The sequence below is a fragment of the Macaca mulatta genome, chromosome 17, assembly GCF_049350105.2.
Source record: "Macaca mulatta isolate MMU2019108-1 chromosome 17, T2T-MMU8v2.0, whole genome shotgun sequence".
NCBI lineage: Eukaryota > Metazoa > Chordata > Mammalia > Primates > Cercopithecidae > Macaca > Macaca mulatta.
Window position 1 is genome coordinate 31,441,575 of NC_133422.1, and position 72,089 is coordinate 31,513,663.

Below are 72,089 nucleotides of genomic sequence, written 5' to 3' on the forward strand. Positions count from 1 at the left end.
GAACCACAGGGAAGGGGTTGGTCCAACTGCCCAAAAGAAGTCTTTGAAGCCCATGCTGACCAATATCTAGAGTCCAGTACAACAGTTCTATTTACTGCCATATAACACAATAATGCTCACCGAAATTTTATAATCACTCCCCTGATTCCAAAACACTCTATGAATAAATGATCATTTGAAAGTCAATAACTGGCCGGGCGCAGTGGCTCACGCCTGTAATCCCAGCACTTTGGGAGGCCAAGGGGGGCAGATCACAAGGTCAGGAGATCGAGACCATCCTGGGTAACACACTGAAACCCCGTCTCTACTAAAAATACAAAAAAAAAAAAAAAAAATTAGCCAGGTGTGGGTGGCGGGCGCCTGTAGTCCCAGCTACTCAGGAGGCTGAGGCAGGAGAGTGGCTTGAACCTGGGAGGCGGAGCTTGCAGTGAGCCGAGATCGCACCACTGCACTCCAGCCTGGACGACAGAGCGAGACTCCATCTCAAAAAAAAAAAAAAAAAAAAAAAAAGATAGCTAATGATTAGAGGTGGGAGTCAATGACTAGTGAAAAGCTGAAAAACTATGTTATGCATAGTATTCATAATAGCGTAGAAATACTAAAAACAGGTTAACTCTTACAAAGTTACAAAATCACAGTAAAGATATTAAAATAGCACATTACCTTAATGGTACAAGCAATTTCACTTCACTGTAATGAACTTTTTTCTCATGATATTTAATGTACCCCAGATTCATTTCTCACATTATTTAATTACTATACTAATTCTAAGGAACACTTTAGATTTAGTAAATAATACATCTTGGAAAGATCTAAGTGAATAAATAATACATCTACAAAGATTCAGAAAAATTTAGAATATTCTGTCAATCTGTATGAAGTAATCACTAGTTCATGCTAGTGGATCACACACAAAAAGGTAAACAATGAAGCCACTTCTCCCAAGTGGCAGGATGGCAGAACACAAATGTCATAGCACAGGGGAAGCTTATAGGCTCTGTAGCTACGTTGCTTGTGCAGCAAAATGTATCCTATTCTGCTGTTTGTTTTATGCCATTTTCCATCATACTTACTTTGTCTATGTACTTCATAGGCAATCAAAGGTAATATATTTTATTAAATGCTTTTTGGTCACTAGAATTGCCCATATATGTGACTTCATTTCCCAAAAAATATGTCTATAAATCTGTGTCTTTTATGTTCAAAGTAATCCTTTTCCCTAAAATCAACTCTGAATTAACTTTCAATGCCTCTGTGTAAAAAAAGTACATAAGACTGTTTCCAACAAAATCGGAGGGGCAGCATAAACACCTGCGATATAGTAATGAGATAATAACACCACTGACTGCCCACTGCACACTAAACAATTTACATCCTCATCTCATTTAATTTCCTCAATGACATCAGGATTATCCAACAAGGGCAGTCATGTGTCTCAGCAGGTGTATGAAAACCTGTAACAAGGAGTCCAGGAATGGTCAATATTTGGAAATCCAACTAGCCATGCCACCAATGGCCTCAGTTTTCTGAGGTCTGCTTTTTGTGAAATAAGCCTGCAGAATAAACCCAGTTGTCCAGCAGTTTCAGCAACCTACTTCGATTTACTTGTGGCTCTACTAGCAAAAGTATTAAAGGCTTACGGACATCTTTGCAAAGGCAATGTACTACCTAAAGGCAGAGAAAGAAGGAGAGAATGAGGCTGGATGGGTTCACTGGGGGCATAACTCATCGTGAGATTTTCTGATCTGTGTGAGGGATGATGTGTGTGGTATATACTGGATGTGGTATTTCCTTTTTTTCTTAGGTGAATTAAGAGCTGTTTTGTCGGGCCAGGTGCTGTGGCTCATGCCTGTAATCCCAGCACTTTGGGAGGCCAAGGTGGGCAGATCACAAGGTCAGAAGATCGAGACCATCCTGGCTAACATGGTGAAACCCCGTTTCTACTAAAAATCCAAAAAATTAGCCGGGTGTGGTGGCAGGCGCCTGTAGTCCCAGTTACTCAAGAGGCTGAGGCAGGAGAATGGTGTGAACCCAGGAGGCAGAGCTTGCAGTAAGCCGAGATCACGCCACTGCACTCCAGCCTGGGCGACAGAGCAAGACTCTGTCTCAAAAAAAAAAAAAAAAAGCTGTTTTGTCTCTGCATCTTCCAAGTTGGGAAATTTTTATCTTTCTTTCTGGATCTATCTATCTATCTATCTGTCTGTCTGTCTATCTTTCTATCTGGATAGATTAATCTCCAGCTGGTCTATCTTATAAACCAGATCAAACTACAGTATCAAACACAGCCTAAAATGGCACTTTAGGAGGCCAAGGTGGGTCATTACTGGAGCCCAATAGCTCGAGACCAGCCAGGGCAACATGGTGAAACCTCACCTCCACAAAAAATACAAATAAATAAATTAGGTGGGTGTGGTGGTGTGTACTTGCAGTCCCACCTACTCTGGAGGCTGAGGTGGGAGGATTGCTTGAGCCCAGGAGGCAGAGGCTGCAGTGCCACTGCACTTCAGCCTAGGTGACAGAGCAAGAGCCTGTCTCAAAAAAAAAAAAAAAAACAAAAAACAGCAAAAGATGAACATACGTGCATGTTTATATAATATATAGGTAGATGATATTAGTGTAACTGTATAACACTATGTGAAAAATGAAGCTTTAGTCAAAACCCTTGGAATACACAGGTGAGTATGACTTGTTCCCTGCTTCAAGGGGCTGGTGATCTAGCAGAGATCACAGATGTGGAGCAGGTAATCTAACAAGATAGACAATGCAACAGGTGCCAGGCCTGTGGAGGTCCAGAGAGGTTGCACCCAGATGGATGAGCCTCCTAGATTTCATTAGCTTCTTCACAAGGGCTTTAGTGCCCAAAGCCAAAGGAGAAAGTAAGGGGAAGGGTCACGGAGAGCCCCACAGCAGTAGAACTTATAGGAGATTGGACAGAAGAGGAAGTGGTTTCGTGCCCTTCAAATTAGATTGTCTAGGTACTTGTCTTTCCCCTTCACGTAAGATGACTCACTCTTAGTATATTCATGTGTAAAACTGCTTTGGATTTTCAGTGTATGGAAGACCAGGATCATGTCACACTAGTGTGTATTGCACAGCATATGACATAAAACTATGTTGAAACAGTGCTTAGAACATGACTTTTGGAGATGACAGAGATAGGACCAGGCAGAACTGTCCTCAGGTCAATTTCTAAAGTACATGAGAATACTCTGGTTCCCCCAGCCCATCCTCTTGCCTTCTTGTATTCATTCTCCCCTGTCCCTTGGCCCCTCTCTATGTTGCCTTTTAGCTTCTCAGAGCCTCCTTGCTTTGGGTCTCACCCAGGCCTGACCTTGCTGAGACCTCTCTAAATTAGCCTTTCATCCCCTCTCCTACCAGTCAAACTCCTCTCTCATCTATCCACCAAGGGGAGGGCTATGTTGTTAAACTAACACTAATGTATGAAAGCCCACATTGCCAGCTTACACTTGTACTATCTCATAAAAGTTAATTTTTAAATGAGGTGCTTTCAAATTTCAATAAGCAAAGGCTTCAGTTGAGATTACTTTCTTTTTGCTTTCCTGGCCCTCTGAAGTTATGCTTTCAGGAAACTGCTTCTCTGAGTGTTAACCCAAGCTGGCCCTTAGATGCATTTGTTATGTTCAAGTGCCCTCTGGAGGCAAAAATAGTCTCCTGTTAGATAAAAGACATGCCTGCCAACGACCCACAAATGATTGGCCCCTGTGCTGTGGGGTCCATTCATTCCTTTCTTGGTGCATTCCCAGCACAGCCCTGCCTCGGGGCCTTCAGCTTAGGCATGGAAAGTTCTTTGGCCTGGAATAGCTGTCCCAAAGACTGTCCCATGACTGATTCCTTCACGCCATCCACTTTAGCTCAGCAGTGCTTTCTCAGCCGTGCACCACATCTAGTCAAGTCGACCTTCCCACTCTGTCATGTCGCGCTGTTTCCTTGTCTTCCGGCACTCAGCACTATCTGAAATAATCTTCCATTCACTCAACACGTTCATCGAGTGCCTGATCTAGGCCCTGTCTCATGCACTTGGGATAGATCAAGGTACAAATGCAACACGTTCCCTGCCCTGGTGGAAAGTACAGGTGTTGGGAATCACATTGTTTCCTTTTTCATCATCAGCCTCCCCCCTGGAATGTAAGCTCCATGAGAGCAGGGACCCCTGTCAGCCTCATTTACTACCTTATCCCAAGAGTGTAGAACTGTGCCTGGTACATCCTGGTCAATCAATATTTGTGGAGTAAATAAACAAATGTTTATATTAGGGAGGCACAATGGCTGAGGCGAGAGGTTAGCTTGAGGCCAGGAGTTCGAGACCAGCCTGAGCAACATAGTGAGACCCTGGTCTCACAAAGGAATCTTTTTCGGTTTATATTTTCTATCAGGATACGCAACTAACATTTTAAACTTATTTTGCTGTGACAAAGTTCGTTCATTCCATTATCATAAATCTATAAAATGAGACAAACTATATACTTCATTATTATTCAAATGATCAATAACCATAATAGCATTTATTGACCAGTAAGTATTAGACACTGTAATAGTGCTTTATATGTATTGTCTCATCTTCACTCAATTTCCATTTTTCACTTTTAAGATGAGAAATTTGAGGCTTACAGGAACTTCTCACCATCACAAAGTCATGGTGGGAGAGCCAGCTTTTGAGGACTGGATAGTCGACCCAGAGTCCATGCTGTCAGCCTCCTCCACACAGCCACGTGCACATCAGGAAGTCTGTATTACTCAACAGCTCCCTCTACCATGCTCTAAAGAAACCCTGCACTCCCTTAGCAGGGCCTGTGAGACCCCTCAAGATCAGCCCTGCCTCCTTCGCTAGTCTCCTTCCCGTTACCTCTCCTCCTACCCTGACCGGAGCCCCTGCAGCTCCCAGACATGGCCATGCCTTCCCCTGCCTCCTTGCAATCCCTATGGTGTGTTCCCTTCTTCTTCCCTGCCTAACTCCTGCTTCTACTTCCAGGCTCAGCTCTTGCCCCAAGCTCCAGACCCTTTCCTGGTCCTCTGGGCTGGGTTCTGTGCCCATGCCCTACTGCTCCCAGCCCCCTGTGCCTGGCTCTGTGATTCTCCGTGAATGAAATGAGGTGTGGCTTTTCATCTCCAAATTTCCGATGCTTAATTGGAACAGAGATTGACTGAATACTATGAATGATGGAGCATTTGGGAATTGGCCTTGTTATACAAATTAAGGCCCAGTGAGGAAAACAATCCCATTGTAAATAAGAGGGTTAGGGCTGGGCACAGTGGCTCACACCTGTAATCCCAGCACTTTGGGAGGCTGAGATGGGAGGATTCTTTGAGGCCAGGAGTTCGAGAACAGCCTGGTCAATATAGTGAGACCCCCTTCTCTACAAACGAACACTCAAACAAAACAATTAAAAATTAGCCAGGCATGGTGGCACAGGCCTGTAGTCTCAGCTACTTAGGAGGCTGAGGTGGGAGGATCATTTGAGTCTGGGAGCTCGAGGCTGCAGTGAACTATGGTCATGCCACAGCACTCCAGCCTGGGTGACAGAGCAAGACTTTGTGTCTTAAAACAAAAATTTAAAAAGTTAGAATGTATAACTATTCTAGAGCCCACGGAAGTCCTCTAAGGTACAATTGCATGAAGCTGAGAAGCAGCGACATGGAGCAGGGGTACTTAGAGCATCAACTGGAGGAACGAGATCTTTCCTCTCATTCCCACCCCAAGAGACTTTTCCGAATCATCCTGCGGAAGCAGAGAGGCCAGGATTTCCCCCTCAGGTGTCTGACCCAGAGCCTGCATGCTAATCTCTAAGGCAATGGCATCTCAACTCTGCTGGGCCTTTATTTGTGTGTCCTTTCAATGGTTATATCTGCCTGTGTTTGCCCAGAATAACTAATTTAATGAAAGCATTTTTAAAAGAAGTTTATAAATGGCTAAGTATCTAGTGATAGGTGCCATACAAATTTTTAGATACAAAGGGTCTACATTCAGATTATTTTTACTGGGGGAACCATTATTAATGTAATTATAAAATTGTACATTGTGGAAATGTACACACAAGAGAGAAGGAGAGAGAGAGAGAGAAGCTGCATACACTTGCTATTTCACAAAAATGATGCCATCCAACAGTTTACAAAGATGATTCCTTTAGATGGATACTGACCAAAACTCACCAGGGGTAGCACCTTGGGCCAGGCAAGGAGTTAGTCACAGCTCCTGGGCCTCAGCAGAGAACACTGAGTAAGATGTAAGTACTTGCCCTTGCTGGGCTTGATAGCTCACAACTGTAATCCCAGTGCTTTTGGAGGCCAAAGCAAGAGGATTGCTTGAGACTAGGAGTTCAAGGGCATCCTGGGCAACATGGCAAAAACCCGTCTCTACAGAAAAACACAAAAATTAGCTGGGGGTGCTGGCACATGCCTGTAGTCCCAGCCATTCAGGACACGGAGGTGAGAGGATTGTCTGGCCCCAGGAGATTGAGGCTGCAGTGAGCTGTGATCATGCCACTGCACTCAGGCCTGGGTGACACAGCAAGACTCTGTCTGAAAAAAAAAAAAAGTATTTTCCCTTGAGGTTGGAGCCACAAGGACCATGAGTTTAGCAGGGGCTCCTGCCAGCTACTCGAAGCCACTCTCCCAGCACTCACTGCTGTCTTCTGCAGAATAAAATGCTTCCAGTTCCCCGAAAGTGCTCTGCCGGTTCACACCTCTGTGCCTTTGCATGTTTCCTCTGACTGGGATGCTGGGTCCGTGCAGAGTGGACACATGTCATGCTTTTTGGCTGCCTCGCATTGTTTGGAAACCCCGGCTACGTTCTGGGAACTTCCTAACACATGAGTGAGTCCTGCCTCTCCAAGGCAGATGCCAGAGATCCCACTCGGCAGGACTTCTATGCAGAGCAGGGTACGGGCACATGACCCAGCCTCCCTCCATCAGCTGCATCTACATGAGATACCAACTTAGAGATGAGCAAGCCAAGGCAGTGGCGCGGTGTGGAAGTGATGTATCAGGCAAAGCTGGTAAGGCAGGCGCCAGGCTTTGGAGGAGCAATAGTTACTGGGCTGTGGCCCTGGTACAAGGAGGGGCAGCATCACAAACCATCACATCCAGAGCTCCAGAGGAGCAGCAGCAGTGGTTTCCACTGCAGGCCAGGTCTGCGGTGGGTATAGGGACTTGTTGCAGGAAGCTATTCACGGCATTCCACCTCCCCATCCAGCAAGCAGAAGAGTCACTCTATAACCTTTTAATCCTTTTAATCAATCTCTTGTGTGCTTCTGTTGATTACAACTAAGAGCCTGGCTGAGTTGCAACTCTCCTGGCCCCTGGAGTAGGTGATACACCAACCTACCTTCGTCCTCTTAACAAAGGGCCAGATGCCATTTCCGTTGGCATGGAGGTCTCCTGTGCGCCTCCCCTGAAACCTTCTATTCCATCCCTCATTCATTCCCTCCGGGGATGCCCCCCTACCCATACGCCTCTTGCCGCATACCCCCCTGAATTATAGTTGCTTGTTTCTTCCTCCTCTGCTTGGACAATGATTTCTTTGAGGCTAGCCATTGGCTCTTTCACTTCTGCATTTCCAGCAGTTTGGGCTGACAACATCCAGCACAGGAGAGGTGCTAAAGGGAAGTTTGTCATGGATAGGAAGGAATGCTCCAATTTGGCTTCTGAGAACCAGGAATCAGAAACAGGTGCTATGGGGCGGCTGCGTCTAACATAGATCTCGGTGGATGGCAGGGACTTCAACAAGCAGAATTGGTTGGGATCATCCTGCCCATATTGAGGTGTATTCTGCTTTTTAAAAATTATCATAACCCTCCGCATTTTTCCATCTCCTTAATGTGCTGTAGGGGACATTCTCAGTTGCCTAACAACAATTCCCTCACCCTTCTTTTTTTTCAGGTGTGGTTGGTGATGTCTCAGGGAAGGTGGTCCCTTCCCACAGCCACAAGGAGATGAGTCCTCATTGCTCCAAACCGGGGGTTGACAAACTACAGCCTGCTAGCCAAATCTGGCCTGTGCCTGTGTTTGTATGGCCTCATACCATACAAAATGCTTTTTACACCTTTAATTCACTGGAAAAGGAACCAAAAAAATTCTTTGTAAGAGGTAAAAAATAAATGAAATTCAAATTTCAGTGTCCACAGTGACACTGGAACACAGGCACATGTATTTGTTTCCGGTGTCTCTAGCTGCTTTGGCTCTACAACACCAGAGCTGACTAGATGTGACAGGGACCCCATGCCCTGCAAAGCCTGAAATATTTACTGGCTGGTCCTCTTCAGAAGAATGTTGTTGAACCTATTCTCAAGCGATCATGCTAACACCAGTCTCCTCTGAGTGTTGATTTTTGGGAGGAGTATGAAATATTTACTGGCTGGTCCTCTTCAGAAGAATGTTGTTGAACCTATTCTCAAGCGATCATGCTAACACCAGTCTCCTCTGAGTGTTGATTTTTGGGAGGAGTATGAAACCCATTTCTAGGCCAATGAAACACAAGGGGAAGCCTGACAGAGGGCTGCGGGAAAGATTGTTTTCTCTGATGACAGGAAGGTATGTGAGTGTGCTTCCTTCCTGCCTTTGGATGTTGCATGTGCAGATGTGATAGGCAGAGCTGTGGCAGCCATCTTGTAGTCATGAGGGAAAGGCTAAAAGACTTACAGAGAAGCTGCCCCAGATACTCTTGAGCTGTTAAATTAACCGGCTCTGGAACCTCCTACTTCTAAAATTTTTAAATTCTAGAATTTAAATTTCTAATCAGCAGCCAAGAACATTTAATGGGAACTAAAATTGCATAATCAAAAGGAAGTTTTCTTCTTTCTTATGTGGCTTTTTTTTTTTCCCCCCAGATTAGATTGAGTTTCGCTCTTGTTGCCCAGGCTGGTGTGCAATGGCGCGATCTCGGCTCACTGCAACCTTGGCCTCCCAGGTTCAAGCGATTCTCCTGCCTCAGCCTCCCATGGAGCTGGGATTACAGGCATCTGCCACCATGCCTGGCTAATTTTTTTGTATTTTTAGTAGAGACAGGGTTTCACCATGTTGGCCAGGCTGGTCTTGAACTCCTAAACTCAGGTGATCCACCAGCCTGGGCCTCCCAAAGTGCTGGGATTACAGGTGTGAGCCACCATGCTGGGCCCCTCTTCTTTCCTATTAACTAAAAATACATTTGAGTCTGAGATGTTTTATGCTCTTGATCTATTTGCAACCCAAATTAACTCACTTTGTTAAAACACGCCTCACGTGGTGTCAGGACCAGGGATACATTTTGTGCAATTATTTCTCCTTTTAGTGTCATTAACCAGTGCATTATGAAATTCTGTAGAATAGCAAATGCTCGCTTTTCCATGCAGCCATTCTGTCTGTCCTCTCACCTCTGACCCACATCACACCTGCCACCCATCACAAGGCCAGCTGCATTGAAGTCTGCCTTGTGCAATCCCCAGTGTAGCAACCAGTCACCTGGAGCAGAGAGGTCAGTGTGTTGACGTGTTTGCTGATTGCAGCCTACATGTAAAATACTATTGAGTTGAACTACCTCTATAGAGAGCAGTGATCCATGTCCCTAAAATGCTATCCTCAAGAGGCCATAGGATCCCTAGGAAATTACACTCAGAACAAAGTTTGCAAGGACACTTTCTTGATTCAGTGCCAACCAGGTGATTTTGCAATCAGTTCTCTGATCATCTGAGAGATAGGAAGCATTTTAACATCAATATCTTCCTTTCTCTCTTCCTAAAATAAAGACAGCAGAAAGAGCACTGTTGTGGGGGATTTTAAGCTGCTGAGGTGATTTTATAAAATACTGTGGAAGGAGATCTATCCCGGAAGAAAGAACTTCCAGTTCCTGCAGCTCTCTTGCTTTTAATAAGAATCTCTGTGAGGGAGCATTGCACAGCGTAGCGGCTGAGCGCCTGACCTTCCGAGTTGGAGAGAACTTTACTGAGTCCCTGTTCTTCTATTCGCACCTGTGTAACTTTGGGGAGTGACTTGGCCTCTCTAAATCTTGGTTTCTCCCTCATCCTCATTCTTCCCGGCCACTGGGCTAGGCACGGGGACACAGCAAGTAAGTTGGACAGTGGACAAATGGATGAGAGTTTGTGCAAAAAAAAAGAGGTAACTTTGTAGATTAGGAATTAAAAATCTGAGCAAAATTCAGATTGTTTCTTATAGAACAAATTGAGGCTGACGGTTGCACAGGGGAGGCGTGGAGAGGAGAAACGTGGAAGGCTTGGAAGTGATAAGAGTTTGGAACAGCCCTTGTGAGGATAGGAGAGGAAGGGGCTCAAGGAAGACAAGACAAAGCACTAGGCTGCGGCCCAGTGGCTGCGGGAAAGTACCAAGCGCCCTGCACAGTGGATTTTTCCAACAGGCTGAGCACAGGGGGTTCAGAGGAGCCGGTAATGCAGTCATGCTGTAGCTGGGGTTTACGAAAGGTTAAGTGACTCACTAAAGGTCACACAGGGACATTTACACAAACATCCTGACTTTCTAATCTGTAACAGGGTCTATCCTTTTTTTTTTTTGAGACAGGGTCTTGGTCAGTCATTCAGGCTGGAGTGCAATGGTGTGAACACCACACACTGCATCCTCAACCTCTCAGACTCAAGTGATGCTCCTACCTCGGCCTCCCAGTGTTGGGATTACAGGCATGAGCCACCACACCCAGCCAAGTCTGTCCTTAATCAGGGTTCTTTTGGGGCTCATTTTCTTAAACTGCAAAAGCCACTGGACCAGGTGATATTGCCAACCCCTCTAGTCTGCTGTAACTGTAGTTTTGGCTCCTGGATCTGCTTCCAATTAGTTACGTTCCCTGTCACTTTGGATAAGTCATCCCAGCTCCATGGCTTGTTTCTGGGACTCAATTATGGTCCAGAAGCCTGAGCTCTAAAGTGCTGGATCTGATGAGTGCCCATTTACCAGGCACTCTGATCCCATCATGGCATCTGCTACAGCCTGGGAGGTCTATTCAGGTGTGCATTCATGTTAAGCACTATTACCAATCAAATCACTTAAATTACATAGGTAATAATCCAACAGCACATCCAAACAAGGCTGAAAGTTGTAAAAGAAAATTACATCTCATGTGTGTGTGTGTGTGCGTGTGTGTGTGTTTAAGAGACAAGATCTCTCTCTGTCACCCAGGCTGGAGTGCAACCGTGCCAACATAGCTCACTGTGGCCTCAAATTCCTGGCCTCAAGTGATCCTCCTACCTTGGCCTCCCAAGTAGCTAGGACTATAGATATGTGTCACCACACCCTGTTTTAAGGAAGAAAATTGTGTTGAAAATGAAAATCAATACATAAAGGCTGAACCAAAGCAATGGGAAGGTGGTGGCTGTGTGTTATGTTGAGGGACTGTCTCAAGTAGAACAAGACTCTTTTGACCCTTTGTCTTAGGGCATTAAAAAAAACTACTCTGGGCAGGCCGGGCGCAGTGGCTCACGCCTGTAATCCCAGCACTTTGGGAGGCCAAGGCAGGCGGATCACAAGGTCAGGAGATCGAGGCCATCCTGGCTGACATGGTGAAACCCTGTCTCTACTAAAAATACAAAAAAATTAGCCAGGCGTGGTGGTGGGCGCCTGTGGTCCCAGCTACTTGGGAGGCTGAGGCAGGAGAATGGCGTGAACTCGGGAGGCGGAGCTTGCAGTGAGCCAAAATGGCGCCACCGCACTCCAGCGTGGGCGACAGAGCCAGATTGTGTCAAAAAAGAAAGGAAAGAAAGAAACAGAAAAGAAAAGAGGCCGGGCGCGGTGGCTCAAGCCTGTAATCCCAGCACTTTGGGAGGCCGAGACGGGCGGATCACGAGGTCAGGAGATCGAGACCATCCTGGCTAACATGGTGAAACCCCGTCTCTACTAAAAAATACAAAAAACTAGCCGGGCGAAGTGGCGGGCGCCTGTAGTCCCAGCTACTTGGGAGGCTGAGGCAGGAGAATGGCGTGAACCCGGGAGGCGGAGCTTGCAGTGAGCTGAGATCTGGCCACTGCACTCCAGCCTGGGCGACAGAGCATGAATCCGTCTCAAAAAAAAAAAAGAAAAGAAAAGAAAATTACTCTGGGCAAACAACAGCTTCCTTGAATACTTTCACTTGTTTAATAAAATGCCAGAGAACCACAGATAGAACCTATAATTCCTTAGGGACTACAAGATCAGAGCTGACAGAGTTACGGTTTTCATCAGGGCACTTACAGAAATGGCATCAGATGGATTTCCTTTGGAGAAGGGGATTGGCAAGTCGCTTTTTTTTTTTAACTGGTAATAAAATAATCTACTTTCCATCTTTACAATTCCAGTATTTTCATACTTAATTATAATTTTAACTTACGGCCTTGAATCCCGAGTATAATTTTTTACTCAAATATAAGTTATAATTAACGTATTGGCCGCCCAACAAGATCAAATTAACTAAAAACTTAAGTTCTCCCAATCACTGACCTTCTCAACCCCTAGTCCTCATCCCCAGCCCAGCGGACTATCGGGGGTCCAGCCTCAGAGAGGGTCTCGGGGAGCCCAGAGGCAAGAAAGCACCCGGAGACGCAGGCTCCTCCTTCTCCAGGGTCGGCAGGTAGGCTGGGCGCGCTGCGGCCTTGCGCCTACTTCCGCTTCTCTGCAGCTGGGGAGCGCCCCGGGCGGAGAGGGCGGAGAGAGCACGGCGCGGGGCGGGCCTCGGCGCCTGGGCGGTGTGACCTTCCCGGGCGTCCAGGGAAGCTGCGAGAACCGCCACTCACGTGCCACGGGACCCGCGCACAGCGCGGGGATGGCCCGCCGAGGTCGCCAGAGAATCTCGGGGTCGTCGGCCTCCTTCCCGCAGTGCCTACCTGGTGGGAACTGTTGTCCTCCTTTGCCCCCAGGTCGTGTCATTTGGCCGCGGGGTTCCGAGCCGCCAGGGCACCAGCGCTGGGCAGCACGGAGCCGCTTCTGAACGGAGACTTGCAGGCTGCCAGACAGTGGGCGGCTGGGCAGGGGCGGTGAGCGTTCAGGGCCGGCCAGAGAAAGTTGGAAGTCTCTCCCTAACCTGTTCCTTGCGAGGCCGGGGAGGAGGCGCGCCTGGCCCGGCTCCTTGGCGGTAAAACTGGTCGCATCCCGGCGCCCTAAAGCCCAGGCTCTGGGGACTGGATGGCGAGCTGGCCGGCAGCTCCTACCGCCCCAGCTTTAACCAGAAGCTGGGATCTTCCCGCAGCAGTTCGTGTTCCCTGGTAGAAAATGCAGCCTCGTCTGACTCCCCCATCCAAAAAGTTTATTTCCCCAAGGATGGAGAAGGATGGTGGTCAGCGCTGTTGTTCCTCAATTGAACCCTGGTGTAGTCTGAGAGGGATCAAAGGAACTGAAAAGAGTTTTTCTATTCCGAGTGCTACAGCAAGCTCATACATCAGTTCTAATTCATGCTGAACAGTCTTGCTTCCTCCAAGCCCTGTGTCTTCTCCCAGCTAGAGCTACACATAATCTGAATTAACCTGTTAACTACCCAATCCTGAGTGAATCTGTTAGTGCCCATCATTGTTTTCTATCTTAATAATTCTACAAATGGTTATTTGTAGAATTTAATGTGTTTAAGTTTGGCTCACCTAACGGGGTTCAATTCACTTGGGCAGATAGAATGCAATGTGATGTGACTTTCTTTCCTTCCAAGTTACAAAGGAAGTGGCTGCGCCAAAAGAAAGCAACGCATTGAGGTTTATCTGGGAGGCCACACTGGACATGCTCTGTCTTCTCAGTTGCCTTCATTTTTTTCTTCCTCCTTTTTGCCTCCTTTTTTTTTTTTTTTTTTTTTTCTTTTCTTTTTCTAAAATGCAGGGCTTGGGTGTTTCGTGATGTTTCTGCCCAGGTTGGAATACTCAGATAAAGTACTGGTTTGTAGGCACAGACCTGAAGGACAGGACTGAACTGGCTCCTCTGTCACTGACTAGTTGTGTGGCCTAGGAGACCTTGTCTTGCTCTGGCCTTAGTTTGCTTTCTGGAAAAGGATTAGGACCCTGATATACTTTTTTTTTTTTTTTTTTTTTTTTTTGAGACCGCGTCTTGCTCTGTAGCCCGGGCTGGAGTGCAGTGGCCGGATCTCAGCTCACTGCAAGCTCCGCCTCCCGGGTTTAGGCCACTCTCCTGCCTCAGCCTCCCGAGTAGCTGGGACTACAGGCGCCCACCACCTCGCCCGGCTAGTTTTTTGTATTTTTAGTAGAGACGGGGTTTCACCGGGTTAGCCAGGATGGTCTCGATCTCCTGACCTCGTGATCCGCCCGTCTCGGCCTCCCAAAGTGCTGGGATTACAGGCTTGAGCCACCGCGCCCGGCCCCTGATACACTTTTTAAAGAAGAGATCAGATGGCCATCACCTTTTCAACCTAGTAAATGGTCCTGTCTCTCCAGGTCTATCAACAGCATATAAATCAGTGTCTTGCACTTGTAACTTAGTTGCTTTGTTAAGTACTGTGCCTTTGTTGCCAGTGGTTTTAATTTTTTTTGTAAATTAAGGAAGATTCTTTCAGTCCCGTCATCAGCAAAATGCTTCAAGTGGTTAAAAAATCTTCTTGGTGGCCAATGTTTTCTGTTGATGTTCAGGATGACATTGGTGTTAGGAAGTCACTTGGTGTTCATCTCTGATCCAGCATGACTGGGGTCACACGGCTCCTCAGTGCGATGAGGAATAAATTGTTCCTTATTATTCACAAAGAAGTTACTTAACACAGTTTGAAAAGTATACAGGACTGGTTGTTGAATTGGATCTTTTAGTCAACATTTATGAAGCCCATGCCTCAGCAGTAGTTGACTTTTGTCTGAAGGGAGAGGAATAAATTCCAGTTTTCCCAAATGCCCAAGGCTCCAACCCAAACATACTGAATCAAGATTTCCAGAAGACCCGATAATTAGAATATTTAATACATGTCCAGGCCAGGCAAGGTGGCTCACACTTGTAATCTCAGCACTTTGGGAGGCTGAGATGGGCAGATCACTGAAGGTCAGGAGTTCAAGACCAGCCTGGCCAACATGGTGAAACTCCGTCTCTACTATAAATAGAAAAATTAGCCTGGTGCAGTGGCATGCACCTGTAATCTCAGCTACTTGGGACGCTGAGGCAGGAGAATCATTTGAACCCAGGAGGAGCCAAGATCGTGGCTGCTGCACTCCAGCCTGGGCGACAGTGCCAGACTCCATCTCAAAAAAAAAAAAGGTGGGGGGGGAGGGCACTTCAGGTTATGAAGCAAATTTGGACACAAAGACCCAGGTGTTGTATTTCAGAGTGTGAGTCTGTGGACTGGCATTGTCCACCTCACTCGGGAGCTCATCAAGACAGGCCAAATCTCTGGTCCCAGCCGAGGCTATTGAATCAGAAGCTGCATTTTATTTAGCAAGGCCCCCAGGCGACTCCTGTGCACGTTGACAGTTGAAGGGCTAGTGGATTGTGGTGATAGGAAGATGTTTGGTGCTCTGTGCCGGGCCTTGTTCTATCGCTTGTGCACAGTGGAGCATCCCATCAGTTTCATGTGGCTGTTTGTGAATGCCTTTGTTTTGTAATATTGTTATTATTTGCCTTGTACAGATGAGGACTCGCAGGTGTAGAGGCCAAAGGGGCCACAGGTAGAGCAGGCATTCACACCAAGGCGTGTGTGATTCCAGGGTACAGCTCTCACCCTTGGCTGCCTGAGTGTTCCTCTCCAGACCTACTGTCTTGTGACATCCCCTTAGGCACCCAGCACTGGCCGCTGTCTGCATTTAGAACTGAGCCTATTCAATTGATAGCTCAACTTAGGCCTCTAAAAAAAGAGTCTGCTGTGGTTGGTACAACTGTGGTTGGCTTGCTTGTTTGGTGTTCATTTTTACAGTTTTCAGAAAGTTGGTTGAAGTGCTGCTGGTGGCCATAGCATTGATATGCAGGGAAGCTTTTTGATCTGTGAGCTTTCTAGGGGGCCGTCAATTGCTAAGCTGCACTGATACCTGGAGCCCCTTTCCTTTGGAGCAATGTGGAGCCCAGTTCATGGATCCCAGAAGTTTGGGTTCAGTAATTTGGCTGCAGGCCTAGAGAACGGGAGGCTGCAGAGACCTGGACTAATAATGGTGAACTCTTGCCTCCCCCAGGGATATGTGGTGCCTGTCATAAGGTCCAGAGAGCTGCCTTCCACAAGACCAGCAGAAGAGCGGGCAAACATGAAGTCCAGTGCTGCCATCCAGGCTGCCATTGATCTCACGGCGGGGGCTGCAGGTACAGTCATGCGCTACCTCACCGTGTTTCTGTCGGTGATGGACGATGTATGTGGTCATGGTCCCATGAGATTATACCACCGTATTTTTACTACACCTTTTCTGTGTTTAGATATGTTTAGATACATAAATACTTACCACTGTGTTACAGTTGCCTCCAGTATTCAGCACAGTACCATGCTGCACAGGAGTGTGGCCTCGGAGCAATGGGCCATACCGTACAGCCCAGGTGGGGAGTAGGCTGTGCCATCTAGGGTCGTGTGTGTATGCTCTGTGCCACACTCCTGTGCAGCATGGTACTGTGCTGAATACTGGAGGCAACTGTAACACAGTGGTAAGTATTTATGTATCTAAACATATCTAAACACAGAAAAGGTGTAGTAAAAATACGGTGGTATAATCTCATGGGACCATGACCACATACATCGTCCATCACCGACAGAAACACGGTGAGGTAGCGCATGACTGTACCTGCAGCCCCCGCCGTGAGATCAATGGCAGCCTGGATGGCAGCACTGGACTTCATGTTTGCCCGCTCTTCTGCTGGTCTTGTGGAAGGCAGCTCTCTGGACCTTATGACAGGCACCACATATCCCTGGGGGAGGCAAGAGTTCACCATTATTAGTCCAGGTCTCTGCAGCCTCCCGTTCTCTAGGCCTGCAGCCAAATTACTGAACCCAAACTTCTGGGATCCATGAACTGGGCTCCACATTGCTCCAAAGGAAAGGGGCTCCAGGTATCAGTGCAGCTTAGCAATTGACGGCCCCCTAGAAAGCTCACAGATCAAAAAGCTTCCCTGCATATCAATGCTATGGCCACCAGCAGCACTTCAACCAACTTTCTGAAAACTGTAAAAATGAACACCAAACAAGCAAGCCAACCACAGTTGTACCAACCACAGCAGACTCTTTTTTTAGAGGCCTAAGTTGAGCTATCAATTGAATAGGCTCAGTTCTAAATGCAGACAGCGGCCAGTGCTGGGTGCCTAAGGGGATGTCACAAGACAGTAGGTCTGGAGAGGAACACTCAGGCAGCCAAGGGTGAGAGCTGTACCCTGGAATCACACACGCCTTGGTGTGAATGCCTGCTCTACCTGTGGCCCCTTTGGCCTCTACACCTGCGAGTCCTCATCTGTACAAGGCAAATAATAACAATATTACAAAACAAAGGCATTCACAAACAGCCACATGAAACTGATGGGATGCTCCACTGTGCACAAGCGATAGAACAAGGCCCGGCACAGCACTGGAAAGGGCACTTCTCCCAGGACAGAGCTCACAAAGAGAGTCCTGGCCCCAGAAGCAGGAGAACGGAAGGCTGGCGGGGGTCTGCCTAGTAGTCTCTTGCCCACTGTGTGCCTTTAGGCTGCAACCTCCCAGGCGCCGTGCACCATCTTCTCCCCCACGCCGCACTGGGGAGGAGGCTGACGCTGAGAATGGTGCAACCATCTGCCTGCCCCGGGCGCCTCTGACCAGCAGGTGAATGCTGTTGGGCTCAGTTCTGTCTCTGCAATAGGAGGGTGTTTAGCTACATGAGAGCGTCTCACCTTTTGACATTTTACATCCTTCAGTCAGTCTATCAAAGATCTAGAATTTATTGTGATAGAATTAAAAAAGTTTACCTTTTCCTACTTATGGGCATACAGGTATTTGGGTGCCATCTTTATAATTTACAGTTAGTTTGAGGCCGGGCGCGGTGGCTCAAGCCTGTAATCCCAGCACTTTGGGAGGCCGAGATGGGCGGATCACGAGGTCAGGAGATCGAGACCATCCTGGCTAATATGGTGAAACCCCGTCTCTACTAAAAATACAAAAAACTAGCCGGGCGAGGTGGTGGGCGCCTGTAGTCCCAGCTACTCGGGAGGCTGAGGCAGGAGAATGGCGTAAACCCGGGAGGCGGAGCTTGCAGTGAGCTGAGATCCGGCCACTGCACTCCAGCCTGGGCGACAAAGCGAGACTCCGTCTCAAAAAAAAAAAAAAAAGAAAAGAAAAGAAATAAAGCGTATTCCAATAAGAAGAGAGGAAGTCAAATTGTCTCTGCAGATGACATTATTGTATATTTAGAAAACCCCATCATCTCAGCCCAAAATCTCCTTAAGCTGATAAGCAACTTCAGCAAAGTCTCAGGATACAAAATCAATATGCAAAAATCACAAGCATTCCTATACGCCAATAATAGACAAACAGAGAGTCAAATCATGAGTGAACTCCCATTCACAATTACTAAGAGACTAAAATACCTAGGAATACAACTCACAAGGGATGTGAAGGACCTCTTCAAGCAGAACTACAAACAACTGCTCAAGGAAATAAGAGAGGACACAAATGGAAAAACATTGCATGCTCATGGATAGGAAGAATCAATATCGTGAAAATGGCCATACTGCCCAAAGTAATTTATAGACTCAATGCTATCCCCATCAAGCTACCACTGACTTTCTTCACAGAATTGGAAAAAACAACTTTAAACTTCATATGGAACCTAAAAAGAGCCCACAGAGACAAGACAATCCTGGGAAAGAAGTACAAAGCTGGAGGCATCACATTACCAGACTTCAAACTATACTACAAAGCTACAGCAAACAAAACAGCATGATATTGGTACCAAAACAGATACATAGACCAATGGAGCAGAACAGGGTCCTCAGAAATAATACCACACATCTACAACCATCTGATCTTTTACAAACCTGACACAAAAAAGCAATAGGGAAAAGATCCCCTATTTAATATATGGTGTTGGGAAAACTGGATAGCCATATGCATTTCTTAAAAATTTTTTGTAAGCCTTCTTTTGCATTTTGATGAAGCTTTAAGAACTCCTCTCGGGTCCAGGGGGAGATGGTAAACACTAACCACTGGCAGTTATCATGACAGTAACCCTAGTATAGGTTCTGGGGATGTTGTAGGGGGGTTTCAGTTCAATCCTTTTCTTCTGTTTAGAATTTGTATTGAAATTATTTCACCATGCTGGGCACAGTGGTTCACACCTGTAATTCCAGCACTTTAGGAGGCCACGGCGAGTGGATCACCGGAGGTCAGGAGTTCGAGATTAGCATGGCCAACACAGTGAAACCCCGTCTCTACTAAAAATACAAAAATTAGCTTGGCATGGTGGCAGGCACCTGTAATCCCAGCTACTCGGGAAGCTGAGGCAGGAGAATCACCTATATCTGGGAGAGGGAGGTTGCAGTGAGCCGAGATTGCAACACTTCAGTCTAGCCTAGGCAACAGAGAGAGACTCTGCTTAAAAAAAAAAAAGGTATTTCTGACCCTTCAACTCCTCAGATCTGGTTCAGACAACCTCCTCCACTACTCTGCATTTTGCTAACGGTATAAAAGTGGCCAGACACGGTGGCACATGCCTGTAATTCCAGCACTTTGGGAGGCTGAGACGGGTGGATCACCGGAAGTCAGGAGTTCAAGACCAGCCTGGCCAACATGGTGAAACCCTGCCTCTATTAAAAATACAAAAATTAGCCGAGCATGGTGGCATGCACCTATAGTCTCAGTTACTGGGGAGGCTGAGGTGAGAGAATCACCTGAGCCCAGGAGGTTGAGACTGCAGTGGGCCAAGATCCTACGACTGCACTCCAGTCTCAGCAACCAGAGTGAGACCCCGTCTCAAAAAAATAAAAATACAAATAAAAAATTTCGTTTAATTAGCTGGACAGGGTGGCATGCACCTGTAATCCTAGCTACTCAGGAGACTGAGATAGGAGAATCGCTTGAACCCAGGAGGTGGAGGTTTCAGTGAGCCGAGATTGTGCCCCTGGCCTCCAGCCTGTGTGACAGAGTTAGACTGTCTCAAAAAAAAAAAAAAGTTTTTAATAAAAAAGTACCATTCATCACCAATGAGGAAATAATAATGATTCCCTGTGGACACAGGGCTAACCACTGTTTATAATGAAAAGATTACGTCCCTTCAGAGTTCTCCCAGGGCTTAGGTGACATTGGTTGTGAGCAGGAGTAGTGGATTTCAAAACAATACACCTAAATTACTCTAAGAACAAATATTTCTTTTAACTTCACTTACAATTTTATACAAAAGCAGAAGTTACTGAAGGTTACTTATCCTTCATATTTACTACCATCTTCTTACCCCAACCCCCATGTCTGTTTGTAATTAAAGGAAGCTTGTTAAGTAAGCTCCCCACTTAGTGCTTGGAACAAGAGAATAGTGTGTGTTGGGAGTTGGGGAACTGCTTGTGTGAAATATTTCTCTCTTCTGGGTTTAAAACTTAGTCTTTGCTGCCAATCTGTTAACAGATAGTTTGTAAATCAAGTAGAAGAAAAAATATAAATTAGCTTTCTAATAAATCTGAAATTACAAATGTGAAACAAAGCAGGGAATAAATACTTGACCAAAAATGTATAAGTAAGTGGGTGTTGGGGGATCATAATTTTTAAATATCTCTTGATTATTTTGGTATGAAAGTTCTGTTTCAAAGTTCTTCAAAATAATGCCTAATGTTCCTAAGTACTGTGTTCCAAATATATGTAAATACAAGATGGAAACTGTGAAATATATGCCTTCAAAAAAGAAAAAAAAACCCTGACATTTTATCTGTATATATTTAATAGATTTATAAAGAACATGTGTAACAAATACCAATATAGATGTACCAGCAAGGAAGATTTAGAACATATAACTATGTGGCAGGGTTGGAAAGAACATAATTCTTTCCCAGAAGGGGTGCGGGGAACTATACCTAATCAGCTACCAGTTACAAAATAACTAAGTCATTTCTCATCAAAATACGTCTCTACTGCATATTGTGGTTGATACATTTTCCATGTTTTTTGTTTATGAAGATTATCCAATTCATTTCTTTGTAGATAAAGCCTAAGAATAGAAAACAAATTATTACATTTTATTTTGGGGCTAACTGAAAAGCCATACAGTAGGCACCCTTGTTAGAGCTTGAAGAAACAAACAAAAAAAAGACTTCCTCACCATGAATAGAACCTTAGCCCGTTTTCTGTGTCTCAGTTGGCTCCTTCCACCTTTTCAGTGAGACTTAAAAATACCTTAATCTTCAGCAACACATCAGTAACACGTGCTACTGATTCTTTTAACGTTGCTTTTTATGGAATTAATGACATCTAGGTTTAATAAAATATCTAAATTTCTATATGTGACAGAAATCAGTCTGATTAGACATATATCAAAACCCAATAATAAAGTACTATATCTATTTTAATTTATGCCTGAGGTTGCAATTTTTTGAATTTTTGCAATCAGCCCTTGGCAACGACCTTGAGCAGTAGGATATAAATAAATCCTACATGCTTAGCATTCCAATAATAGAACACTAGGCATAAATTAGTTAACCTATTTATGCCTAGTGTTCTAAAGGACAGAAATTGGCATTTTTGGCTAAACAACAATCTCATAATGAACAAAAAGCTTTACCAATAGTATATAAATATAAATATTACAGAAATTTTTAGAAATGTATATAAAAGTGAGAATAAAGGTGATCTAAGTTATTACTTCTCCAAAATGAACATGGTGTTTCAAAGGAAAAGAACTGTATCCTCTAGCAAGAATCACTTTTGAGGAGCAGCAACAAATGAAGCTCCACCTAGCTCTCACATTTGAGGGACTCTGCTCATGTTAGGAGTCAAAGCTTATTGTTTGTATGCATCCAGGAAACAAATTTGTAAAAAATTTCCAGTCCAAAGTTCACTCTATCAAAAACTATTAAATGTGTATGCAATACAAGTGTGTAGAAAAGAGGTTTAATTTCCCGTTGCCTTACTGGACTTAAGGAGTTATTAGATCCAGCTCAGAGCTGAAGAAAAGACTAGGACTGGTTATAACAATAACTACCAATTCATGCCACGTGCAATCATAGCCACTTCCTCAACTCTGACCTGAAGCATTTTAAAAATATTTTCTCTTTTTGTATTGAAAAGTATGGTCGATACAAAAAAAATCTCAATTTTTCACCACCACAGAAAAAATGCTACTTAAAGTGGAGAACTTCTAGACTGAGAAATAAGTTTCCAAATATGGCAGAAGGTTTTCTGGGAACAATAATCTCCAAATCCAATTAATAGTTTTTTCTTTTTTTTTTTTCTTTCTTTAGACAGAGTCTCACTCTGTCACCCAAGCTGGAGTGCAGTGGTGTGACCTCGGCTCACTGCAATCTCTGCTTCCTGGATTCAAGCGATTCTACAGCCTCAGCCTCCCGAGTAGCTGGGATTACAGGCATGCGCCACCACACCTGGCTAATTTTTGTTATTTTTAGTAGCCAACACGGTTTTACCATGTTGACCAGGCTGGTCTCAAACTCCCAATCTCAGGTGATCTGCCCACCTCAGCTTCCCAAAGTGCTTGGATTACAGGCATGAGCCACCATGCCCAGCCTCCAATTAATAGTTTTTAAGAAAGTTTTCCCAATTCAGTTATTAGAAAGCCATGTTTAAATGGGAGACTATCAATTGATGATTTTTTAGCTGTATTTCTTAATACTTATTGTGTCTTGTAACTTCTCCTAGATGTAAGTGTGTCAGTCAGCTTTTCAGCTAGCTGAAGCCTCCCTAGGTCCTCCCTTACTTTAGCACAAAATTTGGTGGTGGTTCGTCATTGGTAAATCGGCACCTACTGAGGACCTGAATGTTGAAGGTACTGAGCAGATTCATATTGAACTTCTGTGGAAGGAATTTACTACCACACTTAAGATCTGATTATAATACTCTTGAACTCATAACACAGTCCTATGCCATGGACCTTGAGGACACTGCAACAGGTAGTCTCAAGAACAACTGTATTTTTAAAATAACAATCATAAAATGAGTAAGGCAATGAACTAAGGTGGCTCAAGGATTTTTTGTTTTCTATAAATTAAGCTTATGACAACCAGCAAAAGAATTGCCATTACACCTTATACACAGACACTGAAGATTAGGTTGTTTCTATGGGTTGATATTATATCCATACCTGTTATTTTGTATTAAAGATGTGTTAAACCAGAAGAAAAAAGGGTAGTTGTGATAGTATTTAGGAAAATCCTAAAAAGAAAAAAAATTTTTTTAAAAGTAAAATTGATGCCAAGAACTAATCATTCCAAAGAAATTAAAGTTTCTTCCTTTATTCCTTTATATATATATCAAATAATTATAACCATTCAATATGTAGCATTCTTCATCCTATAACAATACACTCAAGACACAAAGGAGGAGGCTTAAGAAAATGCTATTGCTTTCTCTTGCTGTTTCTATCAAAATTTTCAAGGAATACTATATTTTCCATGACAGATATTTAAATGCTGATATTTGAATCTGGTTTAGATAGTGCTAAACAGAATCTACTAAGGACCGATGCTTATATATACTCAAGTATTTTGTAGTGAATTCTTACAATTTTTTTTGTTGCCTCAGCATCCCTTTTAAATATAAATTGCACTTTCTGATATCAGAAGCAGGGCTCAGTCACCCTTGACAGTTTCCAGTTCACCTCCTCCCAGTTTCTCAATGTGACTGATCCCAATATCTACCTTATACAACCTTCTGCTGGTGACTGCTTCATTGCGGGACAGCTAGATATAACCACCCCACAGACCCCCATACTCTGCATGGACCGTGTGGATATATCAGTGACCACCTCTCAGTCACAGCATGACTCCATGGAACTCATGACTGCTTGCATTAAACCCACCGATTAGACCTCCCCACAGGAAACCTGCTCAGGTAACACCTTACTTCCCAATAAAGGCTTCCACTCTCAGGTCCCTCCCTCTTTCTCGCTCTTGCTCCCCACCCATCAGTTGAGCACAGGTCTCCTGCATGGCTGCCCCTTGGAGTTAGCCCTGTGAGGTGTGCTGCCCTCTTCGCTTTAGAATTAACAAAAAACTGCTTTGGTTATTTCATGTGTTGTATTGTGCTGCCTTCTCTGTGTTTCACCCAACTGAGTCACCCAAACCTAACTCTCTTTCCAGTCAGTGCTCCCAGCTACTCAGGAGGGTGAGGTGGGAGGATTGCTTGAGCCCAGGAGGTGAAGCCACAGTTAGCTATGGTCACGCCACTGCACTCCAGCCTGGGTGACAGAGTGAGACTCTGTCTCAATTTTTAATATTAAAAATGATACAAAACAAAATGTAACCACTGCTATGCAGTAAAACATACCTTTGATTTTTTAGCATCTTGGCTTGTATTTTTTTTTTTGTATTTATTTTGTATTTTTTGGATTTGTGAATTAATACATGTAAATTTAGAAACATTTAGAAAATGTACAATTTAGAAAAAACAAATGAACAAAAATTATTCAAATTACATATGTTCTTTTAAAAAATTTGTTATAGATCTGATGTATTGTTTTTCTCCCCCTTCCTCTATGGGATGACATTTATCATCTCCCTTGTTGGGAACCGTAGTAAAGGAAACCTTAAATAAAACCATTCAAAAGTTCAGACAAGAACAATGGCAGAGGCCATTTCTTGATTACTCACCGAAGAGGAAACTTGCACTTTCACATCATCATACAGAGGTGGACAGTTGAACACATCAATTATTACCCTGTCTGTTTCAGTGTCATGAAATACCTGTGAATGAACACATGGAATTCGGAACTATAAACCTAGCTAATGATAACAATGAAGTTCCTTTTCACTTATCCAGACTTCCTATATTTATCAAGTACTTTTGGTCTCACAGACCAATCACTACATGTATAAATAATTATTAATGATCTTTTCTAGTTGCAACACTGTTGTTTATATGTATGTGTGTAGTGTATGTATGTGTGTGTGTGTGTGTATATATATATATATATATATATTTTTTTTTTTTTTGAGACGGTCTTACTGTCACCCAGGCTGGAGTGCAGTGGTGTGATCTCAGCTCACTGCAACCTCTGTCTCCCAGGTTCAAGTGATTCTCATGCCTCATCCTCCTGAGTAGCTGGGACTATAGGCGCATGCCACCACACCCAGCTAGTTTTTGCACTTTTAGTAGAGATGGGGTTTTGCTATATTGGCCAGGCTGGTCCCAAACTCCAGGCCTCAAGTGATCTGCCCACCTGGGCCTCCCAAAGTGCTGGGATTACAGAGGTGAGCCACCACACCTGGCCTGTTGTTTATGATTTTTAAAGGCCAACATGTTTGAGGGTTATCATGAAGCACTTTTCAAAAGTGTCTCACTTTTCAGAAGTATTGAATTTTCTATTAGACATTAATCAGTTAAATATTATTATTTAATGTGTGTCATTTGATTTTCATACATTAGGACCTCTTTTGAGAATATGTTAAGAAGCTCAATTTTAAAGCTACCCTCGACATTCAAAAAATAATGCTTAACTCTGGCTTTTTATTTACTAAATTAAAAAAAATAACAACGGGGGTCTGTAACACTTGGGGGGGTGGGGTCCCCCTGATCATCATGTTTTATTAGAACTCTTGTGTCTGTCAGTGGGATCTTTGGACTTGACCATTACAGGCTGCAGATGGAGGAGTGACCAAAGATAGTTCACGTTTTGGAATGAATGACTTTGAAGACACACTATTTCTTTGACTCACTCTCATATAAATAATGGCACCCACAGTGAGAAGGGTCTATGCTAGGCCCTGTGAAAAACACAAAAGAAGGTGCAGACTCTTTTGGTCCCTTCAGGGAGCTGTACACATAAGAAACAATCGTAGAATACTATGTAACTCTCAATCTGTATGATGAAGACTGGGTGTGCTCTCATGCACCATTGAGGGCTAGTTAACAGGAAGTGCAGAAAATTTCATTGAGGAGGCAGAAATTGAATTGGGCATGAAACGGTTTAGATAAATGAAGAAGAGCTCTGAAAATAGAATCTAGTTCATACAGATGGAAAAAGACCAGCAATAACGCAAAGTAGAAGTTAGAAAAACAACAAAAAAGGTCAGGCAGTGTGGCTCATGCCTATAATCCCAGCACTCTGTGAGGCTGAGATGGAAGGGTTGCTTGAGCTCAAGAGTTTGAGACCACCCTGGGTAACATAGCAAGATCCAGCTTCTACAAAAAATTTTTAAAAATTGGGGGATTGCTTGAGCTCGGGAAGTTGAGGCTCCAGGGAGCCTTGATCGCGCCACTGCACTACAGCCTCGGACAGAATGGGACCCTGACTCAAGGAAAGACAAAGAAAGGAAGGAAGGAAGAAAGGAAAGAAATAACCAACTAACTAACTAAATAACTTAGAGTTGTGTTCCAAGAGCCAAAGGGGATGACCCAGTTTATTTGGAATGGAGTCTGCTGGTCAAGCTACTGATAAAAATAAGCTCAGGTATGTTAGGTCTATTATATCTTAAGAGCTCAAGAGCCAAGGAAATAAGAGTGAAGCTGCTGAAGAATATCATGGTGTATTTCCTATGTGACAAAGAGGCCTGATAATTATCACATATAACATTTATTTAGTGATTTATAGTTCACAAAGCAACTTCATACATATTATCTAATTTAATTCCCGTAATACTTGAGGTGTGATATTTATTTTACAGGTAAGGATGTTGAGCCAAAGGTGTTAACTGGCTCTGACCATGGGCATGCAGTGTGTCTTCTGCTCTACATACTTTTCACAATGAGAGCAACATTTCAGTACGCGTATTTCAGGATTCCATACATCGCATTCTATAAGGAGCAAGAAAGGCAAGGAGACCATTGTAGAAATCTAGGCATGAGCAAATGAGGTTCCGGACAGTTAGTGGCAGTGAGAACAGAAAGGAAGGCGAGCATAGAAAAATTTCAAAGGCATCATCAACAGGGATTGATGCCTAACTGGATTTAGGGAGCCAAGGCAAAGAGAATCAAAGCCCAAGGCCTGAGTGGGAGAATGCTGGTGCCATTTGCAGAAGCAGATAAAGCTCCTTGATAATTCAGACTGGCTACTGCATTTCAGTTGGAGTGCAAACTGTTCATGTTGCAGCTCTTGCATCTACAACTCAGTGGGCGACTATAAATATCTCTTCAGTAAATGAACAAATAATAGTTTAAGTAAGGGAAATGGGTGATTCTTTAACCAAGAATAAAGCATTTGCTAAGAACAGGAAGCCAAGGATAAGGCCTGGGTGAATGCCCTCAGTTGGGAGAGGCCAAAAAAAGTGGGTGCAGTGCAGAGAGTGAGGGAATAGGATTAGTAATAAAAGAATTTGAGACAAAGGCCTGGGTAGGAATTCTAAAAGTTTATGGTTATTAGACCCATGAAGGAAGCTTTATTGTTTCAGAAAAGGTATGTAGTTTTAGGCATTTCTTCACTGTAGGAAAACATTGACTACCAGGTCCCTTTTGCTTTGGATAAAGAGATTCCTCCCCAATTCATTCCTCCTTGCATTGTTTCTCATAGGGTCAACCCCACAGAACCTCTGACTTAGAACAATCACTTGGGACACTGCTAAGTCTATAGATTCCTGGCCCCCATTCCAGATTTCCTGAATCTTACTTTAGGGTACAACCCAGGAATGTAAATCTTTACAAGCTTCTCAGTGGTTTTCATGCACACTAACATTTTAGAATCAGTGCTATATAATAAAAGATAAAATGACCGAGAAGAAGAGAATATGGCTAAAAATGACCAGATATGTAAATTAAAATCCTTAATACATTCCTGGGAACATGCTCAGCATTTGTGGAAAAGTGAAAGGCAAAGCAACACTGAACAGAAATACATTCTGGAAAGTACCCTAAAAAAACTGTTTTGAACAAACAGGTTAATTTACCTCTGGTTTGCATTCAAATCCAGTGACACCACAACGGTAACCAGAAAGCATCATGGAATCTCTTTATGGTAAGTGATAGTTTAGGGAGGTCAACATTGCTGGTTTGACATTCAGCCTTAAAACAAACATCAGATTTTTTCAGTTCACATGTTTTCTCTTACCCGACAATTGTTTAAGGAAGTACAGGAAAAGACAATCTTTTTCTTCATTACTATTTGGACTTTTAGATCATATCCATCGCCTGTTCCAACACCTAAATGAAATTAAAAAGTTAGGCTGGTTAGCGCGAAGATCAAAATGTCTTGCCAATTAACATCATGGATTAAAAAGAGAAAAAATTAGCTGGGCACGGTGGCTCATGCCTGTAATCCTAACACTTTGGGAGGCTAGGCAGGTGGATCACTTGAGGTCAGGAGTTCGAGACCAGCCTGATCAACATGGTGAAACTCTGTCTCTACTAAAAATACACAAAAATTAGCCCAGTGTGGTGGTGCATGCCTGTAGTCCCAGCTACTTGGGAGGCTGAGGCAGGAGAATCGCTTGAACCTGGGAGGTGGAGGTTGAAGTGAGTCGAGATCGCACCACTGCACTCCAGCCTGGACCACAGAGTGAGACTTAGAGCAAGACTCTGTCTCATATATATATATGGGAAGGTGACTTGACACCTTTCTTGCTAATGTCTTGCTTTCTTCAAACTTCTAATCATAATGATTCTTAATAAGAAATACTGTGGTCTAAATTACTTTGGCCCTACTTTAAGTCTAGTTCCTGATGCAATCTCTATAAAAACACAGGTTATATCAAATTCCCATGGTATTCTGTATATATTTACAGACAAAGGCTCTTTTGCCCTTTTTTTTTTTTTCAATTCAAATGACCTACTCACTTCCTTAGCATTTCCTCAAAGACTGTTTCTCAGGCTCCAATTAATTTTTTATTGCTTTCCTCTCAACTCTACATTATTTTTAATTTAAATATGCACAAAACTAAAAGTAGAGAATTAAATATTCTAATAAACGAGTGTATTAATTATTCTTGATTGATCATCTCCTATGCTGTTTGTCTTCTTTTCATTTAATTTTGTTTTCACTAACACCATGATATTCATTTGTCATTAGAAATCACAGTTTCTTGCCTCAGTTCCCTCTTTCCCATTCCAGGTGCAGAACTTCTTTCTATTGATGTCCACCAGAAATCAGTGAAATGTAGAACAAAACTCAGGAGGCTAAAAATACTAGGCTGTCTGTGTGGACACCAGCAGCCCGGCACCATGGCACCTGTAACGCCCAGCACTGGCACCACCTCAGGTCCACATGCTGGCTGTTATAAGAGGTTTGCTTTAGGGGTTCAGATGCATCGCCACCCTGCTACCTCTCTGGCAGTGGGAGTGGTGAGACCCCATCCCCTCCACACAGACACATCCTGCTTTCCCACCTCTACTGAGTGTAAGCTGTGCAGGGGAAGCAAGGTTGGTGATGGAGAAATGGACATGGAAATGGGGGCCAGTTTCTCTCTGCACTTTCTTTCTCAAGTCCCAGAGGTGTACATCTGACCAATTTCCCTGCCTCCCTGGGCAACAGTGCATCCCAGCTTTATCTCTCTGCTTACATTCTGGAAGCAGGCAAATAGCTCTCATGATGTTTATATGGATTTTTACAACTGGTAATACTCGGTAACAGCTAGGGGGGTGAAAGATACCTCCATAGAGCCCCACTTTCTCCCAACCCTTTCCATTTCCATGTAGATTCAGGCAGGGAGGACCTAAGTGCTCCTCTTAGGAGGCTTATCTTGACCCCCAGCACTGTGGCTGGGAGTGAGAGCCACAAGGTATGGGAGTGGCTGGGAGTGAGAGGGTTACAGATGGAGGACAGAAGGGAAAAGAGAGAGCCCAGGGGGATGAGAAAAAAATATGCCTCTGAAAGAAGGTGAGAAAATGATATGATATGGAGACACCTCCGCCAAGACAAACTCTGAACTAGAGGTGGTTATGAGAAATAACCAGTCTTGAAGGCACAGGGGTCCTCCTCCTCCCTCATCAGAAGCTCACTCTGCCCTGAAAAGTCCACTCTGGGTTGCGAACAGAGGAGCAAAGAGAACAGGAGAGATGGGAGGGTGATGAAGTCCCCCAAATTGGTGCTGGAAAAGAAAAAGTGAAGAACATCTAAGGGCTGGCAATCAATGGGCAATTAAGAAGGAATTTATGCATGAGGATATGTAAAAAGACAGGTATGAGTTAGGATCATCTGTATATATAACAATGAGCAAAACCCTCCCAGAGTGGGAACCTTGGCCCTCCTGCCCAATTCTTCAATTTTACATAAACACTTACCATGAATCGAATAAATAACGAATCTTTTTATAAACAGTGTCTTTCTTGGAGGGAGATTCCAGTTGTAGCTATGTTTCACTTGTGCAAAATATCCAACATATCTATTCTGAAAAGCAACAGAAGCCTTACTTTAAGTGGAGATGAAAAGTTTAAAGTCAGCATTCTTATTTTTTCTTTTCTTTCTTTTTTTTTTTTTAATTGCATAAAGGTTAGGGGCAGTAAATAATTAAGGAAACATTTACTGGATGCCATTATATTACTAGACATTTTGAGGGATGCTGCCTCACCACTATCTACCTTGGGGGGAAAATACTGAATTAAGTGCGATGGGGAAGTAACAAGGATGGAGCCGGGTCTTGTTGACAGGCTGCTTATGGTTGAGAGGGCAACTAATCAGAACCAACAACAAAACAGTTACAGCATTGGCAGTGTGCAGATAGAAGCTTAGTTGTGACTGAGTTAGAGGAAGGTTTGTGGTGTAGTGAAGAGCAGGTTCCTGGGCATGAGAGAATGGTATATGTGAAAACTCAAGGGGAATACCTCCATACCTCAGAAGCAGGTTTCCTGTCATTCTTCTTTTGTTCCTGACAGCTAGAATTTTTTCGCTTTCCATTTCCCCAATTCTGTTTTCACAAGGAAGCCCTGGAATTCCCTTAGCCTTGTCCTTTGCCTAGGGCAAGCTGTTCACAATGGCTGTCCTTGAATCTATCTTCAAGGGGTTGAAGACCTTTGGTACTGAATCAACTGGTTCAGAACTCAAAAGGTGGCCAGGCTGGTGGCTCACACCTGTGATCCCAGCACTTTGGGAGGCCAAGGTGGGCAGATTACTTGAGGTCAGGGGTTCGAGACCAGCCTGGCCAACAGGGTGAAACCCTGTCTCTACTAAAACTACAAAAAGTAGCCATGCGTGGTGGTGGGCACCTGTAATCCCAGCTACTCGGGAGTATGAGGCAGGAGAATTGCTTGAACCCAGGAGTTCGAGGTTGCAGTGAGCTGAGACTGCACCACTGCACTTCAGTTGGGGTGACAGACTGAGATTCTGTCTCCAAAAAAAAAAAAAAAAAAAAAGTTCATGGACTCTTCCATACCCATTGAGAACTGTTCATAGAAGTCACAAACTGCCATACTTTCCTTTAGAAAGGGCCAGTCATGAGGAAGGCTCATGAAAGTTCTTAACTTAGGAGTAGATGTAGTCAGTAGAAGGGCCCACAATGCAGGATCAGAATGTGATGGTGTCTGAGAATCACCACCAGACACAGAGGGCACTCTGTCCTGAGGTCTTGCCAACACAGCTCTCAAACATGCAGCTGAGACCATGTGTTGCCCTGTCAGTGAATCAGAAGAGATTCAGTTGCAGCCTTTGGTGTGCTAGTTCTGGACTAAAGTTCGAGACACTACACATGACTACAGAAGAGGTGCGGATGGGGAGATGTGTGGGGAGAGTTGTTGGGGGAGCTCCATCTAACATCTCCTTGGCTCCTGCCACCAGATTCTACACCTTCCCCTAAAGGCTGTAACCTGCCAGGGCCCTCAAGCTGCTTTTGCTCCCATGCTTCTTTCTCCTGCAACTAAAACAACATGGACTGGTAGTAGAAATTAATACAACCAACCCATAGGAGGCACTCACTACAAACAAAGAAGATATTATGAGGAAAGGGTGGAAAGATGGGTAAGCCATGGGTCTTGCCTTTAAAGAGGATACAGAAGTTACCACTTCAAATAGCTAGAGAATAATGCAAAGTGATGTAGTCCCTAAGAGAAACACAAAGGGCTTTAAGAACTGAAAAAGCAAGAAACTACTTGAGGCTGGGAAGGGAAAATGACTATAGGAAAAGGGGCATGAGCAATGGCACGACGGAATCAAGTGTCCATGGGCTGGGAAACAGCACACAGTCTAAATGTGTTAGAGTGTGGGATGTGTACATGCACAGAGTGGAAGAAAAGGTTGGAAAAGTCAAACTGGATCCTGAGTGCCAGGTTGAAACATTTAGTTTATTGCTATTGGCAGTGGGGACATATTCTGGATTTTGAGCATGGAAATGGCATGATTAGGGCTGCACTTCAGAAAATCCACACATTCCTTTTAGCTTAGGGTCTATGACTGTTCTTTGTTTGGTTTTGTTTTTGGCTTGGGAGTGGGAGAAAAGTATCAGTGGATAAGGCTGAGTTCATTTTTTTTTTTTTTTTTTGAGACGGAGTCTCGCTGTGTTGCCCAGGCTGGAGTGCAGTGGCCGGATCTCAGCTCACTGCAAGCTCCGCCTCCCGGGGTCATGCCATTCTCCTGCCTCAGCCTCCCGAGTAGCTGGGACTATAGGCGCCCGCCACCTCGCCTGGCTAGTTTTTTGTATTTTTTAGTAGAGATGAGGTTTCACCGTGTTAGCCAGGATGGTCTCGATCTCCTGACCTCGTGATCCACCCGTCTCGGCCTCCCAAAGTGCTGGGATTACAGGCTTGAGCCACCGCGCCCAGCCAGGCTGAGTTCTTTTGCCCAAACTAAACAGGGTCAGTAGTTACAGGGTTCTTCTAACAGGGCCAAGAGCACTTATTCAATTCCCACCACCTAAAGAAAAACTCATTTACAGCCACATCCAAATCTAGTTAAGAATTCCCAACGCACTCTCACTTCAGTTTGAGGGGCAGTATAGAAAAGGCAATATAAATGAGAAGCTGTGCACAGCATGGGCTTCAGAGTCTGACATCTAGATTTCTGTCCTTGGTTCAAAAGTTAATTTAGTTAATTTCTCTGAACCTCAATTTTCTAATTTATAAGATGAGAATCATAGTAGTGCCTACTCACGGAGTTACTGAGAATATTAAATGAGATAGTGAATGTAAAACTCTTAGAATGGTTCAGCAGACTCTAGAATGTTGTAAATGCTATAGGCTAAACATTCTGGTTTCTGCAGTAAACCAATTACAAGTAATAAAAAATGGCAAGAATCTATGAAGTAAAAGAGACTTAGGAGACATAGCAGCCAAATGAAATGTATGGATGTTGTTTGAATTCTGACTGAAACAAACTAAATTTTCAAAGATTTTAAGACAATTTTGGAAACAAACATGGACTAGAAATTTGATATTAAGGATTTTTTAAGGTGTAATATTTTAGATATGATAAAAGGTATTATGGGTTTTTTGTTATTTTAAGAGTACTTAGATATAATATTAAAATACTTGTGGGATAAAATGCCTGACAACTGAAATTTCCTTCCAAATAATCCAGGTGTAGGGAAAGCAAGAGTGGAAAGTGGAGTTGGGAGTGTGAGTAGAGTGGGAAAAGTATGGATGAAACGTGGCTGATTGCAGGCTGAAGTGATTATTGCAGTGAAGTGATGACTATACGGAGATATATTGTATGATTCTCTGGACTTTTGTATATAATTAAAATTTTCCATAACGAAATTATTTTTTTAAAAAAATAGAGTAACTGTATGTTTCATATAGGTGTTATGGGTTTTCAGTGAGATATGTAAAAGTGCGGTACTGTCTGGTGTATATAAAAGGGTTTTTGAAAAGTTTATTTCCCCTTTTCTTTCTCTTTTAAAATACACCTCCCCCACAACACACACACACACACACACACGCACGCACACGCACACGCACACGCACACGCACACGCACACGCACACAGGGGAGTCATCCAAAAACAGTCTTTGTGATGTTCTGCAAGGGTTGAATTGCCCTAGTAAGGATTTGTGGAAGACTTAGATCTTTTTTACATTGAAATCAAAGGCTAGTGATTTTAGATAAACTTCAGGGTCCTGGAGCTTTAGGTATTGGACCTTCCTGCTTTGGGAAAATAATCAACTCCTGAGCTCCATAAACAATAACCAGTATAGAATAGAACGCAGGTGCTCTGAGGAAAAGCCACACCCCCCAACGTGTGGCTGGCACCTGAAGCATGACCCTCAGCCTCAGGGAGGGACCAAGGCCTGTCGCAGGGCGCCCAAATGCTGCTGCCCGATCACCAAAGGAGAAGAGTCTAAAATGAAACCAAATAACAGGTGGCAATCTTAACCCACTCCCCTATAAAAGCTCCCCTTCTTAAAAAGAAAACTTACCTGAGAAGGAGTCTCTACTCCCTGATATTTAGTGCCATTGGTTTTATCTGTTCGCCGTTCTCCAAAATAGTACAAGCTTTCCTACAAAAAAGGAACCATGGTTCACCTGCACTCTTTCCTTTTCTATATTAGGTACCCTTAGTCTTTCTAAAACCACCTTCTTTCCTAAAGCCAGTGATTTTTTTTTTTTTTTCATGGAGTCTTGCTCTGTCACCCACACTAGAGTGTAGTGGCAGAATCTCACCTCACTGCAACCTCTGCCTCTTGGGTTCAATCCTGCCTCAGCCTCCTCAGTAGCTGAGACTACAGGCGTGTACCACACAAATGGCTAATTTTTTGTATTTTTAGTAGAGATGGGGGCTTTGCCATGTTGGCCAGGCTGGTCTCGAACTTCTGACTCAAGAGATCCACCTGCCTTAGCCTCCCAAAGTGCTGAGATTACAGGCATGAGCCAACGCACCCAGCCGCAGTGGTCTTTTGGTAAAGGCTACCCAAGTTACCAAAATTAACAAAGTCACGTCAAAGACTTCTCTCATTCAAGGTTTCGTAAAGACATAAAATTTTAGAGCTGGAAAGACCTTAGAAATCATCTGGTCCAACCCTTCTTTCCATCTTACAAATGAGAAGACCGAGACCAAAAGAAAACTACACAATCTGCCATGGAGATGCTGCAGCCAGTTAGAGGCAGCACAGACCTGGAATACAAGTCTCTGGTTCTCAGTCTAGGGCTCCATATCAGTGGCTTTCAAACTTTTCATTTTTTAAGTTGCAATCTACATTAATAAACCTAGGAAATGTGCACACACACACACACACCAATACTTAAACCTTTTGATATTTTCTATTCTGCTCTATTCCATTTTATTTTTAGTTTTAGTTTTTTGGTTTTGTCTTTTTTTTTTTGAGACAGAGTTTCGCTCTTGTTGCCCAGGCTGGAGTGCTATGGCCCGATCTCAGCTCACCATAACCTCCGCCTCCTGGGTTCAAGTGATTCTTCTGCCTCAGCCTCCTGAGTATCTGGGATTACAGGCATGCGCCACAACGCCCAGCTAATTTTGTATTTTTAGTAGAGACAGGGTTTCTCCATGTTGGCCGGGCCAGTCTCAAACTCCCAACCTTGGGTGATCCATCTGCCTCGGCCTCCCAAAGTGCTGGGATTACAGGTGTGAGACACCACGCCCGGCCAATTCCATTTTATTTTTAAGAGATGTTAGTCACAACCCAGCAACTTTATTTTACAACTCACTGATAAATCATGATCCATAGCTTGAAAAACACCATCCTAGAACATCCGTTTTCAAAATCTGTGTGTCTCAAATTAGAAAAACCAAAGGTGGTGGAATTAGAGTGCTGGTCATTGTGCATAACCACCACTTCTTCCCTAGACTGTAGGCCAAACAACTCGAGTGGAGCTGCTGGAAATCGTAGCATCTCACCAAGAAAATGGCAGAAGGAAAAATGACGGAGAACACTGCTTTAGGTGGAAACAGCCCACCTTGTCTTATCAGAAATTTCTAGAGGTCACAGATTCCACATGTGTTGACTAAGCAGAGATAGTTACATGCAGGAGAGGCTTTGAGTTGTGAAATCTTGCTTTTTATCTACCTAAGCGTTGTGAGGATGGTCAAGACCCTTTGGAGGATTTATCTAATTCAGCTTGATACTATTCTCATGAGGAAGGAAGAAGTCATGGTACTGGCAGGAGTAAGAGCAGGGCCAGGTGAGGTGAGGGAACTACTGTGATTACTGAATGTTTTTTGTATCTGTGTAACATGGCTTTACTCCCCTCACCTTAATCCTGCCCCATCAGGTCTTGTTTTTATTTAAAATGTTGATATTGTGTACCTCATAATTTTTTTGCATTAATTTTCATTTTTTAAATATTGCATTAAAAATCATTTATTTTAATTATTGCAATTTTTAGCATTCTCTTAAATTTTGCGTCTCATTGACCTCACTCTACTGCTGGCCCAAAGAGATTCTTAAGCCAGCTACTAACTAATGCATGTTAAACAAGGAAGTATCAAAAACAGACTTTTTAACAACCACTTCTCCAATTACAATTTCACTGAGCACCATGACTAAAATAATCATCTTAACATCCTACCCCTGATGTTTCAGAACTAGCAAACTCAGTCATCATAAGACAAAGTCTGTGGTAACATCTTTCATACCTCTGCAGTTAAAAATATTTCAGTGGCAATCAGGCAGGCACAAACCATAGTTCCAGTTCTTCCTAGAAAAGAAAAGAAGTTAGTTCAAGGGACATGCTTGGTGTAAAAATACACTCAAATATTCAACGGGTTCATTTTAAGTTGATTTTCTTTCTTTTTTGGGGGGGACAGTGTCTCGCTGTGTCACCCAGGCTGCAGTGCAGTGGCGTGATCTCAGCTCATTGCAATCTCTGCCCCACAGGTGGAAAATAAATTACATGTACGGTAAAAATATTTCTCACCACCTCTCCACGAAGGAACAAGATGAGATTTTTACAAAATCTATTCGAAAGCAATAATTCATGTCTTATATAAATTCTTTTGGATAATAGTAAAAAAGAAAAATTCCAACTCATTTAGTAACACTAATATAGCTGGTTCTAAAACTGCATAAATACAGTAGATGATTACACCAGTCTCACATATAAATGTAGATACAAAAATATATATTTTTTTTCAAAGTGAATTCAGCAATGTAGAAGCACCATGTATCAATACCAAGTGCCATTTCTCTTAAGAATGCAAGGATGCTTTTTTTCCAAGATGGCAGATTACAGGCTTTTAGCATGCCTCGGGCATTTGGAAATAGCAAGATAGTATATAAAGATCAACTCTGTAAGCTTTAACTCAAGAAAGAAACGACAACTCCCTGGAATAATGAAGGACACTCCAGATCCTTGGGAGGACAATGCAGGCAAACAGGTCTTGTGTGACAACATTCGACTGACAAAAGTGAATGAAGCCTCAGTATGTGCGAGAGGCAGACAGCATCCCTCTTTCCACTGGGGATCCAAGCAACCCGGACCCAGGAAGAGCACTGTTTCTCCCGAGTCCTGGAGCTAATTTAACGAGAGGCTTGGAGACTTTGTGAGGGAAAGACACAAGGAAAAGCTGCAGGCATTTTCCCAAACCTGGGCTGAGAGCAGGACAACACTGGGGAACCTTCCCCATCTGGCTCCACCCATCTTCCCCCCCCCCCAACCCGACCTAACCCCCGTTCCGCTAGGGCTTAGGAGGGAGCTCAGATTAATGTGTTCTCTAGGAATCAGCAACAGAGAGTTCCTCCCAATAAACAAGAATCAAGTATATAGCCAGCACCACCGGCCACAGCCAGCTCTTACCCATTGGCGCCATATACTGGCTTCTAGGTCAAACCACATACCCAATATAAAACCTGCTGATAGAAGTGCATACAGAAGCAATGCTGAAAGACCTACCTAGCATTGCTCTACAGTCACATCACCTAGGAAGGAAGGAAAGGGAAAGAAGAAAAATAATAATAATAATAATAATAATAATAATAATAATAATACAGGAAAGAAAAGAAAAAGAAAAAATCCTACCCACATAAAAACAATTAGAAAAATTAGAAATGCTAGCATCTCCAGATGAGAAGAAGCAGTACAAGAATTCTGACACCATGAAAAACCTGCATGTAGTGACACCACCAAAGGATCACACTAGCTCTCTGGCAATGCTTTCTACCAAAATGAAAACTCAGAAATGACAATAAAGAATTCAAAGCATGGGTTCCAAGGAAGCTCAATGAGATTCAAGGTTGAAATCACCAAAAGAAACTTCTAAATCAATTCAGCAAATGAAGGAAGAGATGAACATCTTAAAAAGAAATCAATCAGAACTTCTGGAAATAAAAAAACTCACTTAAGGATTTCAAAATACAATGGAAAGATTTATCAATAGACTGGACCAAGTAGAGGACATAATCTCAGAGACTGAAGACTGGTCTTTTGAACTAATGCAGTCAAACAAAAATAAAGAAAAAATATTTTTAAAAAGTGAAGAAAGTCTTTGAGAAATATGAGATTATGTGAAGTGACCAAACCTACAAATTTTTGTATTTTTAGTAGAGACGAGGTTTCTCCATGTTGGTCAGGCTGGTCTCGAACTCCTGACCTCAGGTAAACCACCTCTTCAGCCTCCCAAATTGCTGGGATTACAGATGTGAGCCACTGCGCCTGGCCTCAGAAATAAAAAACTTAAAGATAAATACAAAAGTCTCCTATGTTTGGAAATAAGGAAGTATGCTTCCACATAACTCATGGGTCAAAACAAAACACCAAGCACAGTGAAAACTGGAAAATAATTTGAACCCAGTAAAATGAAAATATTACATATGAAAATTTGTGGGATGAAGCTAAAGCAATTCTTAGAAGAAAATGTGTAGCCGTAAATGCTAAATAGAAAACAGAGTGGTCGACACTCTAAGAATTATTCATCTTAAGAAGTCAGGAAAAGAACAAATTAACCCAAGGAATACAGAAGAAAATACTAATATAATACTAATCGATGAAATAAAAAATAAATAATAGAGACCATCAGTAAGGCCAAAAATCTGTTACTTTTAAAAGACTAGTAAAATTGATAATTCCCTGGTGAGACTAATCAAAAGAAAAAAAGGGAGAAGGCACCAAGAAAGTAACGCAAGGAATAAAAAGGGAATGCCTCTGTAGACATTAAAATGATAAAATGATATTGTGAATAATTTGATGCCAAGACATTCGCAAACGTAGATTAAATGGACAAATGCTGGGAAAACTATAACCTACGAAAACGGGCTAAGGAAATAAAATTATAAAAAATTCTATAGGCCAGGCGCGGTGGCTTATGCCTGTAATCCCAGCATTTTGGGAGGCCGAGGCGGGCGGATCACGAGGTCAGCAGATCCAGACCATCCTGGCTAACACGGTGAAACCCCGTCCCTACTAAAAATACAAAAAACTAGCCAGGCGTGGTGGCGGGCACCTGTAGTCCCAGCTACTTGGGAGGCTGAGGCCAGAGAATGGCGTAAACCCAGGAAGCGGAGCTTGCAGTGAGCTGAGATCACGCCACTGCACTCCAGCCTGGGCGACTGAGCAAGACTCTGTCTCAAAAAAAAAAAAAAAAAAAAAAAAATTCTATATATGAAACTGAGCCATAATTTAAAAACTTCTCCCCAGAGGAAACTCTAGACCAATGTAGCTTCACTGGTGAATTTCACTGTACACTTAAGAAGAAAAAAAATTAGCATGCATAAATTCATCCAGGGAATAAAAACTGAGAAAATGAAATCTAACTCATTTCATGAAGCCAAGATTTGAAAAAACTATGAGAAAGGAAAATTATAACCAATCACACTGATGACATGAATTTGAAAATCCTAAACAAAATATTAACAAATAGAATCCAGGAATTTAATAATAAAATATTTTAATAATTAATAAAATAGTATAGCAAAACTCAATTGTATTTATTCCAGAAATATGTTGGTTTACCACTTAATCATGTAATTAACCACATTTATTTATCAGATAAATGGGAAAAATTATCATCTCAAAGATTCAGAAAAATCTGGAAAAATTCAACATCCATTCATTATTTAAAAAAAAAAAAAACCTCTCAGCAAACTAAAGACATTGTTTTTTCTTTTCTTTTTCTTTTTTCTTTTTTTTTTTTTTTGAGCAAATGTCTCACTCGGTCACCTAGGCTGGAGCGCAGTGGTGCGATCTTGGCTGACTGCAACCTCTGCCTCCTGAGTTCAAGCTCCTCTGGAGTAGCCGGTATTACAGGCATGCACCACCACACCTGGTTGTTTTTATTTTTTCGTAGAGACGGGATTAGAGACGGGGTTTCATCCTGTTGCCTAGGCTGGTCGGAAGTGATCGACCCCACTGGGCCTCCCAAAGTGCTGGGATTACAGGCATAAGCCATGGCGCCCGGCTGAGGAATTTCTTTTTCTTTTTTTTTGAGATGGAGTCTCGCTCTGTCGCCCAGGCTGGAGTGCAGTGGCGCGATCTAGGCTCACTGCAAGCTCCGCCTCCCGGGTTCACGCCATTCTCCTGCTTCAGCCTCCCGAGTAGCTGGGACCACAGGCGCCCACCACCACGCCCGGCTAATTTTTTGTATTTTCAGTAGAGACGGAGTTTCACCGTGTTAGCCAGGATGGTCTTGATCTCCTGACCTCGTGATCCGCCCGCCTCAGCCTCCCAAAGTGCTGGGATTACAGGCGTGAGCCACCGCGCCTGGCCTGAGGAATTTCTTAATCTGATAAATGGTAGCTAACACACACACACACACACACACACACACACACACGCTCCTAAAGCAATTGGAGAGACGCTGAAAGCTTTTCCTTTGAGAATAGAAGTGTACATTGATGGCTGCTATTGCCACTTCTAATTCTACACTGTACTGAAGGTTCTAGCCAGTGGTAGGGGAAAAACATGACTGAAAAGGAAAAAATACAATTTATTATTTTCACATGATATAATCATGTACTATAAAATCCAAAAGAATCTATAGATAATTTAGTAGAACTAATAAGTGAGTTTAGGCTGGGTACTGTGGCTCAGGCCTGTAATCCTAGCATTTTGGGAGGCGGAGGCTGAGGCTGGCAGATCACTTGAGCCCAAGAGTTTGAGAACAAACTCGGCAACATGGCAAAACCCTGTCTGTACAAAAAAATCAAAAAATTAGCTGGGCGTGGTGGCACCTGCCTGCAGTCCTAGCTACTTGGGAGGCTGATGTGGGAGGATTTCCTGAGCCCAGGGAGGTTGAAGCTGCAGTGAGCCATGATCGCGTCACTGCACTCCAGCCTGGGTGACAGAATGAGACCCTATCTCAAAAAAATAAAAAGTGAGTTTAGTCAAGTTGCGAATTACAAGATTGATAAATAAAATGAACTGCATTTAAATCAACATTTAGAAAATAAACACTTTAAAGGGATATCATTTCAATAACCACAACATATCAAATATGTAGGAATAAATCTCATCAAAAATATGCAAGCTTTCTACACAGAAAATAAGGAAACATTGTAAAGAGAAATGGAAGGAGACCTAACTGAATGAGAGAATTTCTCTTTTCATGGGTTGGATGAGTCAATATTGTAAAGATTCGATTCTCCCCAATCTATAGATTCAATGCAATTCCAAAAACATTTCTATCAGGTGTGTGTATTTAACTAGTTGATTCCAAAATTTATATGGAAATGTGTAGATGGCCTAAAATACACAAATAACTTTGAAGAAAAAGAAAAAGATGATTGTACTCACTTGACTGGAAATAAGGACTTATTAGAAAGCTACAGTAAGATGGTTGTGCTACTGGCACACAGGTGAAAAATCAGTGAACAGAATAGAAAGGTCAGAAACAGACTCATATTCTGCAGGGTAGTAAAGTAATGAAAATCTTCTCAACCAGTGTGCTGGAATAATTGGATAGCCATATATGGAAAAAGATGAAACCTAACCCCTTCCTCACACCATACTTATAAATCAATTTTAAAAGGAATGAACCTTCTAGAAGAAAATATAGTAGTAGAATGTCTTTAAACTCAAGGAAAATTTTCTTAATCAGGACACAAAAACACAAACTTTATAAAAGGAAAGCATAATACCTATGATGGTAATACAGCCAAGAACTTCTGTTAACCAAAAGATACTCCTAAGAGAGAGAAAAGGCAAATCACAGAGCAGAAAAGGTTTCTTGAAATACATATATGACCAAAAACAGAATGGAAATCAGAATACATAAAAAACTGCAAATCAAGAGAAAAGAGACAAATAATCCAGGAGAAAAATGGGTAAGAAAATTTAATAGTTACTTTACAAAAAAGGATATCCAAATACTTAATAATCTTAAGAAAACTTCCTCAATCTTATTAGTAATTACAGAAATACAAATGAACACCACCATAATATGCCATCACACAAACACCCAACGGCTAAAAATAAAAATACTCAGAATTGCAAGTATTGGGGAAGATATGGAACACTTCGAGTGTACAATACCAGTGGAGTGAAAATTGGTACAACTGTTTTAGAAATAGGTGACATTATCAAATAAAGTTCAAGATTAATTACCCTAAGACAGAACTATTTCAGTCTGAGGTATATACTCAACAAAAATATAGCCACATATGCAACAAGAAATGTGTATTTTTAAAAGCAGCATCATTGGGCCAGGCGCCGTGGCTTACCCCTGTAATACCCCCGTAAGCTCTTTGGGAGGCCGTGGTAGGCAGATCACTTGAGGTCTGGAGTTCGAGACCAGCCTGGCCAACATGGTGAAAGCCTGTCTCCACTAAAAATACAAAGCAGCCAGGCATGGTGGCAGGTGCCTGTAATCCCAGCTACTCCAGAGGCTGAGGGACAAGAATCGCTTGAACCTGGGAGGCTGAGGTTGCAGTGCAGCGAGATCGTACCACTGCACTCCACCCTGAGTGACAGAATGAGACTCCGTCCAAAAAAAAAAAGCAGCATTATTTATCATAGTAAAATTTGGAAACAACCCAAATGTAAAAGAAAAAAAAAAGAGATTCCATTTGCAGTCACAATTTGTGTAGGAATGAATTTTTGAAAATATATGCAAAGACATGATGAAGAAAATATAAAATATTATTAAAGAATGAACAAAATCAATCACATGTATAACTTAATATCACAAAGTTGTCAGTTCTCTCAAGTTAATCTATAAATTCAATGTAGTTCCAATGAAAATCCTAAACGTGTTTTATAATGGAACTTGACAAAATTATTTTAAAATTTAATGTATGAATAACGTTCCAAGAAGAGCAAGACAATTCTGCCTCTATCAAACTACAATATAAAGCTACAATAGTTACAAAAGTGTGATATAGAGAACTTAGAAACAATTTTGAATATTTGTAGAAAGTTGGTATATGATTGAGAGGAATTACAAATAAATGGAGAACAAAATAGCATGCAATTGATGGTGTTAGGACCATTGGCTACCTATATGAAAAAAAAAACTTCCCCCAAATTTCAATTAGATTAAAGACCCAAATATTAAAAATGCAACTTGAAGATTTTTGAAGAAATGTAGAATATCTTTACTACCTCAGTATAGGGGTGAATTTCCTAAACATGACAGAAAAACATGAAATACATACACACACATAGACTAACACATTTTACTATATTCAAAATTACAAACTTCTTTCCTGCACAATGTAATCCCAGCACTTTGGGAAGCTGAGGCGGGTGGAACATTTGAACTCCAGGAGTTTAAGACCAGTCTGGGCAATATAGGGAGACCCTGTCTATAAAAAAATACAAAAATTACCCAGGTGTGGTGGCGCATGTCTGTAATCCCACCTACTCAGAGGAGTTGAGGCGGGAGGATCACTTGAGTACAGGGTGATTGAGGCTGCAATGAGCCGAGATTGAGCCGTTCTACTCCAGTCTGGGTGACAGAACGAGACAGTGTCTCAAAACAAAACAAAAATTTACAAACTTTTATACGACAAAATAAATCACAATCAAATTAAAAAAAAACACACACAGTGGGAGAATATACTTGCAATATACTAAGAGAAATTGACATTCAGATTCTTTAAAGAACTCGTATAAATCAATAATAAAATATTTCTACTATCATGATACTACTGGTAACCTGCAGGCAGCAACCAATCAGAAGACAGCAAGACTAATACGAATGAACATTTTAAAAAAGAGGCTTCTCTGGTGCATACCAGCTGGATATTCTCTAAACAACCCCAAAAAATCAACAAAATATTAAGTGAACACTTACATTATGCAAACCCCTTCTCAGCAAAAGTTTTTAGAAAAAAGTCAAATTTCAAATCCTTCAAGCAAGGAATTAGCATTAGTTAATAGAAAACTGATGCTACTGCTTGATAATAACGTTTTAGTTTAAGCAATGTGAAATGGCCATTTTTAAACCAAAAGATGGTTAAAAAACTGGCAACTTCAAATGATTCAACCTCTATCTTCTTAATTTAACTATGGTATTGTAAATTGCCAGTTTATACAGAATATTCAAACCTGTAGAGCTAAACACTGAACCTGTATATTAACTAATGGGCTTGAAACTAGTTCTCAGTAAGACTAAAACTTCATTTTACTGAATTATATAAGTCAGTTTACAGTGTTATGTTTTCCTGGAATTTGATATAAAAATGGTTTTACAGCCCTCTAAGAATGTAATTCTTCATGTTTGTCAAAAATTGTGAAATATCCTTACATGATTATTCAAAGCCTAAACCTGAATGAGAAAATCTAACTGAACTTAAATTGTTTGGTTTTACAAGTGGCTTTTCTGCCCATTTTAACCCCACCAATATAAACTTCTTTGTATCATTACACTAGAAAAAGTCCAGTATAATTTTTGAAATAGCATCTCTGTGTTGTTCCCTTAATCTAAAAGATTCTCACCAAGTTTAAGAACAACCTTAAATAAAAACAGATATATTGACCAATGGAACAGAATAGAAAGCCCAGAATAAATCCACCCATTTTTCAGCTGATCTTCGACAAAGGTGCCAAGAATCCACGATGAGGAAAGGACAGTCTCTTCAACAAACAAAACTGGGGAAACTGGATAACCACTTGCGGAAGAATGAAATTGCACCCTATCTCATCCAGTATACAAAAATCAACTCAAAGTAAAGACTTAACTGTGAAACTTGAAATTGGAAAACTACTAGAAGAAAACATAGGGGAAAAGCTTCTTGACATTGGTCTGGGCCAAAATTTTTTGGATATGACTGAAAAGCATAGGCAAAAAAAGAAAAAATAGACAAATGACATTGTATCAAACTGAAAAGCTTTTGCACAGCAAAGGAAACAATTATAAAGAGACAACCTACAGAATGGGAGAAAATACCTGCAAAGCATATATTCCAGAACAGGGTAATTTAAAAAAAAAAAAAAAAAGAACTCAAGCAACACAATAGCAAGAGAACAAGTTACTTGCCTAAAAAATGGGCAAATAACCTGAAAAGATATTTCTCAAAAGAAGACATATGAATGGCCAAGAGGTATACGAAAAATGCTCAACATCATTAATCATCAGGAAAAGCAAATTAAAACCACAAAGAGATATCCTCATACCTGTTAGGATGGTGATTAACAAAAAGACAAAAGAAGAGTTGGTGAGGACGTAGAGAAAAGAGAACCCTCTTGTACACTGTTGGTGTGAGTGTAAATTAGTAGTTATTACGGAAAACAGCATGGGGATTCCTCAAAAAACTAAAAATAGAACTACCACATGATTTGGAGATTCCACTTCTGGGTATATATCCAAAGGAAATGAAATCTGCACTCCCATGTTCACTGCAGCCTTATTCATAATAGCTAAGCTATGGAGTCAATCTAAATGTCTGGATGAACGGATAAAGAATATCTGCTATATATAAATAAGAACATACTATTCAGCCTTAGAGGATATCCTATCACTTGAGATAATAAGGATGAAACTGGAGACCGTTATGTTAAGCGAAAGGAGCCAGGCATAGAAAGACAAATATTGGATGTCTCACTTATTTGTGGACTCTAAAAAAGTCAAATTCATAGAAGCAGAGAGTAGAATGGTGGTTACCAGGGGCTGGGGGGGAACAAAAAGGAGGGATTGTGGAGATGTCAGTTAAAGGATGCAAAATTTCAGTTAGACAGGAAGAACAAGTTCAGGAAATTTATTGTACAACATGGTGACCACAGTTAATAATAATATAGACTTGAAAATTACTGAAAGAGTGCAATTTAAATGTTCTCACCACAAAAAAGTAAAAAGTATGTGGAGTAATGCATATGTTAATTAGGTTGATTTAGCCATTTTACAATGTTTACATATATCAAAACATCATGTTGTATGCCATAAATATACTTTTTATTTGTTAATTTAAAAATAAAAATAGCAGCCTTAAATAAAAGTACTCTGACATTCCAAAATTAAAGACTTTGTATTTTGAGAGCTATAAACTGGCAAACGAAAAATAAAGATATCCAAATAGTAGAAAAACAAGGGAAAATATGCTCAACCCTCCTTAGTTCTTTTTTCTTTCCCTTCCTTATCCTCTCCCTATCTCCTACTCTTGTTCCTCTCCTCTTTCCTTTCTCCTTCCCTTCTTTCAGTCTTAGAGCTAATATTTTTAAATGCTAACAATTACTAATACTTAATAGCAACACATATCTTGTTCTTGTGCTTTACATGTATTTACATGTCTTTAGAACGGGAGGAATAAAAAGGAAAACGTTATTACCTTTGCCTCCTTTACAGTGAATCACTATGATGTTTTCAGGATCTTGAGCCAGCCACTCCTCTACTTCCTTGGAGAATGCTACCATCTCCCTGATTTCAAGTTTAGGATTTTTAGTTGAATTAAAATATTTTCAAAAAATCAAGCCCAATATATTTAGCCCCCTTCTGATAGTCAACGTAGCATAAAACTTACCATAGAGTGGGGACATTATGATCATCAATCATGATTCTACTGACCCTATTATGGAAGTGCTTAGGATCATAAGCTCTTTCACCTAAAATAAATAACATGTATGTCATATCTCTCTATATAATAACACAGTAAATGAAGTTATGAATCATATAAAATATCTTATTAGAAATTCCCTATCCATTTCAAAAGGAGCTTTCCAAGTTGCTCCTGCTGCTCTAAATAAAATAAACTTAAGGGTCTCAAAAACAGAAGGATAGTAGTGGATTATCCATCTCACGTCACCTAAACTCAACTTATTTTGGTTTAATAGGTGTAATTTTTAACTTTCTAGCAGACTATTCATTATATTATTGCAGGGTAGTTAGAAACCACGCAAGAGGCAAATGTAGCTGGCCAAAATGATTGCCCCCAGTCTATTGAGTATACAGGTAGAGGAAAAAAATTAAGACAGAGTGGTAAGCTGGGTTGCGACCGATTTTCTAAAGAGTTTTTTTGCTTTTTTCCCGTCTGCGGCCCTGCTCTCATCATAACCCACTGCTAATGGGTCAGGGACTCATTTGTTAAATTGTCTATGTCCTCGTAACACAATCTGGCAGGAAAAACAGACAGATTTTCCTAAACCTAGTATCGCCAGAACAGATCTTCCCTAAAATGGTTTGCCTCCACTCCAGCCTCATTAGTCCTGCCAGAGCTGCCTCCTTCATAAGGGTACTCTGTGCTCCTAGGCTAACTCTTTCTACCAAATGGGGCCAGTCCAAGATAGGGATTTTTAAATTCCTTCCGCACCAGCACCAAATACTTATGATTAAATGCAATGTAAAAAGCAAAATCATCTTCTTACATTCAGTAATCTGTTTTCTATCTACAGTAGCAATATACAGAGTAATGTACATACTGCATAGATTGTAGACTCGATAGTGGTTTGGATGTTTCTTGTCTAGAAACTGTACAACTTCCTAAAACAGAGAAACACATATTTTACATATTTGCATGGCACCAACATAAGCCATTTCCTAGGAGGAACCTAAAATGGTTATTACTTTCTATTACTTTGTCTCTCACTAGCATCTTCTAGGGGAGACTCAGGGAATACAAGGGTATGCCAATTTCAAGTTCTAATCCACTGTGGTTTTTCAAATAGTCCACAAATATGTTTGACTACTCAGAGTAGCCTCTATTGTAAATACATACTGTTTAAAGCTATCAGAAAAGTACATTAGATGGTTAACGAACTTTAAGTAAATTTGTTCCAAACCATTAATTCACAGTTAATGTGATTTTTATTTAAATCTAATTCATATTGGTTCTTATTTAAATTTAATTCTGAATAGGTATGTCTTTTAGATAGTGATTTGAATATTACATTCTACCTAAGCACTATGTAAGCAAATAAATGCAAAAAGTATTACAGTACGATTGTGTGTGTGTATGCATGATAGAAAAAGACAAACATATTATATCAATTTATAAATAACTGGTAACTATATGGAGACTTTTTTGGCTCACCTGTTCTCTTAGTTTTTTAATGAAGATATATATGTATCGGTAAGTGTGTGTGTGTGTGTGTGTGTATGTATAACCTTTCCAATGAAAAACAAATAGTAGTTATTATTTGAAATATAGTTAATATAACTACATGAATCCAACAATATTTTCAGGAAATATATCTTTCTGAAACATATACACATACACACACATATGTATATATCTCTGTGTAACAACAAAAATGACACAAAATTTCAAAAACTGATTAGTATGGTACCCTCAGAACAATGTTTACTGGCTTAATATTGAGAAAAAATAAAATTAAGGCATCGACGTCTTCCATTTATTAAATTGGTTATCTATGTTAGGAGGAAATAGTAAATCAAAAAGATGAACACCCTGAATCTGCATAGTGGCAGAGGGGAAGGATTAAACATTTCACATACTTCAGAATTCATGAATTTTCTTACATAAAATCCATATAGGTTTAGAAATTACATATTAAAAACTATAACTATCTATCAGAAACTTAAGTGAATTTTAATCAATTCTTTGGATGAGGAAGAACTAAAAGTGTTGAATCAATGGAAGATCAACAGCCTTGGGTTTGACTTTATAAAATTCTGAAATTTCTGTTTAAAAATGCTATAATGAACAATAGGGGAAAATATTTTTTTCAGAAAAATGGACTGTTGGGGACTATATCTAGGATAATAAATTAATAATTCATTAACAACAACTTAAATATTACTCCCTCACCTTATAGATAAATGGGCCAAGGACACAAACAATCCATAAAAGAGAAAATCAAACTGATTAACAACCTACATAAATATTCAGTGTTGCCCTTAACGAAGTCAAAACAACAGTGACATGACCTTTGCACCCATGAAATTAGCCCTTTCTCTTTTAATGAGAAAATCCAATGCTGGCAAAATAAGACATGACATTAAAAACTTTGATTTATTGTTGATACAACAATACAATTGCTCTTGGATTTGGCAATATATATTAAGAACCCTAAAAATACTCATTCTCTTTAACTAGGTAAGTTCACTTCTAACAATCTGTACAGAAAAAGCCTTATGCTCAAAGACATTTGTTGCTGTATTATTGATAATAGTGACACTTAAATGTCCAATATTAGAGGTTAATCATAGCACTAATGAAATATCATGCAACCATTAGAATACTGTCCTGTTCTTCATTCTCTCAACCAGTAAATATCTCAATGCAGTAATTTATGTGCAGTCTTCTTTAGTATACATATATAGAAAAACAGCTGGTCGGGTGTGGTGGCTCATACCTGTAATCCCAGCACTTTGGGAGGCTGAGGTTGGTGGATCATGAGGTCAGGAGTTCAAGACCAGTCTGGCCAAGATGGTGAAACCCAGTCTCTACTAAAAATACAAAAATTAGCCAGGCACGGTGGCGGGTGCCTGTAATCCCAGCTACTTGGGAGGCTGAGGCAGGAGAATCTCTTGAAGCTGGGAGGCGGAGGTTGCAGTGAACCGAGATTGCACCACTGCACTCTAGCTTGGGTGACAGAGCAAGATTCCACCTCAAAAAAGAAAAAAAGAAAAGAAAAAGAAAAACAGGCAATATTTGCTTTTTCGTGGGAAGACAAATACCCCTGGAGGGTTAAACTTTAGGGATTTTCTGAATCCCCTTCCTAGTTTTCTCAATGTCTAAAATTAAATTACATATATATACACACATATATATGTGTGTGTATGTGTGTGTATATAGTTTTTATAATTATATATGTGTATATATACTTTTAATAATTTTATATATATATATATATAGACTCAATATATTGATGATTTACTGCTGTTTCCTGATCTAAGTAGTTTACTGAAGGCTCCAAATACCTCTTATTCAAAGGTGAAAAGGGACATAAAGAATCTAGAGAAAAGGTGAAATCTAGAGAAAAGGTGAACTCTGCCAAGAATCTACATTTTTCTAGTCACAAGCTGTCACCAGATGGATAGTTTCTGTTTTCAACCAGAATAAAGAGCATTCAATTCTACCAAGAACAGAAATTAAAAGATGGCTAAGAAGATTTTAGGACTGTAGGTAATTGTATATCTCGTATCTCAGCCTTTGCATGGGCTTACTAAGTTTATAATTTCTGATGCAACTTCCTTGTGATGAAAAGTAGAAAATACTACTCGGTGAAAGCCTTCTTGCAACAATCTCCACCTTCGGGTTTTCCTAAATCTGCTCAACTCTTCTCTCTGCCTATCTTAGTACATTCCTTGATTTGGAGGCAAAGGTACACCCTCTGTACCTGCATGAAGTGGTAGCAGTGGCCAAACTTGTTGATGCTCCCACCACAGTGCTTGTGTGTCCACTAACTCTATGGGTCCCACATCTCTTAAAGTTTCTGCTACTTCAAGGCAGCATCTGACATTTCTCCACTAGTAAATTTACCACTTATGAAATTGTAAGGTCTGCTTTGCATATTCAATATTGTTTGAAATGTAACCCTGCAAATTTATTCTCTTTTAAGAATAAAGAGGAATCGCATGACTGTTTAGCATCCTCTCAGGAGTTAAGTATACCCGGATTTGACCTTTTAGTCAGCCTTGATTTAATATACATTGTGGATGGTTCTCAAAAATGACAAAGGCATTCCAAGCGCAGGATATGCTGTTGTCATTGAACATGCAATGACTGAAGTGCTCCATGGCCTAATTCTCGGCCTGTCCAGGTAGCTGAACTAGTAGCTTAGATTTGGGGCTGTGCTCTGGCAAGATGAAAGACTAAATATTAATATAGACAGTAATTTACTTTTTGGGTGGCTCATGATTTGTGACATTTATTGAAACACATGATTTATTACCTCCTTTTTGGATACTCTCATTAAAAATGGTAAAGAAATCAGTGAGCTATTAGTACTTTGTCAATACCCTAAAGAGATAACAGTTTAATAACAGATAGAAACCAATAGTCTAGCGATCACCCCACAAGGAAATAGTAATGTCTTTGTTTTGATTTACATGCTAAGTGAAGTTTTTGGCTTTTAAAAATGCCCCAGCTAATATTAAGTGCTGCCAAATTGATATTAGGCACCACCAAAACTACTAAAAGAAAACTGACTCAGTTTAGATATGCCATAATTAACTCACCATTATTAGCTCAACTGGCTTTAAAAATCAATATTAGCAATCAAAAGATGCTTTACCCATAAAGATGGAATTTGGGGATGGCTGCCCTCAAGTGGCATGACCCATCCAATGGACCCTGGTCACGTTACTCCATGACTGTTCCCATTATGGGAGAGGAAAAGTAATTCCACCTCAAATAAATAGTTTGAAACAATTTTCAAAATTGGCCAAGGGTGTGGTAGAATCATGTCTTAGCTGGGAATAGCATAACCTGGGTGAGATGTGGGTCAGATCCTTCTCTTCAAGGTCTTTGGGTATTTACAAATGCATTTTTATACAACTGCTGAAGCCTTGTATTTCTGACTATATAGTAGTTATTTCTTGTTAATTATCTGCATGTATAAAAGTGCTTCCCTGCCTGAGAATAAGGTGGAATGATTCCATCAGTGGTCCCAATTCTTCATCTTTTCCTGAATCCCAGCCTTCACATTTCACCTTGTAGTGCCCTTTCACTCTAAATTTTGGTTCTATTATGTGAGTTGACTTGGTCAATGGGATGTCACAAAGGAGAGGCCTCCAAAAGCACTTGTAAGATTCCACTCTAGCTCTTTCCTTTTGCCATTACCCTGAAACATATCCATCATATTCTTCCTGATGGAGGATGCAGATGAGTTCAGCAGATAGGAGTTATCCAAGACACCAAAGCTAAGGTAATCATAGACCAGGAGATAAAGACATTTCAAGGAAAGAAAATTTCATATCACTCATGCACATAGATGAAAAGTTCTAAATAAAATATTAGCAAACAGAATCTAGTGATATATAAAAAAGACAGTACATTAAGACCAAAGGGAGTTTATTCCAAAAATAAAAAAGGTTGGTTTAACATTTGAAAATCTCATTAAGGGAAAAACACAAAAATATTTTGACTACCTTGACAGATCCAGAAAAAATATAGAATCTACTCAACACCAATTCATGATTCAAAAGTTTTAGCAAACTAGAAATAAAATGGATGTCTTAATCTGGTAAAGGATGACTACAAAAGCCTATAGCAAACATCATTTCAAATAGCGAGGTATAAAATTCCTTCCACCTGAGTTTGGGAATAAGGCAAAGCTGCCTCCTCTTACCATTTCTATTCAATATTACAGTGAAAGTCTTAGATAATTCAATAAGGAAAGAAAAAAAGTATAAAAACTGGGAAGAAAGTAGTAACTTTATGATTGTATACATAAAATCCCAGGGAATCTACACATTATTATTAAAATGAATGTGTGAATTTATGAGGGATGGTAGATGCAAAGTTAATATACAAGGCCAAGTGTGGTGGCTCACATCTGTAATTCCAGCACTTTGGGAGGCTGAGGTGGGAGGATTGCTTGAAACCAGGAGTTCGAGACCAGCCTGGGCCAGTGAGACCAGTGAGACTCCCTGTCTACAAAAATTAATTTTAAAAAAATTAGCCAAGTGTGGTGGTGCCTGCTTTTAGTCACAGCTACGTGGGAGACTGAGGTGGATGAATTGCATGAGCCCAGATGCCACTGCACTCCAGCCTGTGGTGGCAGAGCAAGGTCCTGTCTTAAACAAACAAATAGAAAAACATTCCATGCTCATGGAAGGAAGAATCAATATTGTGAAAATGGCCATACTGCCCAGAGTAATTCATAGATTCAATACCATTCCCATCAAGCTACCATTGACTTTTGTCACAGAACTAGAGAAAACTACTTTAAATTTCATATGGAACCAAAAAAGAGCTCATATAGCCAAGACAATCCTAAGCAAAAAGAACAAAGCTGGAGGCATCACACTGCCTGACTTCAAACTACACTAAAAGGCTACAGTAACCAAAACAACATGGTACTAGTGCCAAAACAGATATATAGACCAATGGAACAGAACAGAGACCTCAGAAATAACACTACACATCAACAACCATCTGATCTTCAACAAACCTGACAAAAACAAACAATGGGGAAAGGATTCCCTAATTTAATCAGTGGTGCTGGGAAAACTAGCCATATGCAGAAAACAGAAACTGGACCACTTCCTTACACCTTATGCAAAAATTAACTCAAGATGGATTAAAGACTTAAAACCTAAAACTATAAAAACCCTAGAAGAAAACCTGGGCAATACCATTAAGGACACAGGCATGGGCAAAGACTTCATGACTAAAACATCAAAAGCAACTGCAACAACAGCCAAAATTGACAAATGGGATCTAATTAAACTAAAGAGCTTCTGCTCAGCAAAAGAAACTATCATCAGAGTGAACAGGTAACCTACAGAATGGGAGAAAATTTTTGCAATCTACCCATCTGACAAAGGGCTAATATCCAAAATCTACAAAGAACTTAAATTTACAAGAAGAAAACAAACAACCCCATCAAAAAGTGGGTGAAGGACATGAACAGACACTTCTCAAAAGAAGACATTTATGTGGCCAACAAACATACAAAAAAGGCTCACCATCACTGGTCATTAGAGAAATGCAAATCAAAACCACAGTGAGATACCATCTCACGCCAGTTAGAATGGCAACCATTAAAAAGTCTGGAGACAACAGATGCTGGAGAGGATGTGGAGAAACAGGAACACTTTTACACTGTTGGCTGGAGTGTAAATTAGTTTAACCATTGTGGAAGACAGTGTGGCAATTCCTCAAGGATCTAGAACCAGAAATACCACTTGACCCAGCAATCTCATTACTGGGTATATACCCAAAGGATTATAAATCATTCTACTATAAAGACACATGTACACATATGTTTATTGTAGCACTATTTACAATAGCAAAGCCTTGGAACCAACTCAAATGCCCATCCATGATAGACTGGATAAAGAAAATGTGGCACACAGACACACCATGGAATACTGTGCAGTCATAAAAAGGAATGAGTTCATGCCCTTTGCAGGGACATGGATGAAGCTGGAAACCATCATCCTCAGCAAACTAACACAGGAACAGAAAACCAGATACCACATGTTCTCACTCAGAAGTGGGAGCTGAATAACGAGAATGGACACAGGGAGGGGAAAAGGGCCTGTCGGGGATCGGGGGAAAGGGGAGAGCATTAGGACAAATACCTAATGCATGCAGAACTTAAAACCTAGATGATGGGTTGATAGCTGCCACAAACCACCATGGCACATGTATACCTATGAAACAAACTTGCACGTTCAGCACATGTATCCCAGAACTTAACATTTAAAAACAAAAGTCAATATACAAAAATTAAGCGTGTTCCTATATACCAATAGCAAATAATTAGAAAATGAAGATATTCAAATATCATTTAAAACAGCATAAAAACTTATCAAATGCCTAGAAGTAAAACTAACAAAAGATGTGTAGGCCGGGCGCAGTGGCTCATGCCTGTAATCCCAGCACTTTGGGAGGCCAAGGTGGGCAGATCACGAGGTCAGGAGATCGAGACCATCCTGGCTAACACGTGAAACCCCGTCTCTACTTAAAATACAAAAAAAAAAAAAAAAGAAAGAAAGAAAGAAAAAAAATTAGCTGGGTGTGGTGGCGGGCTCCTGTGGTCCCAGCTACTTGGGAGGCTGAGGCAAGAGAATGGTGCGAACCTGGGAGGCGGAGCTTACAGTGAGTGGACATCACGCCACTGCACTCCAGCCTGGGCAACAGAGCGAGACTCCATCTTAAAAAAAAAATATGTAAAACCTGTACACTGCAAACATTGCAAAAAGAAGTCAAAGAAGACATAAGTAGAGAGATATATTATGTTCATAAGTTGGAAATCTCAATATTTTTAGACGTCAATTATCCTCAAATTAAGCAATGTAGTCAACGCCCAAGTCAAAATACTACGTGTGTGTGTGTGTGTGTGTGTGTGTGTGTGTGTGTGTAAATTGCCAAGATGATTCTAAAATGTACATGGAAATTTAAAAAATCTAGAAGAGCCAAAATAGTTTTTAAACTAAGAAGTACAAAGTTGGGGGACTTATACACAAGTTTTCAAAACTCACTATAAAGCCATAATATTTAAAACTGTGATCTGGACTTAAGTATAGACAAGTCATAATAAAAGGAGAAAAAGCTGAGAAACAAACCTATACATGTATGTTCACTTGATTGGCAATAAACACACCTCTGCAATTGATTGGGGAAATTATGCTCTTCACAGTAAATGGTACAGGAGGGATTGACAGCTATATGGAAAACATGAATCTTGGTATTTTCTATCTTTACAACAATTAATCGGAGATCAGTCATAGACCAATACATTGACAGAGGCATTGGTTACATGCATATATACTTATATATAATATCATCAAGATATACACTTGATTAGTGCAACTTACCATATTTGCTATACCTCAATAAAAATGTGATTATATATTTTAGGTTCAGGGGTACATGTGCAGGATATGCAGATTTGTTACATAGGTAAACATGTGCCATGGTGGTTTGCTACACAGATCATCTCATCCCTACATATTAAGCCCAGCACCCATTAGCTATTCTTCCTGAGGCTCTCCCTCTCCCATCCCCTCCTTCCTGACAGGCCCCACTGTGCATTGTTCCCCACCATGTGTCCATGTGATCTCATTATTCAGCTCCCATTTATGTGAGAACATGCAGTGTTTGGTTTTCAGCTCCTGTGGTAGTTTGCTGAGGATAACAGCTTCCAGTTCCATCCATGTCTCTGCAAAGGATGTAATGTTGTTCCTTTTTATGACTGTACAGTATACCATGGTGTTTATGTACCACATTTTCTTTATCCGATCAATCATTGATGGGCATTTAAGTTGATTCCATGTCTTTGCTATTGTGAATACTGCTGCCGTGAACATACACGTGTATGTATCTTTACGAGATGGTGATTTACATTCCTTTGGGTCTATACTCAGTAATGGGATTGCTGGGTCAAATACTATTTCTGCCTCTATGTCTTTGAGGAATTTCCACACTGTCTTCTACAATGGTTGAACTAATTTACACACCCACCAACCGTGTAAAAGCATTTCTTTTTCATTGCAACCTTGCTAGCATCTGTTGTTTTTAGACTTTTTTATAATAGCCATTCTGACTGGCACGAGGTGGTATCTCATTGTGGTTTTGTTTGCATTTCTTTAGTGGTCAGTGATGTTGAGGTTTTTTTTTTTTTTTTCATAGTTTTGTTGACTGCGTGTATGTCTTCTTTTGAGAAGTGTCTGTTCATATCCTTTGCCCACTTTTTAATGGGGTTGTGTGTTTTCTTCTTGTAAATTTGTTTAAGTTCCTCGTAGAATCTGAATATCAGACCTTTGTCAGACAGATAGATTGTACAAATTTTCTCCCATTCTGTAGCTCTTTAGTTTAATTAGATCCCATTTGTCAATTTTTACACTTGTTGTAATTGCTTTTGGCATTTTCATCATGAAATCTTTGCCCATGCCCATGTCCTGAATGGTATGGCCTAGATTTTTCTTCTAGGGTTTTTATATTTTGGGGTTTTACATTTAAGTTTTCAATCCATCTGGAGTTAATTTTTGGATATAGTGTAAGGAAAAATCCAGCTTCAATTTTCTACATATGGCTAGCCAGCACTCCAGTACCATTTAATAAATAGGGAGTCCTTTTCCCATTACTTGTTTTTGTCAAGTTTGTTAAAGATCAAATCATTGTAGGTGTGAAGTCTTATTTCTGAGTTTTCTATTCTGTTCCATTGGTCTATACATCTTTTCTTGTACTAGTACCATGCTGTTTTGGTTACTGTAGCCCTATAGTATAGTAGAGTTTGAAGTTGGGTAGTGGGAGCCACCTGCTTTGTTCTTTTTGCTTGGGACTGTCTTGGGTATTTGGGCTCTTCTATTGTTCTATTGTTCCATATGAATTTTAAAACACTTTTTTTTAATTCTGTGAAGAATTTCAGTAGTAATTTAATGGGAATAGCATTGAATCTATAAATTACTTTGGGCAGTATGGCCATTTTCATGATATTGATTCTTCCCATCCATGAGCATGGGATGTTTTTCATTTTTTTGTGTGTCTTCTCTGATTTCTTTGAGCGGTTGTTGTTGTTTTCTCTGTTTGATTTCTTTTAACAGGCCACTCTACCATAGTGCTTCTGCAGTTTGCTGGGGGTCCATTCCAGACCCCAATCACCCAACTTTCTCCCGTGTACCTGGAGGTATTACCAGTGAAGGCTGTGAAATAGCAAAGATGGCAGCCAGCTCCTTCCTTTGGAAGCTCCATCCCAGGGGGATACTGACCTATAGCAAGTCTACATACACCTGTAGGAAGTGGCTGGAGACCCCTGTTGGGAGTTCGTACCCAGTCAGGAGACATGGGATCAGGGATCCATCCAAAGAAGCAGTCTGGCTGCTTTTTGGTAGAGCAGGTGTGCTGCATTGTAGGGAACCCTTCCTCCTCCTGACCACCTGTATTTTCCATAGCTGGCAGGCAGAAGTGGCTGAGTCTATGAACTGCAGTGATGCCAGCTGCCCCTCTCCACCACCTGGGGAACTCAGACCCATGTGAGGTGGAATCCAACCTGCTGCTGTTGGCTGGTTAGGATTCTAAGCCATTGGGTCTTAACTTGTGAGATATCATGGAAGTAGAGCTGGCAGAATGACACTGCTTGGCTCCCTGGATTCAGCCCCTTTCCAAAATATGTATGGACAGATTTCCCAACTTGCTGTGGATCTCAGGGCCAGATTATGTAAAACGCCTGGGTTTCTGTGTGTGCCCGAGCAGCTGATCTGCTGAGACTCCACACAGCTCTGTGTATCAGACACAAAGCTCTGGTGGCATGGGCTTACAAGGGGATCCCCTGATCCATGGGTTGCAAAGATCAATAGGAGAAGCACTGTCTCCTGAGCAGGATTGGACAATCACTCACTGCTTCCCTTGGCTGGGAGTGGGGGTTCCTTTGGCTCAATGCTGCTCTCGGCTGGGCCATCGCACCCTCTCGCCACTTTTCTTCATTCTCCATGGGGCGAGCTGTTCTTCCACTCAGTCCCAATGTGAGAACCTGGATATCTCAGTTGAAGGTGCTGAATTCACCTGCCCCTTTTCATTCCTCTTCGTGAGTGCTGGGGAATGCAGCTGCTTTTAATTGGCCATACTGGATCACTCTAAACATTTCTCTTTTAGTCCTTGTTCTTAATTCCTATAGCCCTTGGTTTATCATTAGTTTCTTAATAAAATAACCTGTCCACATTCTCCAGTCATGGGATGATGATTCAGGCCGGGGATCCAGGCCATTTTCTGAAAAGTTGCTGAACTTGCGGCCTTGTCCTGTTCACACCTGAGCCAACACGCTGCAGAGAGGTACTCCTTCCACCTCTTGGCAACCGATACCAGCCCTTGATAATTATAGTTTTATTGAGGTATAATAAGTATTGTAAATTACATAAAGTTAAACAGTGACTTTCACTTGGCATTTTACAGTAAACAGCATTATATGTTTGAAATTAATTTAGTCATCCACGGAGCCTAAAGCAGTATGCTGCCACTATAACTTAGGATCTCGGCCGGATGCGGTGGCTCAAGCCTGTAATCCCAGCACTTTGGGAGGCCGAGGCGGGCAGATCACAAGGTCAGGAGATTGAGACCACCCTGGCCAACACGATGAAACTCCATCACTACTAAACAAAAAAAATACAAAAAAATTAGCTGGGTGTGGTGGCGGGCACCTGTAGTCCCAGCTGCTCGGGAGGCCGAGGTAGGAGAATGGCGTGAACCTGGGAGGTGGAGCTTGCAGGGAGCCAAGATTGCACCACTGCACTCCAGCCTGGACCACAGAGTGAGACTTCATCTCAAAGAAAAAAAAAACAAAAAAAAAACAATAAAAACAAAAAACAGCCGTGATTCTTTACAATTCCTTCCACCAGGAGTTGGAGTCTATTTTGTACTCTGAATCCAGACTGGCAGTATAATTTGCATTGTCCAATAAAATGGGATAGAAGTAATATTATACTAATTTTGAGTCTGGACCTTAAGAGGATTTACATTGTTTTGCTTGCTGCTCCTGGTACTCTTGCCACTGCCATCATGTGAACTGGCCTGAAGTAGCCTACTAGAGAATGAGAGACCACATGGGACCATTCAGCCAAGTCATGTTATTTTCTTTTCTTTCTTTTCAAAAATCTGCTTTTTACAGCCGGGCACAGTGGCTCACGCCTACGATCCCAGCACTGTGGGAGGCCGAGGCGGGCAGATCACAAGGTCAGGAGATCGAGACCATCCTAGCTAACACGGTGAAACCCCGTCTCTACTAAAAATACAAAAAATTAGCCAGGTATGGGGGCAGGGCGCCTGTAGTCCCAGCTACTTGGGAGGCTGAGGCAGGAGAATGGCATGAACCCGGGAGGCAGTTTGCAGGGAGCCGAGATCGCGCCACTGCACTCCAGCCCGAGTGACACAGCGACACTTCGTCTAAAAAAAAAAAGTCTCAAAAAAAAATTTGCTTTTTTCATTCTTTAAAAAGAATTTTAATTGGCACATAATACTTGTTCATATTTATAAGGTAGAGAGTGATATCTCAATACCTATGTACAACGTGTAATGATCAAATCAGGAAAATCAGCATATCCATCACCTCAAATATTTATCATTCTTTGTGCTGGGAACACTCAAGAGCCTCTCTATTTAAAAATAGACAATGAATTATTATTAACTGTAGTCATCCTACAGTGCTATAGAATATCAAAACTTATTCCTCTCTATAAGCTGAAATCTGACATTTCTTTTTTGATTTTCTGTCTGGATGATCTGTCCACTGCTATGAGTGAGGTGTTATGGGGTGTTAAAGAACCCAACTGTTACTGGATTGGAGTCTGTCTTTCCCTTTAGATCTAATATTTGCCTTGTTTATCTGAGTGCTCTAGTGTTGGGTACATATATATTTGCACTTATTATATCCTATTGCTAAGTTGATCCTTTCATCATTATAAAATGTCTATCTTTGTCTCCTTATACAGTTTGACTTAAAGTCTGTTTTATCTCATATAAGTATGGCTACTCCTGCTCACTTTTGGTTTCTGTTTGCCTGGAATATCTTTTTCTGTCCCTTCACTTTTAGTCTGTACCTTTACAGGTGAAGTTAGTTTCTTGTAGGCAGTATGTAGTTGGGTTTTTTGTTTGTTTGTTTTATCTTGGCAACCAACTCTATATCTTTTAATTGGGAATTTGATCTGTTTACTTTCAAGGTTACTATTAATAGATGAGGGTTTATCCTGTCATTTTATTCTTTTTTTTTCTTTTTGGTTGTTTTTTATATCCTGTGTTCTTTTCTTCCCCTATTTTTTTTTTTTAATCTTTGTGGTTGGTGGTTTTCTGTAGTGATAAAGTTTGATTTATTTCTCTTTCTTATGTATGTACTCTACCAGTGAGTTTCATAGTTTTGTGTTTCTCATGATGGTAATCATCCTCTTGCTTCCATTTGTAGAACCTCCCTTAAGCATTCCTTGTAAGGCCAGTCTAGTGGTGATGAATTCTCTCAGGTTTTGCTTGCCTGGGAAATACTTTATTTCTCCCTCATTTCTAGAGGATAGCTCTTCTGGGTATAGTATTCTTAGTTTATAGTTTTTTAGTTTTTTTTCCTTTCAGTACATTGATTATATCATCCCATTAACTACTGACCTGTAAAGTTTCCACTGGGAAATCCACTATTAACCTAAAGGAGTTTCCTTTACATGTGACTTGATGCTTTTTTCTTGCTGTTTTTAATATTTCCTTTTTTTTTGGACAGTCTCACTCTGTTACCCAGGTTGGAGTGCAATGGTGTGATCTCAGCTCACTGCAACCTCCATCTCCTGGGTTTAAGCATTTCTCATGATTCAGCCTCCCAAGTAGCTAGAACTACATGTGCGTGCCACTACACCTAGCTAAGTTTTTTTTGTATTATTAGTAGAGATGGGGTTTCTTTAAGTTGGCCAGGCTCATCTTGAACTCCTGGCTTTGTGATCCACCCGCCTCAGCCTCCCAAAGTCCTGGGATTACAGGTGTGAGTCACTGCACCTGACCAATATTCCGTCTTTTTGACTTTTGAAAGTTTGACTGTTATACAACTCAGAGAAGACCACTTTGGGGTTGATTCTATTTGAGAACCTTTGAGCTTCCTAGATTTCAGCCATATCTCTCCCATGTCTGTTTTTAAAGCTCTTGATTTTATATATATATATATATATATATATATATATATATATATATATATATAAAATTTTTTTTTTAGACAGGGTCCCTCCCTATCTACCAGGTTGGAGTGCAGTGGCATGATCTCAGCTCACTGCAACCTCCACCTCCTGGGTTCAAGTGATTCTTGTGCCTCAGCCTCCCAAGTAACTGGGATTATAGGCATGCACCAACACACCTGACTAAATTTTGTATTTTTTAGAGATGGGATTTTGCCATGTTAATCACTCTTGTCTTGAACTCCTGGCCTCAAGTGATCCATCTGCCTTGACCTCCCAAATTGCTGGGATAATAGAAGTGATCCACTGCATCTGGTCTCTTGATTATTTTTTATTTTATTCCTTAAATTCTTCAGCTCCAAGATCTCTGTTTGGTTTTTAATGACATCTATATCTTTGTTGAATTTCTCATAAGACTGTAAATTGTTTTTCTAATTTCATCGATTTGTCTATCTGTATTCTCTTGTACCTCATAAAGTTTCCTTAAGATAATTATTTCAAATTGCTTCTTAGCCATTTGATATACTCTTAACATTTAGGGTCTGTTAATGGGGAATTATTGTGTTTCTTTGGAGGTGTAATGTTTCCTTGCTTTTTATGTTTCTTGTGGTCCTAAATTGATTTTTGCACATCTGGTGGAACAGGTGCCTTTTCCAATGTTACGGAGCTTTCATAGAGAAATATTGTTTCCAATAGTTGTCTCCTAGTGTTCATTGAGTAGGGTGATTTGACTTTGGTTCTAGGTGGCTGCAGTAATATAGTCTTCATGTGACTTCTTTGGCTGTAATCAGCATTTAGAGGTGTCTCTGAGTGCCTCAGAGGCCTAGATGGTGAGTGTTTGTGGAGACAGTGGTATGGCTTTTCTTGGGGTGGGAGCCATCAGTCGGTTTAGTTCTAAGGCCCTAGAGGTATGCATGCTAGGTGCAGTGGCTTTGCTAGTGGTAGGGTGGTGCCACCAGCAGGGTGGGCACCAGGCAGGCCAGTCCTCAGGGTCTTAGAAGTGCATGCAGCATATGGCAGCTCTGCTGGTCAAGGGGGTGGGGCTGTTGGCAGCAGTGGGTGCCAGATGGGATGGGCCTTGAGGGGTGCATGGAGCATGCAGTGGCTCTGTCAGCTGAGGGCAGCCAAGTCATTTTAGACTAGCCAGTGCTCAGATGACTCAGTAGCTGCCCACAGATGCGCGAATGAGCTCAGTTGAGAGAGGCAATCCTCCCTGTGAGCACAGAATTGAACAGTTAAGCCCATCTCAGATTCACAAACCATAGGATCATGAGCCAAATAAATAGTTGCTGGTATAAGCCAGTAAGTTTGGGGGTGGTTTGTAACCACTGGTACAATTGTAACTGGTATCAATCCATGATGACTGTTTTACTTGAAAGAGTACCTTCTGGAAAGAATATTGACATTTCTGGGTCAATATTAAATTTTTGACTACACAGTCTACAATCATTGAGAAATGAGTATTTTTAAGATAAACACCCTTACCTTAATCGGATTCCGATAGAAGGACTGGCCTCCAGAAGATGGAAACGACATAGCGATAATACGTTCTGGAAGTCAAAATTATCACTATTACAAACATCATTATAGATTTAAAATAACATACAAAAATTAACTTTATATGATCAGACTCCATTTTCACAGAAAAATAAATTTTAAGATTGAGGTTGACAGAAAAGAGCTAATACTCAGGATAATCAAGATAACATGTTAAATTATCCAACATAATGACCATTAAGCTGGCACAGTGTTCATAAGACTCCACCGGTTCAAACCATATGCCATGTACTTATGTTGGCCTCAGTCTGAAGTTCTCCCTGTTCTTGGAATTTATTTCTTAAATACCAAAGAAAATCCAAGAATTGTGGGCACCAGTAATGGTGGGAACTCCCAAAGTGCTTTGTAGCCCTCTGACTCAGAAAACCTGAGATCTACAAAGCTGGGACCTCATTCTCTGGGGTTCTAGGAAGAGAAGCAGTCTCTCTGGGATCCTTGGGATTCAGGATAACTACTAGAACTTAATAAACTGAAACTCAAATGGAGTCAGCTGAAAATCTGTTCAAGTTCCTGTGCTGCAATCGAGTAGTCCTGAATTGAGATGACATGGAAATCTTCCTTGCCAGAGTTAAACCACAAATACGTCACACTATTACAGTGGCATAGCATATAGCCTCATGAATAAAGAATACTTTGAATGAATGTGGCTTAGACAAGGCAAAAACAAAATAAAAATATAATTATAAGAAAAAGTGAAGTTAATCTAAGTAAATCAACAGTTAAGCGTCACAAACCAGTAATATAAGTGAGGTCTAGGTCAAATCCATCCCTTTTGTATCGCCTTTTGTTTCCTGAAACCTGAGAGTTTAAAACCATTATTAGTTTGTGAAACATAAACCAACATAAAAATAAAGGACATTATACAGTATAGAAATCAACCCTTGCCAATGGGTCCCAAAACACAAAATATTTTTCTGAATCATAAGCATGTTTTACCCACTTACCAGCCTTCTTATCAGCTTTCCAAGTTGTCTTTTTAGATGAGCCAGATGAAAAACTCTTATCAGAATGATAAGTCGTAGAAGTCGAAATAAGCGTGTCCATCTAAAAATAAATTTAAAAGATCAATTTTTGCATCAGAAACAGAGAATTTTATGAATATAAATTAAGTTTAGAGCAGCAGTTGTTAACCAGGGACAATTTTCCCTCCTCTTCTCAATCACCTACATGGGGGATATTTGACAGTGTCTTGAGGCACTTTTGGTTTTCACAACTGGTGTGTGTGTGTGTGGTCACGCGCGTGCACGTGTTACTTCCATCTAATGAATAGAAGCCAGGAATTCTGCTAAACATCCTGCAATGAATATAACTGCTCACCACCCTCCTGTGACAATAATGATCTGGCCCAAAATGTTAGCAATGCTGAGATTGAAAAATTCTGGTCTAGAGAGATAGTGAAACAATAGAGTCTTAGAATTTGTAAATTTAATTTTGGGATTTGAAACTAGCATTTTCAATTTTTCCACATCAAAACAAATTGAGGATTCTTGTTCACCTTTGTTACCCCTATCTGTAACAGAGGTTCACTACAGCTACTAATGCACATCAGGCAGGCAACAGATTGAGATACTTCCCAAGTGTGCTAGCTGGTGTCTCTCCTACCATGAGAAATATCAAAGCAGAGAACTGATGGTCTGGACTAGTGCTTCTCTGGTTTGGGCATGCATAAATCAGAGTCATCTGGAAAAACCTGTTAAGCTACAGATTGCTGGGTCCCAGAGATATTGATTCAGTGGGTCCGGGGTGGGGCCTAAGGTATTTTTCTTGTATTTCTAGCAAGCTCTCAAGTGATGCTGAGGTTTCTAGTCAGAGGCTGAGGTGATTTTCAAACAACTCCAAAAGCCTATCACTTAACATGCTTAGTTGGTGCCTGAGTTGTAGTCCAGGGAAGCTAGGGGTACAGAAAGAAACCAGGTATTTGACCCATGAACAAGCTTAGGAAGCCACCAACATCTACATCCCAGTATACATTTGCTCTTCCATTTTCCTCACTGTCACAGTAAAAAGGAAAAAAAAAAAAAAAGAGAGAGTTACCAGGTCCTCATACACCCTTTAGTTTCCTAATCCCCAGCAGTTCTAACTTTGCCTTAGCTTTCTTTGTTTCTACCACAACTATACTGCAAAACTCTACTGTTGTGTTGCTATACATGTCATCTCCTAGTTTTCTGTTTCTGTTCTGTTTTCTATTTTTTAGAACATCATGATTGAGGCTGGGCACGGTGGCTCACGCTTGTGATCCCAGTACTTTAGGAGGCCGAGGTGGGCAGATCACTTGAGGTCAGGAGCTCAAGACCAGCCTGACCAACATGGTGAAACTCGTCTCTACTAAAAATACAAAAATTAGCCAGGTATGGTGGTGCATGCCTGTAATCCCAGCTACTCGGGAGGCTGAGGCAGGAAAATTGCTTTAACCGGGGAGGCAGAAGTTGCAGTGAGCCTGATATCATGCCACTGAACTCCAGCCTGGGCGACAGAGTGAGACTCCATCTCAAAAGAAAAAAAAAAAAAAAAAAAAAGAAAAGAAAATCATGATTGAAGTCACTCAAATTTTGCATATGCTCAAATAAATTCCCTCTTGGCTGTGGGAAAAACCCAGACAGAACATAGTGTAAGGGATTTGTAGTTGAAGCACAGAGGGGAATTGTTTTTAATATCAAATTTTTAAATGTATCAGATATTAAACTAATAAGAATATCACACTTGATCTTAGCCAAAAGGCCAAAAAATGATACAAATGGGAATTTGATGAGAACTTCAAAATGTAGCAAAGTTAAAGTTAATACAAGAGGTAAAGCCCTTCTTTGGCTACTCCATCTTTTTTATTCAATTCCTGGTACTTAGTGTGTATACTCTTCGCTGGTCCCTAAATACCACAATCTTTCAGTTTCAACCTGTGTGGGAATTTACCTACACATTTCATTTTAAAGCAACATATTTGGTATAAAATAAGGCCATTTGAAGTTGAAAAGATTAGATCGAATAAAAGCCACAGAAAATGCAAAAAATAAATGAAAAACTTTAAGAGAGGTAAGTCTTATATTTCATACCTGGGAACATCCTTAAGAAACTTAACGTCAAAAAAAATGTAAATGACATCAACCAGCAGGATAATCACAGTAATGGCAGTATCTAAAATATTCAGTAAATCAGAGAAATAATGCTGTCTCCTGTAATATAAAATGGAAAAATATGAGTTCATCTCCCCTGCAAGAAGAGACAGGAATATTTAAAGACCACAAACTATTAACTGATCCCCATTAAGAATTCTAGTTTCATAAATTATTTAAAATGCATGTTCTAGAGTAGACTAAGGGAAAAATATAACATTCGTGGGAACTTTTCAAACAATAAATTTATATTCATCATTTGACACATATATATGACTAAAGCACCAATATGGCAATTTAAGTATAGTAAGAGATATAACTAAATGCATATTAACCACCCTTATCATGGATGATGGGGTATCTCTGTCCCCTCAAGCATTTATCATTGTGTTACAAACAATCCAATTACACTCTTCCGATCATTTAAAAATGTACAATTATTATTGACTATAGTCACCCTGTTGTGCTAGCAAATAGTAGGTGTTATTCATTTTTTTCTATTTTTTCATACCCATTAACCATCCCCAGCTCCCCACCCCCAAACTCCTAGTACCATTCGCAGCCTCTGATAACCATCTTTCTACTCATGTCTATGAGTTCAACTGTTATCCTTTTTAGAGCCCACAAATAAGTGAGAACATGTGATGTTTGTCTTTCTGTGCCTGCCTTATTTCAGTTAACATAGTGATCTCCAGTTCCATCCATGTTGTTGCAAAAGGCAGGATCTCATTAGCTAAATAGAGCTAAGTATAGCTAAATAATAATATTAGCTAAGTATAGCTAAATAATACTCTCTTGTGTATATGTACTATTCTCTTTATCCATTCATCTGTTGATGAACACAGGTTGCTTCCAAACCTTAGCTCTCATGAACAGTGCTACAACCAACATGGGAATGCAGATTATCTCCTCTATGTACTGATTTCCTTTCTTGTGGGTATATACCCAGCAGTGGGATGTCTGGATCATATGGTGGCTCTATTTTTAGTTTTTTTAAGGAACCTCCAAACTGTTCCCCATAGTGGTTCTACTAATTTACAGTCCCATGAACAGTGTATGAGGGTTCTCTTATCTCCACGTTTGCCAGCATTTGTTATTGCCTGACTTTTGGATATAAGCCATTTTAGCCAGGGTGAGATGATATCTAATTGTAGTTTTCTACACTGTGAATTTCTCTAATGATCAATGTTAAGCACCTCTTAACATGCCTGTTTACCATCTGTATGTTTACTTTTGAGAAATGTCTATTCAAATCTTATGCTCATTTTAAAAAATCATATTATTAGATTTTTTTTTCCTATAGAGTTGTTTGAACTCCTTATATATTCTGGTTATTTATCCCTTCTTAGATGGGTATTTTGCAAATATTTTCTCCCATTCTGTGGGCTGTCTCTTCACTTTGTTAATTGTTTCCTTTGCTATGAAGAAGCTTTGTAACTTGATGTGATGCCATTTGTCCATTTTTGTTTTGGTTACCTGTGCTTGTGGGATATTGCTCAAGAAATTTTTGTTCAGACCAAAGTCCTGAAGATTCTTCCCGATGTTCTCTTATTATAGTTTCATAGTTTGAGGTCTTATCTTTAAGTCTTTAATCCATTTTGATTTGATTTTTGTATATGGTCAGAGGTAGGGGTCTAGTTACATTTTTCTGCATGTGGATATCCAGTTTTCCCAGAACCATATGTTGAAGAGACTTCCTTTTCCTCAATGTATGTTGTTGGCACATTGATTGAAAATGAGTTCACCATAGGTGTGTGGATTTGTTTCTGGGTTCTCTATACTTTTCCATTGGTCTATGTGTCTATGCCAGTGCCATGCTGTTTTGGTTACTATAGTTCTACAGTATAATTTAAAGTCAAGCAATATGATTCCTCCACCTTTGTTCTTTTTGCTTAGAAAAGCTGTTATTCTGGGTCTTTTGTGGCTCCATGTAAATTTTAGGATTGTTTTTTCTGTTTCTGTGAAGAATGTCATTGGTATTTTGATAGGGAGTGCATTGAATGCGTAAATTGCTTTGGATAGTATGGTCTTTTTAACAATATTGATTCTTCCAATTCATGAACATGGAATCTCTTTCCATTATGTGGTGTCCTTTTCAATTTCTTTCATCAGTGTTTTATCGTTGTCATTATAAAGATCTTTCACTTCTTTGGTTAAGTTAACTCCTAGGTTTTTAATTTTATTTGTGGCTATTGTAAATAGGATCACTTTTTAAAAGTCTTTTTCAGATGGTTTACTGTTGGCATATAATATGCTACTGATTTTTGTATGTTGATTTTGTATCCTGCAAATTTACTGAATTTATCAATTCTAATATTTTTTGTTGTGGAATCGTTAGCTTTTTCCAAATAAAATATATCATCTGCAAACACAAGGATAATTTTACTTTTTCCTTCCCAATTCAGATTTCTGTTTTTATTCCTTTTATTTCTTTATCTTCTATGATTGCTCCAGCTAGGACTTCTGGTACTCTGTTGAATAACACTGGTGAAAGTGGGCATCCTAGGTGTGTTCTAGATCTCAGAGGAAAGCTCTTCCATTTTTCCCCATTCAGTGTGATACTGACTGGGGTCTGTCATATATGGTTTTTATTATATTGAGCTGTGTTACTTCTATACCCAGTTTTTGTTTGTTTGTTTTGTTTTGTTTTGTTTTGTTTTTTTGAGATGGAGTCTCGCTCTGTCGCCCAGGCTAGAGTGCAGTGGCCGGATCTCAGCTCACTGCAAGCTCCGTCTCCTGGGTTTACGCCATTCTCCTGCCTCAGCCTCCCAAGTAACTGGGACTACAGATGCCCACCACCTCGCCTGGCTAGTTTTTTGTATTTTTTAGTAGAGACGGGGTTTCACCGTGTTAGCCAGGATGGTCTCGATCTCTTGACCTTGTGATCTGCCCGTCTCGGCCTCCCAAAGTGCTGGGATTACAAGCTTGAGCCACTGCGCCCGGCCCCAGTTTTTTTTAAGAGTGTTTATCATGAAGAAATGTTGAATTTTATCAAGCACTTTTTCAGCATTAACTGAAATGATCTTATGACTTTTATCCTTTATTATGTTGATATGATGTATCACTTTGGTTGATTTGTATATTTTGAACCATGCTTGCATCCCAGGGATAAATCCCATTTGTCATGATGAATGATCTCTCCAGTATATTGTTGAATTCAGCTTTCTAGTATCTTGTTGAGGATTTTTGCATCAATATTCATCAGATATATTGGCCTGTTGTCTTCTTTTTTTTTTGGAGGCAGAGTCTCACTCTGTCACCCAGGCTGGAGTGCATGTGCATCTTTCGTGATCTGGGCTCACTGCAACCTTCACCTCCCAGGTTCAAGTGATTGTCATGCCTCAACCTCCTGAGTAGGTGGGATTACAGGCACCTACCACCATGCCCAGCTAAGTTTTGTATTTTCAGTAGAGACGGGGTTTCACCATATTGGCCAGGCTGCTCTTGAACTCCTGACTTCATGTAATCCACCTGCTCCAGCCTCCCAAAGTGCTGGGATTGCAGGTGTGAGCCACCGCTCCCTGTCTTTCTTATTTCGATGCATCTTTGTCTGCTTTTGGTATCAGGGTAATACTGGCCTTGTGGAATGAGTTTGGAAGTATTCCCTCATCTTCTTCTGCTTTTTGGAATAGTTTAAGCAGGAGTGGTATTTGTTCTTCTTTAAATGTTTAGTAGAATTCAGCAGGGAAGCTATCGAGTCTCAGTATATATATAGGCTATATATGCTGGATGAATATATACTTAAATTTGTTATAGCCTCTTGCTGAATCGATCCCTTTATCATTATATAGTGACATTCTTTGTCTCTTCTTATCGTTTTTGTCTTCTTATCGTTTTTGTCTTGCAGTCTATTTTATCTGATACAAGGGTAGCTACTCCTGCTCTTTTTGGGTTTCTACTGGAATGGAATACATTTTTCCATTCTTTTATTTTCAGACTAATGGGAGACGACTGTTTCTTATAGGCAACAGATCGATGGGTCTTGTGTTTTTTGTTTCGTTTTGTTTTTGTTTTTACTTTCATTTATTTATTTATTTATTTTTGAGGTGGAGTCTTGCTCCATTACCAGGCTGGAGTGCAGTGGAATGATCTCAGCTCATTGCAACCTCCGTCTTCCGGGTTCAAGTGATTTTCCTGCCTCAGCCTCCTGAGTAGCTGGGACTACAGGTGTGCACCACCAGGCCCACCTAATTTTTGTATTTTTAGTAGAGATGGGGTTTCACCATGTTGGCCAGGATTGTCTTCATCTCTTGACCCTGTGATCCACCTGCCTCAGCCCCCCAAAGTGCTGGGATTACAGGCGTGAGCCACCGTACCTGGCCGGGTCTTGTTTTTTCATCCATTCAGCCATTCTGTCTTTTGATTGAAAAGTTTAATCTGCTGACATTCAATGTTATTATTGACAAGCAAGGACTTACTCTTGCCATTTTGTTAATGGTTTTCCGGTTGTTTTGTAGTCTTCTCTTCCTTCTTTCCTCCCTGTCTTCCATTAGTGAAGGTAATTTTCTCTGGTGATATAATTTAGTTTCATGTTTCTTATTTTTTGTGTATCCATTGTATTTTTTTGGTTTGAGGTTACCATGAGGCTTGCAAATACTATCTTATAACCCATTATTTTAAGCTTATAAAATAACACTGTTTGCATAAACAAAAAAGTAATAAGAAAACTAATACAAACTCTACAACTTAGTCTCATTTCTTTTTAACTATTTGTTATTTCGATTTATATCTTATTATAACATTTATGTCTTGAAAAGTTGTTGTAGTTAATGTTTTTGATTGGCTCATAGTTTAATCTCTCTACTTAGAATAAGAGTAGTTTATACACCATAGTTAGTGTTATAACATTCTGTATTTTTCTGTGTATTTACTATTACCAGTGAGGTTTATACCTTCAGGTAGTTACTTATTGCTCATTAATGTCCTTGTCTTTCTGACTGAAGTACTCCCTTTAGCATTTCTTCTAGCACAGGTCTGGTGTTGATGAAATCCCTCAGCTTCTGCTTGTGTGGAAAAGTCTTTATTTCTCCTTCACTTTGAAGGATATTTTCACTGAATATATTGTTCTAGGGTAAATGTTTTGTTTCCATCAGCATTTTCAATACGTCATGCCACTCTCTCCTGGCCTGAGACATTTCTGTTAAAATGTCTGCTGCCAGCTGTATTGTAACTCCATTGTATATTATTGGTTTCTTTTCTCTTGCTGCTTTTAAGATCCTTTCTTTATCCTTGATCTTTGGAGTGTGATTATTAAATGCCTTGAGGTAGTCTTCTTTGAGTTAAATCTGCTTGGCATTTTATAACTTTCTTCTACTGGGATATTGATACCTTTCTGTAGGTTTGGGAAGTTCTGTTACTATCCCTTTGAATAAACTTTCTAACTGCCCCCTCTCTACACCTCCTCTTTAAGGCCAATATCACTTAGATTTGCCCTTTGGATGCTATTTTCTACATTCAGTAGGCATGCTTCACTGTTTTTTATTCTTTCCTTTGTCTCCTCTATGTATTTTGAAATAGCCTGCCTTCAAGCTCATTAATTCTTTCTTCTGCTTCATCAATTCTGCTATTAAAAGACTCTAATACATTCTTCAGTATGCCAATTACATTCTTTGGTTCCAGAATTTCTGCTTGATTATTTTAAATTATTTCTATATCTTTGTTAAACTTATCTAACAGAATTATGATTTTTTTCTCTGTGTTATCTTAAATTTCTTTGAGTTTCCTCACCACGGCTGTTTTGATTTCTCTGTCTGAAAGGTCACATATCTGTTTCTCCAGGATTGGCCTCTAGTGTCTTATTGAGTTCATTTGGTGAGGTCATGTTTTCCTGGATAGTGTTCATGGTAGCAGATGTCCTTTGGTGTCTAGGCATTGAAGAGTTAGGTATTTATCGTAGTTTTCACTGTCAGGGCTTATTTGTACCTATCTTTCTGGGGAAGGCTTTCCAGATATTGGAAAGAACTTGGCTATTGTGATCTAAGTTGTATCTGCT

The 72,089-nt window shown here is 40.8% G+C and overlaps 1 protein-coding gene and 1 pseudogene across 1 annotated transcript; both read right to left on the reverse strand.

The window, feature by feature from the left end:
* Nucleotides 1-20,747: 20,747 nt before the first annotated feature.
* Nucleotides 20,748-46,762, reverse strand: LOC144336146 (phosphatidylinositol 3,4,5-trisphosphate 3-phosphatase TPTE2-like). Its single transcript, XM_077973850.1, has 9 exons — nt 46,687-46,762; nt 46,495-46,583; nt 36,435-36,496; nt 34,261-34,341; nt 30,200-30,305; nt 28,032-28,123; nt 24,643-24,735; nt 23,136-23,206; nt 20,748-21,032 (listed from the first exon to the last, which is right to left on the reverse strand). The coding sequence occupies exons 1-9, from the start codon at nt 46,716-46,718 to the stop codon at nt 20,930-20,932; spliced, it is 729 nt and encodes a 242-aa protein (XP_077829976.1). The 5' UTR covers nt 46,719-46,762; the 3' UTR covers nt 20,748-20,929.
* Nucleotides 46,763-65,608: 18,846 nt separating this feature from the next.
* Nucleotides 65,609-65,720, reverse strand: LOC114673640 (U2 spliceosomal RNA; annotated as a pseudogene).
* Between the last annotated feature and the right edge of the window lie 6,369 nt (nt 65,721-72,089).

Coding starts and splice junctions, on each gene's coding strand:
- LOC144336146 (XM_077973850.1), bottom strand. CDS start 46,718: ATGATTGATGATCATAATGTCCCCACTCTATG. Junction 36,497..46,494: donor TCACTGTAAAGGAGGCAAAG/GTAATAACGTTT, acceptor TTTCTTTTCTAG/GAAGAACTGGAACTATGGTT. Junction 23,207..24,642: donor AAGTGCAAGTTTCCTCTTCG/GTGAGTAATCAA, acceptor TTTTCTTTTTAG/GATTTTCCTAAATACTATCA.